Here is a 72,089-nt window from a genome sequence, read left to right on the forward strand (position 1 = left end):
GATGTCTGAATTGAACTCCCAAGTGGATTTAGGGTAAAGGCATCTAGTTTGCTTTTTCAAAGGTCTAGTCTCTGTGACGTGATTTGCTAGTCCTCTCTATATATTTGTAATTGCCACCTGTGATATTAAGAGACAAACAGAAAACCACCTCAGGGCTCATGTAATTTATTGTAGTTTCAAGATGCTTAAAAATTGAGCACCACAGTTGAAAGCATTTCTATGTGTAGGCTCTTGAAAAGACCTAAGTACCTAAATTCAATTAATATTTGATCTGGTGCACCTGTGCCTCTTAAGCCTGAAGACTTTTTTCTCCTTCTGAGGGCAAAACCATTCATCCCTCTCCCATTATCTGATCTGTGCACAGATGTGCTCAGTGTGATTGTCATCCTATTCCTTGGGGATGGCTGCAAGTCAGTGTGGCAAAGGTTTTATGGCATTGATGTAAGTTTTACATAAGGACTTTGAACAGTTGAGTGCTCTTGCTGCTCTTTGAATCCCAGTGACTCTACCGTTTTCATGTTGCACATGGATGGAAGTTTATTGCTACAAACACTACTAAATGGACACTATTTCTTTCCCCTTTTCAATTTTCTGCTTTTTGGTAAATACATGATGTACATACTGACCATTTTCTGAGGCAGGCATCATAGTCATAAAATACATACACAAATAAAACTGATAGGAACTGGCTTAGGGTGACACATTTAACCCAGAATATGTTCTGAATTATAGCTGTTACATCTTTGGAAGAATATGCATCTTATGTAGGAACAGACATTTTTTCACCTTATTTGAAAGCAAGATGCTCATAGTCTCATTGTGTTAGATATCTGAATTGGTCACTTGTCTGTGATAAGTTGCACTACTTTGATGTGTAATACCAAAAAATACATCTCTGTTAATGCATGAGGCATAGTACAGGTGCCTGCTGTCAAAAGGAATTTGAACATTTGAATTACAAATGCAGTATTGTCATAAAACAGTGGAGATGTTTCTCCTTCATGAGTGCTTTCTCTAGCATATGAAATAAACCAGCCTGAATTTATGTTCTAGGTAGAACCATATTCTATGGTGGCAGTTTCCTGTGCTTCGTGTCTGCCACAAGATTAGGGAAGAAATGAAGAATCACAGAAGAAACGTAAAATCAATGTCTACTAGGACAATTAGCAATCTATTCAGAGCTCATCACTGTACAAATTAAGATCGATTGCATTTTGCTACTGTCTTTAATTTAATGAGGGTAGCAGCTGCTCAGCTACTTACAGGAGTCTCAATCTTTCAACACTGTGCAGAGGAGCTTTGTTCATTTTTATCAGCACAGAAGGTAGAAAATCCAGCAAGTAGTATTTCAGGGGAAAAACCTGCCTCTACAAAGAGACTCTTCAACTACTCCTATATCTCCATATGACTTCCCCCCTTGTTTCTTCAGTAGTCTTGATTATTCAAAAACTCACTGTACCAATTATATATTTTTTATAAGAAAATATTTTTCCACATGTAATGGAATTAAAGAGAAGAGAGGGACAAGTCAATAAACCCTTATGAGAATCACAAACATAATAGTTTCATAAACATTATATCTGGCCTGCTCTGAACCAGAACTCAGGTGTGTTGTTTTTTGAGAGGAGAATAATGATAACAGTTATCACATTTGTGGTTTCAGAGGACAATATTGTAACATTTCTAACTGATTTTTAAATCCTTCAAAAGAGGTTCATTTTGGTTGAGTCTAAAGTATCTAGGCTTAGTTAATTCTAAATTGCTAGTTCCTTCTGATAATGACTTAATGTGTTTAAATGCAAATTGTTTTGAATTGACACCCATGGAAGGATATGACACATGCGGAAGCATGTGAGGACTTGTAAATTTTCCACAAGAGTGTTTTGAAACCTTAAATGTCACAGGCTCGTGTAGCTTGTTCTGAAATTCCTAACTTTGACACAAAGAATATTTTTGGTACTGGGGGACTAACACTAACATGGTATGACTGGGTGCATAATTGGGTTTTAAGGTTCTGATAAGGTCAGAAAATTTTCTCCACAGCTTGAGTAAGTCAGAATGGAAAAAATTACTGTGTGAAATTGACCTAAGTGTTTAATGAAGTTGAAGGATTTCATTTTGACGCCAGCTTCTTGTCAATGTGTACATTATATATATTAAAATCTTCTACACACACATATATATATGTATATAGCTTAAAGGTTAAGGAAACATGCCACTTTCAAAATGCTAGAGTGTTCTTATAAAGGTTTTTGTAGTACGAAAAAAATCAGTGTAATTGACAAATCTTCAAAGCATTTTATATTCTAGTACACATTTTTCTAAAACCATGGAGACATTTTATTTCCATTGTCTAATGTAAAGTCCTAGTCGGTAGTGCATATATAGTGCCTAGATAACACAGATGTATTTCTGTACTGTGAAGGAAAGGGCTGAAACCCCTCTGCAGTATTGTTTCTGCTCAGGAAGGATTATGGTGTGCTATTTGTGTTCGCTCTCATGAGATGTTTCTCATCTCAAAGGAAGCTGTGGGGATGGGCTGAAGCAGAGGGCCTGGGATCTAGGGTATATTTTGCATGGTCCAGAGAAACCCAAATGCAGTCCATTTTGGGAAGATGGTTTGAGGCTGAGACTTCTGTTGCTTTCCCCTCTCTTGTGTACTTCTGTTGAAATAAAAACCCATAAAAGAAATTGAGTTATCAATTCAACTTGGGGCTGTTAAAGATGGAGCTTCCTCTGAGGCTTAGAATCTGTTTCTGCACAGAAATAGGCAAAGTCCAATTTGGAGAGGCAGGTGTCTTGGCTAATGTGCTTTTCAGCCCTGGTTCCCTGAGTCTCTCACTTTCTAATCTGTGTGCTCACATTTCTTTGCTGTGAAAGCCTGGGGGCAGGACCTGTGTGTAAGGCAGAGTCTGAATGCAGAGAAACACTCCAATGTGCTAATTGTTGGATGTAGTCAAAAGGAAGTGAGCAGTGGGTTGGAAGATCCCTGTACGTCTGAAATTTTACTCCATATATAGGAACTCTATCATTGTGGATGAGACTATGCTTTGGATGAAAGTAAGGTAGCTAGTTTAAAATAGAAGTAAAATACCCTGGTGTTTGTGATCAGGGAAAGAAATTTCTTCAGTATCAAGTGACAAAATGCATACTTAAGTAGAACATAATAGGAGCAAACTCAAAATTCAAGTGTTGAATACAATTCCACTTCTCTTCAAGCAGGCAGCTAGTTTGATCATAAAACTAGCTTTTTAAGCTGAAGATGGAAAATAATGCAGACTGTCTGAGGTAGTCTACCCTAAGGTAGTTTCAATCTCCTCTTGAAAATATGGCTGTTCTGTTCCATACCATTTTCTTAACCATAAGCACTTGTATTCAGTTCATACTTTGTAGCTGCTGTATAACCATACTTTGTGTGATTATACTATCAAGTGAATCTCTTCTGTCCCTGAGAAATTAAAATGTCAGCATGCTCTAAACTCTTTCCTCCTACTTGATCTACAAGCATTTGATTTTTGAATGTGTCCTTTCTCTTTGGAAGTATTTGGATTTTAAAATGTGGCTTTAAGTTGTGGGACTGCACCTCCTGAAAATTAGCATCAGAATTGAGGCATATCCTGGCATTTCTCAAAATATAGGGCAGAGAAACCTTGTCTTTGTAATGAGGATAAAAGTGTATATAAGTTTTGCATTAGTACAATTTTATTTGCCTCTATAAGATATTCTGTTCTGTTTATTTGCTTCATATTGTGATCATCCCTACTTGGACAGGGAAGGACTTCATGCATGGATTTTGTGAATCTTACAGGTTCCATCGGATGATTTTTTTAATTCTCAAAAATAGTAATGTCATGTATGAAATGTATTTGATGTGACCTAAATAATAATCTTATGCATTGTTTCCCCTTAAATACTTCTGATGATATGCAGGGATCTGAAATCTTACAGGTTCCATCGGAGGTTGTAAGAGAAATAAATCATTAAAAACAGTGTGCTTTGCACTACACTGCTAAGTTAATTGGAGGTTTGTAGTTTATAGTCAAGGACTTGCAGGATCAGTAGTCACCTGATCTTGCACATACTTTTAGCCATACTTTTTTAAACAAAAGCATAATTTCAAATAGAAACATATTGACTATAAGTGGAAACATTGAACTCTGCTAGAGTAGAACATTTGTGCCTCTTCATTTTTCTAGATGAATGTTATAGAGTGGTTTGGGTTCGAAGGAACCTTCAAGACCATCTAGTTTGGGGTGTGCCATCTAGGGACACCTAGATGCCTAGACTAGGTTGTTTAAAGTCCTGTTGGATACATCCAGGTAGAGGGCCTCCACAGCTTCTCTGGGCAACCTGTTGCAGTGCCTCATCAGCTTCACAGTAAAGAATTTCTTCTTCCTAATATTTAATCTAGACCTACTCTCTTTCAGTGTGAAGCCATTTCCCCTTGTCCCATCACTGTCTGACCTTGTAAAAACTTCCTCTGCAGCTCTCTGGAGGTACAGGAAGGCTGCTAAAATGTCTCCCTGGAGGCTTCTCCTGGCCAAACAACCCTAGCTCTCTCAGCCTGGCTTCATAGGAGAGATGCTTCAGCCCTCTAATAATTTTTGTGGCCCCTCTCTGGACTTGTTCTAAATCCATGTCCTTTTTTTGTGGCTTCTGGAGCTGGATGCAGCACTCCAGGTGGAGACCCACGAGAGCAGAGTAGAGGGAGAGGATCACCTCTGGCCATGCTGCTTTTGATGTGGCTCAGGACACAGCGGGCTTTCTGGGCTGCAGACACGTATTGCTGTTTCATGTCAAGCTTCTTGTCATCCAATACCCCCAAGTCCTTCTCCCCAGGGGTCACTCCTTTCTCCACCCAGCCTGTATTTATGCTTGGGATTGCCCCAGCCCAGGTGTAGGACCTTGTATTTGGGCTTGTTGAACTTCATGGGCTCACCTCTAAGTGTGTCCAGGCCTCTCTGGATGCCATCGCTTCCCTCCAGCGTGTCAACTGCATCACACAGCTGGATGTTGTTGGCAAACTTGCTGAGGGTGTGCTCAATCCCATGTGCATGTTGGTGACAGCAATGCTAAAATGGCACCAGTCTCAGTACTGACCCCTGAGGACACCACCTGCCACTGGTTGCTATTGGACATTGAGTTCTTGATTTTTGTGCAGCCATCTAGTCAATTTCTTATCCACTTAGTGGTCCATTTGTCAAATTCATGTCTCTTCAGTTTAAAGACATCCTCCTACCTGTCATCTTATATCTGAATAATAATAGCTTTGCATAGAGGTCTTGCATTTCTGGCCAGTAAAATTCCCCAGGGATTGTCTATAGTTTTTAAATTATTACATTAAGGACAAATTTTACTAAAGAAGCAGCTGTTAAAGCGCCTTTTATTGAGTGGCAAGTATGAGGATACTAGCTTCAGGCACCCTCTGTGCAATTCTCTGAAGCCTGCTTATCTGTACAATGTCTACTTTGCAGGAGCTGTGAAGAAAATCTCTTTTACAGAGTTTGTAACCTAATGCCCTAAACCTGCATTGTAATTCAAGGAGCAGACAGCTGCAGACTTGTTTTTTATTACTTTGGTATTTGTCTGCATAGGTGCTTATATAGGTCAGGCTTTCCAAACTGATCACAGTTTGGAAGGGGGAAGGCCAGCAAGTGGGAAATGGAAGAAATTTGCAGCATTTAAATGCAATTATTTTTTCTTTTTTTTTTAATGCCTTAAGAGGCCTTGTGCTTTCTTCCTGTTTTTTTCCAGCAGAGTTGATGATTTCAACTTGCAGTTGCCCCTGAAGGTGTAATGGTTCAAAAATCAGGTAAATGGATGCAAAATTTGTGACAAAATCCGTATCATTGTATGAGTACAGGGCACCTGGGCCTATACTCAGAGGTGTGCTTGTATTGCAGTTCTTAGAAATAGTGGCAATCCAAGGAGGTACCTGTTTTAGGTGACCATGTGAAGGTTTTGTGGTTTAGATCAGGTTTATCAAGCAGCTGACATTTCTTACACCTCTGAGTGACTACTCAGGAAAGGCAGTGTTGTGTGCTTTAAACTAGAAATCCATAATGTGACCTGTTGTTAAAGTCTTGCAGCAAAAATGGCTCATCATTTCATTTCTTGACATTAAGGAGTTTCAGTTGTTAATTGTTAGAGAAAACTGGAGTTTACTTCCAGTTACAAGAAATGAGATCTGTTATCACAGTGGAAAGAAATAGTTGAACAAATTAAGCAAAGTTCTTAAAGCAAGAATTGCACTTGACTGATGTACCAGTGGGAGATGTATTTAGTTCTTCACTTTGGGCTTAGTATTTTCCTGACCTTAAGTGAATGAGGAGAAAAAAATTCTATTACATGGCACAGGTCTATAATTTACTCATCTGGTTGGGAAGAAATTTTAACTAAAAAAGTCATCAGTGAAAACTTTGGGGAATGTACTTTTGTTACTGTTCAATGTTATTACTTATTCATGCAAGTAGGTCCCACTCTGCTGAAGAATCTTTCTTGCAATGAAATTGGGTAGAAGAGCTGTGCTTTTAAAAATAGAAATTAGTTAATTAGATGACATTAAAAATGCTAATCCTGTTATGACTATGATTTCAGTGATGCCACTGTGACATTAGTGAGTCCCTAGGCAGTTTTGAGTAATGCTATTAACACAAATGTTGACTGAATATTTGACTATGACATGTAAAGTACTGTAACACATATGGTGAAGCTGTGTGTATCCATTATTTGATTTATAGCTTATCTCCCATATTTTGGGACCTTTGGCCTTGGAAAGAAAATCTGTTTGGCAAGGAGTGGAAAAGATCATTGGTTTCCCCATGCAACCTTAGGAAAGTGCTTTTAGGCTGTAGTGAAACAGCATGAGTCTTTATGCTTTATGTAGAATTATGTGTGATTGTTACTTAGTTTTCAGATACCTGACATTCAAGGAAGATCATAAAGCTTGTCTGTTATGTTTCAATAAACCTCCTGATCTGCTGCTCTCCAACCATTAGATTTACCCAAGGGCATGCTTACTACTGCTATTCTTCTGTTTCTTCTACATGAACAGATTGTGCCAATGTATGAATAACCTCAGCCAAGCAGAAATAAAGATAGAGACCTGCTTTGCTTTTCACTTTCTTCCCTGGGGCAAATGGGATACTGAGATCCTGATCATAATTTTTATATACCTGTGGGGAAAATGATTGAAGAAATCCTGCTAGAAGGAGCACAATTCAAGCCTGATAAACCACTGAAAACCAATTCTCTTCCAGTGCCACCTGTTTTGTCTCCCCATTTTCATTTCTGAAATGGTGAAAGGCTTATGTTCTTCCCCTTCCAATATCATGTTAATATTGGGGAAGATAGTGCCTTTCTTTCACTTTCTGTGTTCTCTGTAAAACAACTATGAAGAGTAGATCCATCAGGAAAGAAAGCAACACGTTTTCTGATGAACTGTGCTTCACAGTTGTTTAGTATAGGAGACTTTGAGGAAAGTGTCTTTACCAATAATAATTAATTTAGTATTCTTGTTCTCATAATGCAGATTATAAGGAAAAAATATGTATTTCCTAAGAAGTTTTGGATCTGAGACTTAAAGCATCTGACTTAATAGTTCTTGTAACTTCTGTCAGCTATGAAAAGAGACTCATTTTTGGGCCAAATATGTTATACTTTCATATGTTTTGTATATATACAGTGTCTCTGTAGACATTGAATTATTCATATCAATTTTCTTGATTTTTACTGAATTATTTGCTTCACTGAATTGTTGTGACAGTAAGTCACAAATTTATTTTTGCAGTACATAAAAGTACAGTTTTAATATACTCGTGATGTCTAATATACATCACGAGTTTGTTCACTAATGGAGTTTCACTAATTCCGTTTGTACAACACCCTAGCTGGCCGCCCATTAGACAGTGGGGGCTGAGAGGCAATAGGCTTTCCAGGATTTTCAGTCTGTTGTTGTAGAGTCACTTTCTGGTGTCGCAGCAGAGCTTAGAGGTTTTGAAGTAGACGCTTTTTTCAGATTTCAGTATCTTCCCCGTTTAGTGAGCCAAATATTTGATTTTTATGGCTTTTAAATTTTTTTTTGTTTTTATGTTTTTAATTTTTTTTGTTAGAATTAGTTTCTAAATACCTACATTCAATCTTCATGGCGCATATTACTGAAATGTATGCTAAACTAATAGACAGTATTAAATAATAGACAGTAGAAATTCTATCCTAACAGGATTGTGGTGTCTATTTTGTAAGCTTGCAGAGCTGGAAACACCATGATATCTACTTGACATGTGCATGAGAATAGATTAGAAAACCCTGTAACACCAGGGAATTCTCTTGATTTCGGAAGCTTACATCTCAATACCTGAAATGTGAGTCAATTCCAATACTTGTGTTGGATATCTACATATGTATATTTCATGTCTTTATATGTTAGATATCTATGTGTCAGCATATATGAAGCTAGCTACCTGCCAAAACATACCTTGGCTTTAAAATGTTGTTTTTGAGAAAATGGTCACCATCCAGAGTTGAGTTGAACAGCAGTGTCATACCCCTAATTGTTTTGTCTTTTAAATTGCTTTTTTATTTACATGTCTGACCACTTAGAGTCATGTTTGAGTGGCAAAACCCCTACCAAAATATTTTTTATATAGATTAGGAAAGACAAGCCTTTAAAGGAATCACTTTGGGTAAGTAATTTTAGAAGCACTAACCCTTTAGTAAGGCAGTTGAAGTATTTTTTTAGAAAAAATAAGCCTGCTTCGATATCGATTATAGGTTATCCCTTATTTTTCTGTTCATTATTAGCAGTCACTTTGAGTGGCACAGGAAACAAATTAAAGACATTTCTCTAGAGTCTCTGTGCAACCAGGGTGTTTTTGAAAGCTTTACTCTATATCATTATTATGACATTGTATCAGGAGTGACAAGGCCAGGATGTTATTTGAACAAATAATCTTCTTTGACAGTGAACTTGTACCTTCCTCAAGAGCTGCCTTTTCCCAAGAATGATTTCAAGGTACACTTGCCTAAGAATGATGAGGGTTGCTATGGCTGCAATTGGGGTTAAAAGGCTCTGTTGCTAGACGGATCTATGAATAACAAATGTGGTATCTGCTACTTCCCTGTGCTTGGGTATGGCTTGTGACATACCCAGTACTACTAACCATGTCCATCATTAGGGATACAAGTATCAAGAGTGATGCAAGTCCTGCATTACTCTTGGAATCCAGCTCATGTGGAAATGCACATGGAGGCATCAAAAGCCTAGAAAAGGTGCATTAATATGCTGGTCCTGTTGGTGGGCTCCTTGCAGTCAGTGCTTATGGCTCACAGTCACTGTTTGTAGATTTCTTTTTATTTTCCTTCATTCCTGGTTTGCAAGCCTCTGTCATTGCTATGAAGTGATTTAGCACATAGGCATTGATTTGCTCTGCAGATGGACGCATACATGTCCTGTTGTTCTATATATCAGTGGCAATGTCTGTGTCCATTGTTAAAAGATCAGGGGTAGAAGCAGCTACTGTGTGTATGCATGTTATGGGAGATGGCATGAACAGCAACTGGGGTAATTAGATGCATGTGAAAAGAAAGGTAAGAAGGCAGTAGACTAGGTCATGGCTTAATTGCCTTTGACTCATCAGCTGTTGCTTGTCCCTTCAAACTTAAGCACAGTTATCCAGGGGCCTAGGAGAAATGGCAGTATTAGCCAGTCTGTATCCCTGACAAAGTGAAAAGGCTCATTGCAGCCCACTTTTGAAGATTTTATCTGTGATAATTTGAAGCAATTTCATAGTATAATTATTTCATGGAGGGAAGATGCCCATAAGGAAGTTCCTTCAAAAAATTTGTCTTCTGGTCTTCCTCATTTCACTTCTATTTCTTTTGTGTCACACTAGATAGATTTCCTTCTTCTTAGAAGTTCCATCTATCAAATATTCATGGATGCTTATGCTCACTCTTCACTATTAGATAGCAAAATTCCATGTGTTTAACTCCTAATCTTTCCTCATAAATCAGCTTCTCAGTCTTATCATTCACACTGCTCTTTGCAGCCTGGTGGTGAATATTACCAGAGCTGCACACAACCTTTCAAGTGGAATCACAGCTAATAGAAGTAATGGTTATTGTTTTTCTGCAGTGTGGTTTCACCTTCTGTGATCACCAGGAAGGCTTTATAAACCACCAGTAATACATCCTCGGGTCTTGTTACATTATTTCTTTGTCTGATTGGATTATTTGGGTGTGTTTCTATTACACTTTAGTTTCATCTCCTGCATCTCAGCCAGATGCATATGTGATTTTGCTGGTAGTGATCCCTGGTGTATGGATCCAGGGAGGCACATTGTTCCTTACAGCAAGGAAGAATTAGCACTTCAAACGTAAATAATAGCATTAAATACCCTCAAAATCAAAGTATTCCATATCTAGTTTAATGAGACAATGCTATTGCTATCAGCTGAGACAACTTTCCTGTAGGTTTTGCAGCTTATGAATGAAAAATACTAGATTACCATTTGTTGATTTTATTACAGTAATGAATTGGAGTGATTTATAGTTAGAAGAAACTCAGGCTTTCAGTGTGCTGCCTTTAAATCTGTTTCTTCTCTTTATTTTAAATGGGTCATTTTCCTCCTTTTAAGCTTAATATTAAAATATTTTTAATCTTGGTTTCCATAATGGACCTGGTCTTTATGAATGTATATCTAAAAATGTGAAGAAATAAGCAACCTAGGTTTTTGGAGTTTTTTTCTGCTATTTTTTTGCTTATGCCAAAAATGACAACCATTTCAGTAGTAATTTTAATGTCTTCCAGGTGTTCAAAGCTGTTGTGACTGTGATAATTTTACATGACATTATGCTGATGCAACCATCCTTGAATGATTCCCACTTTTGGTTTGTACAAATACAGATATAAGTCTTAAAAGCAGTCATTTCTGCTTGAATGGCATTTCAGAACAAGTAAAGAATTACTCCTATGCACTGTTAATTTGCTTGTGTGTTTTGCAGCTTCTGTGCTTTTACCCTTGCCATTGCAATGAATAGAACTCCAGGCCGTATTCACACCTCCTCTTTTAGTCATGAAAGAAATCAGTTAAGATGCATCTTCCTCTTCCTTTCACTTAAAATGCTTAATGTTTAAATATTTATTGTTAATAGTCCTATAATTTAAAGTCTATCAGATAATTTCTTATAATTAAGATATTTACTGGATTTTTTGTAACACTCTGGAGTGCACTAAAACTTGTCTTGGTAGTAATTTTTACTTTTCTGTAGGTGCTTTGGTATGTTTGTCACTAATCCCCAGATTTTAATAAGAGCAAGGAGTAAAACATCAGGGGCAAAGAGTGAGTTTGAGAACTTATTTCTGGCCTGAACAGGTAAAAGTGTCTACTCAAAAGAAGAGTGCACAGAATTGTTATTTTGTCAAGGAAGAATAAGTCAGAATTTAGAAGAGAAGAATGAATGAGAATGAAGGACGATAAGATAAATGACTGTTGTAATAAAATGTATGTATTTCTTCAGGTCTTATTTTCAGGAAGGAAAGCTATTCTTTTTCTGAAATGTCATAAATTGTGTGTATTTGCAAAGATAGCATGCCACGAAGGAAAGATAAAATACTCAAAGAAAAGCCATAGTGATGCAGAATGGAGAGTGCTACCACTTAATTAATAATGCCCTAGAAATTGTTGGAACTGTCAAGAGTACAATTGTTTAGTGTTGGAAAGAACTCTGAGAGAATTATTTAATGGAGCAGGTTTTTGATATTCAAGCCTTACACATACAGTGAGAAATTTCATGAGAAACTTCTTTCTGGTGTAAACCACTTTGTAACTACAGGAATGGTGTATAGAAATATACCAGTTTTAGTATCTAGACCATATCAAATACACATGGTGCATTTGGGAACTCCATTTCTCATCCAGTCTTTTTTGGAGCTCCACACTGGTGACTCTAAATGATGCAATTTGCTGCTCTGACTTCTGTAGTTTAAAATGAAGGGCTTGGGACTGACCTTGGAGAACAATTGTCTTGTCATCTGATGAGTAGGTTTGTTGAAGAGAGATTATTTTTAATAAGAAAAGAAAAGAGGTAATAGGCAGGGCATTCTCGGTGTTACAGGATTCTGTGTCTGCCTGTTGTATCAAGCTCTGACCTTTCAGACATGTAGGTAAAGGGTGGAGTGTGTTCTGTTGTTTTTCAGATAGCCACGACTTAGCTCACACATTTATTCCAGGACTATGCATCAAGGTGTTTTTATGAGTCCTGCTTCAGTCAGTTCCTTTGAACTGTTAAAGTTCTCAGTTCTGGTTCTTTGCTTCAATGCAGCTCTCAGATACAATAATAAAGAAATTCCTGATCATCCATATGCTGAAATAGATTGGTGCAAGTGCCATCTATCAAAGTTTTGCCACTAAATCTCTAGCAAATCTTTATCTTCAAAGAGCACAAATGATGGAGACAAAAGCTGTGTGTTTGTCTTAGTGGACTGCTACTTTATCATTACAAGTCTCGGCTGCAGATCATGTATGTATACCATTTTTGACATGGGGAAAGCACCTGAGCTTCAGCAGTGAATACATTGTTTCAGTTGAAATTAAAAAAAAAAAACCAAAACAAAACAAAAAAACCCAAAAAAACTTTTACCCATTCAGACAAGCTTGCAGACTTTGACCCAAGTAGTTAAAATACATGCAAAGTTATAAGGAACTAAAAAAAAAACCCACCAAAAAACCCCATATGGTGAAGGTAAAGGAAGATTTAGATATTGTCTTAAGAAGTCTGCTCTGCAGAACTGTGAACACAAACCTCAATCAATAATTAAGGGTCTATTTCCTTGGAAACTGGCAGAGTTTTACTGGATCTAAGAGCTTGACAACATGAATGTGCATTGCTGGTACCTTTCTCTTATGAGATGCTCACAAAAAATGCTGATAAGCAGTGCTGCTGATGAGAGGGGATAGAAGTAGTCTTTTGCAGTGGTATATGGATGGGGATCTAGCTTTGTCTTTGCTTTCTTATTTTAAAAAACCCAAAGTGTAAGGGGAATAGCTTACTCTGTGCAAATATGAAAGGAGCTGACAGCTGCTGAATTTGAAAATTATTGACTGTTGACTGTACAGCAATGCCTAAATATTGCATCTGTTTTTTTCTTTTAAGACATTGAGCCTCTGTAGGAGAATTTTGATTCTTCAGCAGTGTGTGATGAAGATGAGTAGGAGTTTATCTGGCTGTCTAAATGTGGAAAAACATGCTGGCCTGCTCATTCTTCTTGATCTAGCCTTAGCATCAAAGGAAATTTGTTTTGCATTATGAAGCTTGCTGATGTCAGAAGGAAAAAAAATTAGGCCCAGATGGCATGATGCTAAATAGAGCTGAGTACGAAGTGTGCATGTAGAAAGAGGCCAATCAGTTTTTGCTGATCCTGTATAAGTGTGAGGAGGAAGAAAATATTTGCTTTTCAATTCATTTTCCTTAAAGAGACCCAAACTGTGTATATGTTATAGCTAAGCAGAAACTTACATGAAAAAACTCAGCGTTTAGCAGTATGGTCCTGTTAGTTCTCATAACTCTCATCTCCATGTTGTATTATTGACTGTTATCTGGAACCCTGATTTCATGACTAAACATCATTCAACCCTCTGCAGATGAGAGAAAAAGATTAGTTAATTGCAATTGTAGGAATTGTTCTTGATTTGTTAAAATCTTCAAGTGAGCAGAAATTTGTTTTACATTTGAGTAGGTTGGCTACTCATTTATCTAGAAAGGACCTATATACTCACATTTGTAGGCATGTATAATATAAATTAGGTTACTAGTAGGAGATTTGTTTTTGACTAAAAAGTACTTATAAAATGACACTTGTAAAATTTTCAAGGAAGAAAAGACTTATTATTTACTTCTCACATTTAAAGCAGGAATACCGAAACAAAAAACAAAGGAATCTAAATTGTCTTGTATGGAGTTAAGTTTGATTTATTTTATACTATTTATATGTATTCCTTGTTAAATCTGAGTTGGATTCTGGTTTCATTACATATGGATAAAAAAAAAAGGCAAAACATAAAAATCAAGCTTATGTTCTTTATTTTGTACGTTTCTGCATGTAGTAGTGCTATGCATCAGTGCTGTCATTATGTGGCATGAATTTACAATGTTACATGCTCATAACAAGATCTGTTTGTTCTTTCAATTTGGATAAGAGGTAAAAGTTCAGACCATGCTTTTGATTGTTCTTTGGGAGAGTTATAGGGTTGATGAGCAGAATTTTTGCCATATAAACTTTCAGTAATTTTGCTGATTAGTATTGCTCTGAAATATTTTGTAGACAGGTCACTGCTTTTAAAGGTCATCTTAACAAAAGTTGTTTCATTTTTATCAGACATGGAAGACCCGTGCACATATTTGCACTGCTTCATCAGAATATTCTTCTTGTGTTTTTTTTGTTGCCTTATTTTATCACTTTGGTTTGATATGGATCTTTCTGGTGATACGTATATATGTGCCCTTCTTTCATAGAGAACATTGTATAAGGGCAATTGTCTGAGGTTTCCCCTGTCCACATTTCAAAGAAAGTGACAATCGCAATCCATGTCAAAGAGATTTATTTAAAGGTTGGGGAGAGGAAGAGAACATTATGAAAATGAAGAGGACAAAAGATCTTTCATATAATATATTGGGTTTTTGGCTTTATTTAGTGTCTTTTAGTATATCTGAAACTAGGAAGTAAACAGAGCAGAAAGGTGAATTTCACAGGATGTCCAAACTAAGAGGATTCAAAGACTCAAAGAGGTTCTCCATCCATTTCCTTATTAAAATCTGGGTACTACCCCTTTTCTTCATAAAGCTGCCCTGTTACAGCATTCTGTGGATGGCAACCTTTTTAAAAGGAAAGAAAGAGGTGTGAGATTTATGCCATGGCTGACTCTTTGGTATCCATAATCAGTATCATTGCTCACTAAGGCTCCTTTAGGCAAAAAAGGTCTGTCCTAATCCTCAGTAGAAATCCTTTAAAATACCCAATTTCTAGTAATTCTCCTCTTGACTCAACCTTTAGCTCAGGGTTGATTGCAAAGGAACAAAATCAAACCAAAATTATTAGACTGAATATCCCAATGCTCTTTCAGTTGAGAAGATAAGCAAGAAGTAAAAAAAAAAAAAAGAAAAAAGTTTGGTTTTGCCTGATATGGCATCTGGACTTGCATCTGGAAATTTTGTTTAGGCCTGGAAACAGATTATGCTTTAGTTATAACTACTTTTATAACTATTGATTGCTTTTTATAAGAAATAGTCCAACCAGGAATATGTAAGTTGCTGCCCTAAAGCTTTTAAAGTAATGGTATATGATTTTGACAGGTGTTGATTTGGTACACTATGATATTTAGCTTCCTTATGTGTTCTGGCACCTTTCCATCACTTTTTTTTTTTTGACTAGTGAAGTTTAGTGTCCTTTCCTACCCCCATTTGAAAAAAGACAAAGGTGATAGTGCCATAGTGTCTAGAAACCAACATGTACAGTGTGTTACCTATATTCATTTTGTAACCTGTTCACTCTGCTTTAGCATGGAATATGACTCCGAGGAAATATTCTGTAGAATAATACAGTGAAGAAAAATAGATTTTGTTGTGACCTTTAAGCTGAGCTTTTCTGTTCTGAACCACATTATTTTGTTAAATACAAGGGAAGTGGAGCCAGCCTGTGACCTTTTTTTACTATGCAGCTTTGAGAAATGGCAAAAGTCATTCTGGAGCTCAAAAGTTCCATTACAGAGATAGTGTTTTGTGGTTTTTTTTTTTTATTATTTTTTTAAAATTTTTTTCTTTTTAATGGGGAGAAAAAAAAACCACCAACCAACCTTGAAAAGATTTAGAATTGTAGTCCTTTATCAGAAAAGGAACTGTTTTCAATACTGGCAGAAACTGAAGCTGCCTCTTCTATGGACAGTAATATCTGAAATTAATTACAATCTGTTTTCCCCTGCCCTTTTTGGTACCATGGGTACTTAATACCTCTGAGGAATGGTTTTTTACCTCATCAGTCCCTTCAAGAAAGGAAGCTCTAGCAGAGACTTCTTAAATTATTTATCCTAATTTTAATGACTTTGTGAATCTGCATTTGTAATATCTTTGCTGCAATAGAATATTTCACTTTCAGCTGGACATATCTTACTAATTAAGAGATACAATGTTCAGTGGAAGAAAAGGTGGTCTTTGTTTTAAACATGGATGTTGTAATTTAATCGTCTTCTTTAAAACCTTTCCTCACTCTGCATCTTAGTGCAGGGTTACCACGGAAAGGCAATGATCTTCCCTGGGGTGCCAGATCCTGTAAATGAGGACCTGTTCAGAATCAGTCTTTCCTCAGGACTGGAGTATTGGAGGCATGCATGCTACTCTGTAGTGCTTTGCAAAACTCTTCTCATTAGCTATATATTGGATAGATTTAGAGCACTAAAAATATTATGTGTAGAAGCTACTTGTGAGTCAGGATTAACCCTGAAGTGTTCCTTTCATTTGTTTCTTCTAGCAGGCTGCTAAATGAAGCTGCTCCCTGGTTCTTTAGCAATAAACATCTTCTGGACAGTCTTGAACCTTATGTGTGTTTTCCTAAAATTTATACTGAAGGTTCTTTATGTAGATATTTGCCTTATCTCTTTTACCAGGGAGAATTTCACCTTTGTGCTTCTGACATAGTTCAGTTCTGGTCATTGACCTTGTTCTGAATATTTCTCTTCTGGCAGGTGAAGTTGCATTACAATAAATTATGAAAGTGATGCTTTGGAAATGTGCTCCCCAGCAGCCAGACCTCAGCTAGCCCTGTACTTCTGGAGTGTGAGACCACAGTGGACTCATCCTGTGCTGGATCATCCTTTTTTGGATGGCTTGTAGATTTCCAGATCATGCACTGGACAAACTTGTTAGTGAGAGCAGGCAATCTAGTCATGTCTTTTAAAACTTGTTTTGCTAGATTTTTAAAACTACACCCAATGAAAAAAAAAGACCATTTTTGATGATACTCTTAGAATTGGAGCTGTGGAGCTATATTGATGATGGATGTTTTGAGCTGTATGTTCCAAGTTGCATTCAGATGACGAGACATTGCTTTATTTTGATCAATGTGAGTGTACTTTGTAGAAGGAAAGGACTTCAGAAATGCTCCTTTCTTTAAGCACTATCTAAAGACTAAAGTTTTCTGGGTAGACAAATAGTACTGAGAAACTTGGATCTGAATCTGGTTTGCTGCCTTGGACCCATGCTGTGCTTCCAGCAGATGGGCTGAGAGAGTTTATAGAGGATGAAGATAAGTTATGTGCATGTACTGTGTCACTGACAACTGATCCTTTTCTGTTTTTAAGCCTCATTTCCCTCCATTTAACACTGCAGTTCCCTTCTTCTGCCTTGAGCTTTCAGAAGGACTGAAACAGTGCAGACCATTAGCCAGATACATCTAAGTTGTTAATCAAGGACAAGGTAGGTTGAGTAATGGAGGAAAAAACCCTAGGCTGCCAAGTTTCCTGATACAATCCTGAATGAGCAAAATCTGAAACAGCTTGACCAGCTGTCACAGCCTGGAAGTGGTGATGTTTGTTGTAAATTCGTGTTCAGCTGAATAAAGACACTACTCCATGTGTCAGGGAAGTCTTATGCTTTATTGTGTAGTTGCCTTTATTACAGCAGCTTCTTAATCATAGAAGCTTTGGCTAACAAGCTCCCAACTTTTATAACTATCTTTAACAATCTCCTAACTTCTGCAACAAACTTCAGGTACAGAGGGAGGAATAGAATACAATCACTGTATTTGCCAGGATAAAATGAGAGGAGAGAAATCAAGATGGAAAAGAGAGGAATAAAAAGGTCACTAGTCCTTAGATCTCATATCCTTCCTGCTCCCATGGATGGTCCAGATCTGAGGTCCCCAAAAGAGGGAATGAGTATGGGACCTATCCACTTCCTTTTATAGTTTACCTGGTGCACACCTCATGTATAAAATAGCTTTTTCACACCAGATGTGCCATGTAATTCATGCATGTGTGTTCAGCCCATTGGTACCCTGCAGGAAGTGATGGGGACAGGACTTGGGGGTCTGTGGTGGTTATAGAGCTCCTTAGTGAGCTGTCCAGGACTCAACCCTTTTCTAGACATGGGTGCAATGAGTACTAAGGTGCACACAATACTCAAGTCATGCTTGCCTTGTAAAGCTGTATCCTGAAAATACCTCAGAGACAACAGGGCAAGGCAGCTTCATAAGTAATTGTGAAAGGATTGTGTTTTCAGTTAATGAAGTGGTTTTACAGTGCTTTTGTTCACTTTTAGGAAAGTGAAAGGGGCAGGAAAGAAGCAGCACTAGTAGATCTAGGAGACCCTTTCTGTGATAGTGTGGTAGTAAGAGGTGGGGGAGGAATCATCTTTAATGATTAACAACTAATACAGATGTATGAAGGCAATGAAAACAAGAATCTCATAAGGGAGAGTAGTATTGATGTGGCAATTGTGTATGGTGGCTTAGCAATAAAGGAAAATAGAAGGGAATATGGCAGGGACACAAACTCGGGTCTGTTGGAGTTTTTTAGCTTGCTGCTTAGGGATCAATACCTTATTAGAGAATGTGTCTGAACTATGTGGATATGGGAATACTTTCTGAGCAAGGAAACTGCAGAGATTTTCTGGCAAGAGCTATTGTCTGAATGATGAAAGAAACAGGATCTTTGGTGTGCTCTGGAGCACAGCTTCCTATTCATATTGATTTGGAGTTAGGGGTAGCAATTATGATGTGTGGTACTCGTACTGGTGTAAAACCTACTGGGTTCCAGTCTGAGCTTTTAGTTTGCCAATTAGTGGAGCTGCTTCAGTCTGCACTAATTTACCAGTTCATTCAATTGAAACTTATCCTGACATGAGGTACCTGGCTACTGATCTGCTTGAATCCAGCTGATGTCTGATGCAGAGAGGAAACCTAATTTTACCTGCTACTGACAGCTCTTAATGTGTCAATTAAAAATTGCATGTAATCTCTGTAGACCTGAAACACATGTGAAGACATTCTTTTTAGTCTGCTTGCTTGCTTTCTTGATTATCATCTTTTCTGTGATGACAGGAAAAAGCCCCTATTTATTTTCTCACTGTGTCTTCCTTTGGTTTTGTGTAATATGTATTATAGAAGGTTAAGTGAGACCCAGGATTGACAGACTGAAAAATTAAGATCTCTTTGCCTAACTGAATTCTTGTCCATGATTTGGAATTTGCACACCATTTGTTGAGACCTCTGGAAGACCAATGCAGTTCTGTTTTGACACATGAGGAGATACATAAGTTCTTATTTGGCAAAAGAATACTTGCTAAAAAATACAGCAGGTTTTTTTTATAGTTGAAGTAGAAAGCTGTGCTCATATTTTACATAATTAATAATGCCTCACTTTGTTTTTCTTTGTTTGTTGCAATTGTTTTAAAACAACAGGAAATCGAACTCCAAATTGTTTAATTTGTGTGAAACAAGTGAGGCAAAGAAGTCCTGTGTTCACTGAAGGTTAGTTAAAGTTCTTGTAAATAGACTATACATGTTCCACCACACCTAAACCAAAACACAATCTTTGGAACATTTTTAGTACTGTGGCTTAGCTCTAAGATTCGCTGTCCTGTTTGAAAAACTTAGCGAAAAAAAATTTCACTTACAATTATTAGAGAGTTGATACTGAACAAACAATGACATTGCTTTTTAACTTCCTGCCAAAATTCTCTCTATATTGCTGTGTCTTTTCTGGATATACACAGCTGCTGTTTTTCTTTCAGCCCTAAGTATCAATTCAGGTTCGTGGCTATTTTTTGCCTTGATTCATTTTTTCATCCTTGATTGATATCTTTTGGTTCTTTCAAGGCCATTTTCCTTATTTGTGTGATCTGGCAGGAGGGTCTTTACATTTATTCCAAATTCTACGGTTGATAGCTAAATCTACAACATGAAAAGATAAAAGGAAACTTCTTTTTCATCTCACTTTTCTACACAAGATATTCTAAAGAGAAGCCTATCTATTTGTTGCTATGAATTGATTGCTTGGTTGTACTGAAAATCATGTTAAAATAATTCACATATATTTTTTCTTTGAATGATCATGCTGCAGTGTCCCCATTTATCTGTCCTTGTGCCTTACAGTCAAATCTATTCTCGTGGACTACAGTAATGAAGACTAGGCAGACAGTACTGGAGACTGTCAGGTTTTAGATTTTTTTCCAAAGTAAACAACTCCCTGGCACTGAAAGGGTTTCCTCATTTTATCAGTGCAGGCTGTTAATCACTCATGGACTACAAGGGCTGCTTTTGCTGTTTGTTTGCTCCTGGGTTGCTTCTTGTTGCTTGGGTTGTTTCAGCATATTGCATCATCCTGTCCAGAACTCATGCAGAAATGTTAGTAATTCATCTTAGTGTTTTCCTGTGTCAGTTGAGGTTGCAAACCAAACTAACATCGTTTTTCAAAATGCCACTTTAGGTGGCAAAGAACTGGATCTTGTAGTCCTTACTCAGCCAAAAAAAAATAAATAATCATGTTTGCTGATATAACAGTATTGAATCAGACTCAACTGTCTATAGAATTAGTGTTCTGAAGTTTACCACTGATTTCAGTTACTGTAGTTATTTTCTGCCGATGTTAAGAATGAACTGCACTACACTGTAGATTGTTTTTTACATGCTTGTAATATCTGAATAGAAATTTGAGATGTGAAATTTTATTTGCTTAGGTACAGATTCTCATTATATAATTGATTTGGAAATGTTTCAAACACTACCACTTTTGACTTGTTTGTGGTAGTAGATCCAGTCTTTAATACTTTTCCCTGTCTGGGGTTTGCATGACATTTTATTTGACCTGTAGCCTTAAATAGCCAGAATTTAGACTGATTTCTTTAGCCGGGTGAGGAGCTAGAAGGTAATGATAGTATTCAAATTTCATTAAATAAAGTAGCTCAGCAATGAAAATATCCTTTTAACTTGCAGACACCTGAAAGTTCACAGTCAACTCAACCCTATTGTTTACTCTAGAATTAATAAATACAAATTGTTCATAATTACCTACAATTTTTAGATCATGCCATTTTAAAAGTTAGAGGATACAATCTCCAGTAAAGCATGCCTTTCTCTTTGGATCCTTTACTGTTGAAAAAGGTTTGTTTTCTCACAACTGTGTTTCTCTTTTAGTGGTGTCTGTTGATGTAACAAGGTATTGCTGTTCTGTATAAACCTTGCCTTGCTTTGTTAGACTACAGTTAAAAATATTAGTCAGTCATGAAACACAAATCTGTAGAAAATTATAAGTTTCTTTTTCTAGGGAGAAAAACCCCCTGAGCTGTTTTTAAAAGGGATTATGACAGAGTTGCTGTTAAAAGTGTAATTGATGCAACTGAAACCATCATACTGAAAAACATAGCAACTTTTTAATTTAATGGAAAGGTTTTGAAAATGCAGGAAATGCTCCCATATCTTTGGGAAAAAGAAATGTCTTCCAAGAGTTGTCTTCCATTTCCATAGTGTCACAGGCATTAATTAATCTTTTCTCACTCAATTGACAGAATGATAACCTGTATTTTATAGATAGGTAAAAATGGAAAGGTCAGAAAACTTAGGAGCTAATTCTGGCAGGCTGCACTACAGTACCATTTTTGTTTGGAGAGAGTGGTTTTGAGTGATTCCACGGACTATTTCTCACTTAGACTTGTGGATTTAGTTTGAAAGACAGTTTTGGGGTACATAATGATACTCTCCAGTATAGCCTGCTCTGAAAGGAGTTTGACTATTTTGGCAAGATCATAGATTCCTGTGTAATTAAATAACTCCTTGAACTGAGTCATAGAAACAGCCAGATACTTAGATGTATTTGGTCAGAGTATTTTCTCAGCTGCCCTCTTATCCTGTAGATTCTTGTGTTTCTGCTGTTAGTCATGTTCACAGAGCAGATTTAACTCCCCAGGTCTTGCACCACTGTAGCTCATCCGGAAGGCTGAGGTTTCCTAAAATATGATTCTTGAACTCTTAGTTATTTGGCTGTCATCTACCCTAAGGTAGTTTCAAAAGTAACATTTGCATTGGATTTGTGACCTTGTGGTTTTATGGAGGATCAAAACCACCTATGTAATATGTGAAGCAGAAACTTGCTCTAGATTTTCAGGGTTCCAAAGAGTTAAAGCCAGTGCAAGACAAATTCTGAGTCATTTTTTCTCATTATCTTCCTATCTTTTTTTTTTTTTTGTTTTAAAAACAGATTTAGAGAATGTTCTTGAGCCTGTGTTTGTGCCTCAGGGAGTTGCTGGCTATGAAATAGGGTGAGGGAGTCCCCTTGGCCACTGTAAATAGATCAAAGGCCATACTTCACTGTGTCCAATTTCGAAATAGTGTTTTTTGCTTTAGTCCTTGCTCAAGTTGATTACTTTTAATATTCATAAGGTGGTTTTCTCATTATCTTTCTATCATATTTTCTTTGTTTTAAAAAGAGATTGAGAGCATGTTCTTGAGCCTGTGTTTGTGCCTCAGGGAGTTTCTGGCTATGAAATAGGGGTGAGGGAGTCCCCTTGGCCACTGTAAATAGATCCAAGGCCATACTTTACTGTGTCCAATTTCGAAATAGTGTTTTTTGCTTTAGTCCTTGCTCAAGTTGATTACTTTTAATATTCATAAGGTGCTATAATTGAGGCCATTAACTCATCAGTTCCAAAAATGAAAAACCTTCTTTCCTGATTTTTTTTCTCCAAGCAAAGCTGAACAGACTAACTTAAAAAAAGTGCAAAATGAAAGAGAGGATCTGCCTTTGCATTGAAAGGAGAATGTTAGATGAAATCAAGGTTTTTGTCAGGAAAGCAATTTGGAGGGTTTAATTCTTTACTTTGATGGGTCTGCTATTCTAAGGACATCAAACAAAAGCGGCACTGCTTTTCCACAGATATTAAATGAGTATGCAGTATTCTGAAGGTGTGTATAAAATACTTAAAAATCTAGGTTTCATTTACTGCATGCTTTAGCCAAAGCATATTAATGTCTAATTAAATGTGTGAACTGAAATTATAATGTATGGAGTCTACAGAGGGGAATCTCTTAGTAGATGATCCCACTCAGATGCAAGTAGTGAGCCATGGGAAAATGCCTTATGAATGAAATTATCTCCATATGTGACACCCTGTCTGTTGTATTTAAGGTAATTTTGAGGACAAAACTGCTTGGCTCAGTATTAGTGAAATTAGGAAATTTCTGCTAAGGTGGGAAAAAAGGAGTGTTTTGTACAAAACCTTTGTGATGTATCTCTGAGTGAAGTGCTATATGTAGGAGAGGTTTCAAAATGTACCGTTTCTATTTTCTACTACAGCCTGGACAGAAATGGAAATAGAGCAGTTTTTCCCATTTGGGAATGAGATCCAGAAATCCTGATGCTTCAGAGTATGCTAATCAATTAGTAAATTAACATGAAACATCATCTCTGTCCTACCCAAGACTCCTTGACTGATAACAGCATAGTTGCTTGTACTGTAAGAATGTGTAACATCAGAGTATTCTAGGGAAGCGTCTATGGTCCAACAGGTGTCTTACGGAAAACCTCAGAAGCAGAACTGACTCAAAATATGTGAATTTGTGTTCCTCCAAGTGAGTGTGTGCTCTCAGAGCTTATGAGAATGTAAATTAATTATACTGTGGAAATAGTGTAGATGCTATCTAAGTATGTGAAAACTGGTGTGAGCAACAATAGATTTTGGGTTTTTCTAAAGCAGGACATAGGTAGAGCTTTTCTGCTGTGCTAAAAGAAACATTAAAAGGTGGTTTAAAGTCCCTGTACTAAATAAATAAATGTTCTTCCCTGTTTTAGAGACAAGGGGTGGTTAGCTATCCTTTCTTAAGTATTGCTGTCATATATGCTGTAATTCTTTTGATAGTACGTCTGGGGAAAGCACACATTTGAGAGTCATGAACACCTGACTCCAGTTTTATAGTGGTGACATTATGAAATTGTGACAGCTAGCATAACTTGATATCTGTTGCTGACCTTTTCCAAAGATATTTAGTGTTAGAATGCTATTGGGATAATTCCTTGATTAATACCATGTGGAACTTGAAATTGCTTGATGAATCAGGGCCTAAGGCAAAAAAAATTAGAAACTGATGCAAGTGTGCATCAGCCTCAAGAAATTCAGTTTGGAAATTGGTTTAGATCATTATTTGTTGTCAGAAAAACAGGATTAGCTAGAGGCAAGACACATCTCCATGTGTGGACTGCTATTCTGATTTGTTTAGGTTGCTCATGTCTACTGCCCTCTGTTATTGCTGTTGTGTTCTTCTGTGCCTCTGTTTTAGATCCTTCTGTTTCTCCAGTGCAGAGACTTTGTTCTAGTAACCTGAACAGTATTTAATAAAGCTTGATATTCTAGGACAATTAAATTGTAAAAATTTATAAAAATGGCAGTGGATGTTTCATTTGCATTGCTAGACACCAAGGTGCTATACCATGGTTACTTGTTTTGTTATTTCCTTACCTTGGAATTGTGTGTATGGAGTAAATGAAAGGATAAAAGCTATTTACATTTGTTGATGCTGATTGAAGTTACAGACAAAGATATTACTTTCTACCTTTCATTTTCCCTTCAGAATACGGAAATATTCTGATTTTCTGTTCATCTCCTCCCCAGGGATGTGCAGGACAGATTATTCATGCTGGCCTTGTATGAATCCAAGTGATGTGGCTCTTAGCTACCACCATTGAAGTTGCTCTTGGCTTTCTACCAGCTCCAGGTCTCTTGATATTTAATTTCATACTGAAAGGAAGAATAGAACAAAGAGTAATGATAATCTGACATGCTTCAGGATGGCTGTTGCTTTCAGGTATGCTCTGAAAAAAATTCAGCTGTTTGAATTGCAGCAGTTGTTTCCTTTGGTGACTTATAATGATTTGAGCTCTTTGCCTGAAGATATTGTCCTAGGTACCCCTCTGACATGGGGTCATATTCAGTGTTCTGATTCTTCTCTTCAAAGCATCTAGGAGCAATGTGTTCAAGGAGGCACTGCTTTGATATGGTATCCAACTGACAATATTCTGCAATAGATTGTGACAAAAACATCAAATCTCTTAAGAGGCCAGTTCGTGGGCTTTATTGCTGATAGGATTGTGGTCAGCTGCAGATCTACTGCCTCTAAGATCCTAGTGTAAAACTCACTTCTCTTTAAAATAATTTTTCTGGTGTCAATGTGTCATAAAAAAATTAAGTGTGTGCTCTTTTAAGAAAAGCAATAGCCAGATGTCAGCAATGCTCTTAATGTGTGGAGGTGCCCTAACGATAAACTTGGTATCCTACCTGAACAGACAAACCAAAATGCCCAGAAATCATCCAGGATATAAAGCAGGTCAAGACCTACTTCACACCTTCCAAAAGAAGATGTAGATAAAAAGTCTGTCTTCTGTAAATGTTACAAGACTGAGCACTGCAGTAGTTTGTTATAAAAATGTATAAAGGTAACATTTAGCAAATGTTAATTTGCTCAGCTTTGAGACTAAACCAATAATCTTTTGCCAGTTAATTTACTGCAATTTGCTGATTCCCTGCTCTCTACAGTCAAAGTGCTGTGTGTTGCAACTTGTGGTTCAGTTCTTCTAGTTCTGTTTTGGTGGCTTTTGGGCACATAACTTGGCACTGTCTCTGGATGCAGACTGAGATGGGCTGTAAAACACTGTGCAGCCTTGTGTGCCTCTTGCATGGCACTGGGGAGGGAGAAACCCCCCCGGAGATCAAGTGCTGATGTTCAAATATAAGCTCAGTGAAAGCAGAACTCTTAAACATTCTCACAGTATAAAAATTGCTAAACAGAACTTGCCAAGAAAATGGAAAGTATCCTTCTGATCTACTGGTTAGCAATGAAGTCAAATTGACAAGCAAATGGTTCTCTATTCTTTTGTTTGTTTAGTTTCTATTTAGGTGTTGTGGTTTTTACACAGGAGTTAAAATGTGACGTGTAGGGTCATACAGTGTTAAAATTATCTATGGAAAAGATTGTGCCTCAGAGCATGAGGCTGAAGTAAATATTTGGAGAAAGTTGACGTAATTCTGTGGTATGTGTTTTTCTTGTGTTTTTCCTCTGCTCTAACCTTATTATCTGAAAGCTTAGAAATCTTCTTTCCCTTGGTCCTTTTCTTTTATAGTTGTGTATGAGGTTGTGGTGTTTATTTTTTTTGTTGTGTTTTCTCCTTTCTGGTGTGTTAGTTCTGTGTGGATAATTTTTCCTAGGTATCAATTGCATTCCTTCTCTTTTACTTGTCTTTTATTTTTATTTATTTATGCATATCTGATATTATATGCTCATAGCACCTTTTATGTTCCACAGCTGACTTCATTTTAATTTGTGAGAGATGCTAGGTCCACAAAAGGACCAAAATATAGGTGGATTGTATGGGCAACGAGACAGGGCAGTCAGTTTACAAAAAATTCCACAACAAATGTTGTCAGCAAATAAATATGTCCCAACACATCTTACTTTTATAGCATTTCTGTATATTTTACATGCTGCTCAATATTTATCAGTTTCACCAGCCTTTAAATGGGAACAATTGCTTTGAAAAATGGTTTCAGATTTATTTTTACTCTCTAATTAGCAACATGTCTTCTGCTAAAATGCTATTTTGTAACTTCAAGGATGATCCTTAGTAAATATGCCTTCTATGTCCCATCAAATAGTGGGAAGTGCCCAATTTTCTAGCAAACCAATACTTTCCAAAATATAATAGTGTCAAACCTTTCCTTCATTGGAGGAACATGGGAGTCAAAGCTGTAGCTGCTTTGGTCTCGTGGGGTGAAGGTTAGTACAGTCCAGACCTCTTTTGGTGGAAATTATAGTTTGAATCAAAGCTGTCAGCTCAGGTGTAAATAAATTCTTTATTCATAACCACTTATCTTACGTCCTTCCTGTGTGGGGGAAAGGATTTGTTGAAGGGTTTGTGGCATGGCTATGGCATATGAATGCCACATGTTCTGTGCAGTATAGATAAACACTAAAAAAGGAAGAAAAAAAGAGAGCTGGTATGAGAACTGACAGAGACCATGGCACATCTAGTGAAATGCTCATTGAGGTAATTCTACAGTGGCCATTTACACAAACAGTTTATTAGATATTCAGCTTTTCCTCAGCATTCTCATCTATCAGTTCTGAGTCTGTAATGTGCTAAGGCTGAATAAGCTTGCATCGAATGTGTGTTTAAGGAATACCATACAGCCCAATGATTTGGTCTGTTAGAGTTACTGACTTTCAGTTAAATGCAATTAGCAACCTTGACTGGGCTTGATGGACTGCCTTTGTGAAAAAAATCTTCATATTTATGAGGTAACTTGGAGCCATGCCACAAATACTTTCAAACCCTAGTCAAACATCCTCTTGTGCCCACTCTGCCTTTGTACATCTCAACCTATTCCTTACCTGCCATGTTTTATAGGAAGTACTCTATACATTCTTTTTTCATTTACCTTTTTTTTTTTTAGTTTTTCCATTGATTAACAATAACGTGCACTATGATCAGGACTTTACTTTTTAGGTTTTCAGTTCTTCTAGGATTTTGCACAAGAGGCATACCATCATATGAACAAAGAGTAATAAAAAAATGTTTACTCCTAATAAGGTGAATTTGGACCTTGTTCCAGTTTTTGACACTTATTGGCAATGCCTTTGCAAAATAGCAGTGTGCAGGATTGGTTCTGAATTTAGGTGACATAGGATATATTTTCAAGTCTGCGTTCTTGTTGGGATCCCAAAGATTAGAAAAGTAAATTATCTGGAAATTTAAGAAATAAAACTGTGATGGAATGGAAGAATGTGATATTGTATATATTCTGGATGTTTGTGGTATTGTTTGTAAACATGACCAATTCCATTTATGATTGAAATGAGACATATCTAAATCTACAGGGTTTGGATTTCCCTTTTTTTAAATGGGAAGCCACACACACTTGTTTTATTTAATTCCCTTTTACTATTCTTTCTTTTGAGTAGGTCTCTCATGACAGCAGAAACCTTACTGTTCTCATAAAGTACTTGTAGCCTAAATATTCAGAGTTGTTTGTCTTTGGTCTGGGAGTCTACCTACCTTTTCAATCCTCTTTTATATTATGAAATATTGAAGTTTTGAATGACATTTATCATCCTTTAGCTGAAGGAAGAAAATTCATTGCTGGTGATAAATAGATGCAGCCACACTGCTATTGCTGAAATAACATCTGCTTGTGGGACACATGCAGTCATCATGACTTTGATCCAATATTATTTTTTCTCTACATCAGTAGCATTAAATTGGGAATCATAACTTTTTTTGTTCTACATAATACTCTTAAATATTCTCAGCAATTCAAATGATATAATTTTATAAATTTGCATACGATATAAACTCAAATATGTATTCCTTTGGACTGTTAAATCCTGCTTTCAGCGTGAAGACAGATTGTTGGTGTAGTAAATTAAAGCTGCCTTACTGCAGCTACTTTGTCCAATGTTCTATCACAGACCTATATTAATATTTTATCCTCTTTAATATCATTACATGATGCAGGCTTAATTTAAATAGATTTGACGGGCCTCTTGGTTGGCTTGACAACCAGAGGGAAAAATTAATGTTCTGCATTTAATCTCAGCTCAAGGCGCTAAATTATTTTGGAGGTCGAAGCTGTCTTGCACATCATGCTAAATTATTGAATGTAATAACTATTAGCCTGGTGTCGATTGATAGATTTAAAAAAAAAATTGTTTACTTAATGTATCTTCAGCTAATTTTGAAGGGAACATCTTAAATTTTTCCCATGCAATACAGTACTACTGTATCTTTTGCAGATGCAGTATTGGAGGTTGTTTAACTAGCAACTAAAAAAGAGATTATGGATTTGGAAGTCTTTAAACTATGGGAAAAAAAGAGTTTTTCTGCTGATGAATTGTTTGGTGTACAGAGACTGTGTAACATACTCTTAATTAATTCAGTTCAAATATATTTAACTTTGAAAATTCATAAAGGAAAGAATTATTTTCATGTTTTTATTATTATTGAAGAGACATAGATCCCAAGGAGGAATGGAAGTGGTAAGCACATAACTTAAAAACCCCGGCTTAGAGCTTAAGGGCTGTTACCTGAAGAGTACCATATGCTTTAGTAAACATGTAATGCAGAATAGACTGGAAATAAAATAAAAATTTTATTAGCAATTGTTTAAAGACTGCTATTATAGGAGTCACAGTAAAGCTTAAAATAATGTAATTATTCTCACTGATGATGGTACATGTTTGAATAGTTTTGCATCTCCTCTGCTGTTCTGATTTGTTATGCTAAATAATGTCAAGTAGTGTGGTAATGCATCCTGAACAATGTTAGACTTATAGGTCTATTTGTTTTGTGAGGGCTCTGAGGAAAATTAGTATCTAGTGTGTATCACACACTCTTCTAAATTGCCCATCTTCTCTCCTGGCACAATAATCAGTTTCTCTCTGATCCCACTGTCTGTGTTTTATTCTCATCTTTTAAATCTTTATCAGAATCATTCAATTGCAATCTCTATATGATGCTTTGTGAAGTCAAGTTTCCCCGTTTCTCTGAAGTAACGTGAACTGTGACCAATGGATTATAAGGAACCATGAACATCTGGAAGACGTTCCCTTGCCATGGGTGGTAATGGACCATGGCAGTGGTATCACTGTACTGGTTGTAAGAGTTGCCACATTTATTGTTTAGATGTATAAAAACTGAGATATGTCATCCCTTGGTATGTCATTGATTCAAAATTAGAATACTTAATAAACTGACTCTTAGACATTGGTGTAACCAGAATACAAGGCAGCATTCCCTTTTTACTCTGAAAAAAAAGAAATGAAATGTATCCTTTTACAAAAGCCCATATAAAAATTTATTTTTTGGATTTGTTTTGCTTTGAACCAAGACAGCATGAGCGAATGCCTTTTTTTTTTTTGTTTGTTTTAAATATAGCTGTAATTTAAGCAGTTCTGCTGTTCCCTGTTTTGACTGCAGTAGAATTTTTGTGTCCTTAAATTTTCCTTTGGTTTTTAACAGCCTTCTATACTCAAGCCCTTATCTGTCTCACACCAACTCTTCAACTACTGCAAGTTCATTCTTGGAGCATAGGACTTGAAACTTTGCTGTAGCAGACTCTATTGAGTAGCCTGAATAATAAATAGGAATTGATAGATAAAATAATTGCCTTGGCATTCATCCACAAATGTCTGTAGCAAAGCTGGGGATGAAGACTTAGGCAGCTCAACTCAGTGTGCCTTGACCACAGTCTTTGTTGACTCTAAGGGAAAGGGTTGCGTCCCTTCACTTTAAGAGCCAGATTGTCTTCTCTAAGGATTTTCAGTTATTTATTACAATTTCTCTTCTTTGAGATTGGAAAGGGACATGGGAAGGAGATTTTTTTTTCTCTTGATCCCCTCCCCCTGCTTTTAAAAATTTTGTTATTTTTGATCTGATGATAAGTAGAGAAAATAATCCTAAAGCAAGCATGAATCCTTTAAGGACTTGCTCTCGCTTTTCTCTGCATGATCTTGGAAAAGGAGGGGAAAGATTGGGGCATGATTTTCTGATATATTATTACATCCACAGTCCTTCACTGTTCTTAATATATCTCTGATGGTAATGAATGCTAAGAATTTCAGAGGGGATTTTTGTAAAAAACCTAGCAAACCAACAAACATCCAAAACCCAACAAACCCCAAACCTTATGAAAAACAAAACTACACCCCCATGATGATTTTTTTTTTCATTAACATTATGGCTTCTTTTTTCTGCAGTCTTTTTCTCCTCCATGCATTCCAAAGGAATGCCCTTAGATTCCAGAAATAAGAGAGACTGTTTTCCCTGGTTTTATGTGAGCTTTGTCTTTTTCAAAGAACCTTAACTTTGAACTTTAATCTCAATGCATCTTAAAGTAATTTTTTTTTTTTTAAACCAAAGGTATTTGGTAGTCTTGAAAGTTAGGGGTTTAGGCTTTTTTTTCCTCTCTCCACCCTCTTTACCCCCCATAATGGTTTATTTGCATGCTATCCAGGCATCCAAGTGGATGGATAAAGAGGCAAAATTCTCAGCAGACACTCTGCATTTAGCATCCATGTGTATGTGGACCTGTTACTGCAGTTAAGATATGTTCCAGCATGGGCTCGGTTTTGATCCCTGCCTGCATCAATGGAGAAATGAAGTGTCTTAATTGCTTCAGGCTTCTGGGACCAGTGCTGATCTTTTCCTTACAATGTCTTAGTTACTGAAGCATATTTTTTTCAGACCTCTTACTTACTGTTTTCTCTTTTTAGTGGGCTACAGAAAATTCAAAAGATTTGTCTTTTAAATAAAGATTTGTCTTTTGCAATAGTGTTCTGTGTGAGTACAGCTGTACACATACAGCATCCGTACAAACAGTAGGAGCCAGTATATGCTTTGTTTGTTTTTTCACAGCTTATTTATTTTTATTTGGTCTGATTCACTTAAAATACATCTTCCAGAGAAGATGTATTTTTTCCTTAATTGTAGTTTCTCCTCTAAGTCAGATAGCTTTTCCTGCAGAAATTGCTGACTGATTAATAATAAATAGTAGAACCTTGAATCTTGGTTGCCTGCTGGGAAGTATTACTGCTAGTTATTTTACTACCTTTCTTCTAATTTGTATCTTAAGATATTATTTCCTGTCATATTTCTATTCTTTAAATTCCTGATCTGAAATGGAGATATAAAGACAGCCCAGTAACAAGTTTTATAACTATATAAAACATATAGTTTTAGAAATGGAGGAAATTCAGTCTTTAACCAAGATTATAAATAGTCCATTGACTCTTTTATTCATCACAACCTGCCTTTTGCTGTGCACTTTCAAATACTGATGAAAAAAATCTATGTATGTATAACAGGCTAGAATAGCTGTCTGAATGCAATATAAAAGTCACAGCTTTCTGTGCTGCCTTTGTCACTCTTTTCCAATGAATTAACGTGACATGCCATTGTTAAACAGTTGGAGGATGTCTTTGTAAGCAGATTGGAGCCGGTCCTTCAATCTTGTGGGCAAAATTGAATGAACCAAGTATGACTAAGTAGTCTTCCCTTTAGTTTGGTCAGTTAATGTGGTTTTAGTTTTTCTAGCCTGCTTCTAAACAGTGTTTTTCAGTCATACCACATCCATTTGGCTGTGAACATGGCTACAAAAGTATCTCAATGGAATTGAAAGTATCTCAATTCTCAATGGAATTTTTGCCTCATTGAGACTCAGCTTTAAATAAGTTGGTTGGGAAAGGGCTTGAGAATGCCAAGTTCAACCTTACTTACTTTAAAGTCAATGATACTTTTGCTCTTAGCTTCCACAAGATCACAAACATTGTACAAGAACATGATTTCTCAAACTTCTTCACTAATTAAAAATTGATTTTTGGCTTTGTGTGGATTAAAGTTGCTACATACAAAGTTGTAGGTGGTTTTGTGTTTCCACACTGAAAGCTCAGTTGCCTTACAGCTTGTACAAGAACTGAGCTGGGAATAGTGGTAAATCTAATTCTTCTTTAAAAACAACAAAATACTGCCAACAATTGTACAACAACTGTGTACACAAATCTCTTGTTCCTGCAAGAAGTTCACTGAATGTAGTATAAAACTTTCAGAATCAGCATTAACTACATTTTTTACCCCAGACAAAATCCAAGTTCTGACCGCACATCAGCTTTTGTTGTTTTTTTTTTGGCTAAAACTCTTAAGTTCTTTTTGGGCTGCCAGTTTGCACTGTCCATGATGATTTAAATTAGTTCTTCCCATAGGAAAGCAAAAAAACACCTTCTGAATTTGATTGTTTGGTTGTTCTGACATGGAAAAACATGCTAGTTGTAAACAGACTACAGAAACACTGGTACAGGATGTCTCTCCCAGCATCTGTTCAGCAACATTTGGAATTTAAGCAGATTTGTTTGATTCTGAGCTGTTGCAGTTAAAATTTCTAGGTAAAGAACCTTTTTGTGTGACCTATTTTCAGTTTAAACACTGCAATGAAGTTCATGGTGAGTTAAGAGGAAGGTCTGTCTGGACCAGAAACTTACAGTACTGTTTTACTATTGAGCAATTCTAATTATTTCTTTAGTAGATTGTCAGGAATGAATTATCTTAATATCTTTTTAATTTTATTTTTCATTTTCCAGGCAAGTGCAGGCTGACAAGTGTACAAGAAGCCTTCAAATCCATAGTAAGAGTGATGTATGGTGAGTGTATAACTTGAAGGATGTGAAGCTAAGACTGCCTAAATGATATTTCAGCTAAGCACTCACATTTAAAACTCATCCAATGGGGCTGCCATTCAACATCCTACTCTCCTTTTCCTCATTGTGTCTTGCCTTGCAGTGGGGAGAGTACAAGTTAATCAGCAGGTGAGTTGTTGCTTGTAAGCTGTGAATCAGAGGGATGGGCTGTCTGAGGAAGCTCTGGACCCGCAGGGGGATATGAGAGATTAGACTTGCAGCTCAGAATGGCTCAGGTATTTTTGCTTCTGGTTTTGCACAAGGCTATGGACTAGATGCCCCCCTTAAAGCACTGCCAAGGCTATTTCCTGATACTTCTGGCTCAGCCATGTTATACCTTATGGTAAGCACATCAGTGTGGGTCAGTGCAATATAACAGGAAGAGAACTTGAGCTTAATAGAATGTACTGAAACCAGTACAATGTATTTCTGTATGTTGTTCAGCAGGTAGGACATCTGTGTGTTTTTAACTTTCTACTATTGTTGATACACATTGTGAGGTTGTATTTGTTCAGGTTATAGCAGTGAATTGACAAATGGAAACAATAGGAAAAGTACAGTTACCTCCTCATAATACATAAAAAATGTGATGCAAAATGTTGCATGGACTTAATCAATGAGGCTGTCGACGAGATGTGAACCAGTATCATTAAGCCATTGACCACAAGGAAGATTTATTTACTTGCTTGTCTCCAGTGCAGCAATAAAATATGTGGGTGTCCAGAAACACATCACAGTCATTCTGCTGTTGTGGTGTTACAGGACATGCTTTCCCTTTAAGTACACTTTTAAACACAGTTTTTAATGATTATGTGCTTAGTTACTTGATTCCTTAGCTTAAATAATTGAAGTAGAATATGCAGATAAACTTGTATCACTTGTTTGTAGGTGGAAGCTGATGAAAATCCTTCTTGTTTTGCAATTTTTCCTGGGGAAAGTGACAATATTTTTCATATTTCCAGGAGCAGCCAGCCTCTTTTCTATGCTGCTGTTCAATAAGATGAACTAAGCTCTCTGAGATCAGCAAAAAAGATGTTTGAAGGACATAGACTATTAAAAAGGATTAAAAAAAGTAGCTGGCTGCACATTTTAATACAATAGATATTTTGCTGGTAAAACATTCCTGTATAAGCAATTCTATTGCTTGAAGTCCACAAACTTTTAATGCTCCTTTCATTATTTTCTGAAATTTCACATCATATTTACATTTACCTAGAATTCCCATTGAATAAAATCTAGTCTGCTTTCATTTCTTAGTGGTGATCCTCCTATGCAGTCTTACCTTCTGTTGACCTACATTTGATGTGCAGCTCTCTTCTGAAAAGCTGACACTGTCTGTTGAAAAACATCATTTAAAATGGACTTACTGCTCAGCAGAGCCTCTTAGAGTGAAAAGTCAGCAAAAAAACCCCCAACCAAACATTTCTGCTTTTTCTATGCACAACTTGGAGGTAATAATCTTAAAAAAGAAATACAGGACATTTGCATTGCTTATTTTTCAGGATTGGTTGTTGAGCTTCTGAAGATCACGGAAGGGTATAATTGCAGAAGGTGTGGTGGTGATTTCACAGGCCCCAGCAAAGTGGGGTTGTGAGGTTTATACCAGCAGAAAGCCTCTCCTCAGCTAGTTAAGATCTGTTTGAAGGCAAATGACACATTCCATCCTTTATGCTGCATAAGCAGTGCTGGTGAGTAACATTGGAACAGGGCCTGAAAGATGTACCAGATTTTTTTATCTTTCCTGGCTGGCTCATTTTTCTTTGAAGGAAGCTTATTTGAAAGTGGCATTTATGTATGTATTGACTAGCAAGGAACATTCTGGATGGAAACACTAGCAGCTGTGGGGCTAGAGACATTAATTTCTTCTGATTTTTTGACTGTTAGCTTCTCTGTAGGTAGAGTAATACTATTTCAGTATTAGTTCTGACTCTGAGTTTTCTTTAGACATTGTAAGAGTTGGAAGTAGAAACAGTAGTACATGGGAAAGAGAATGGAATGAGAAACTTTTGAGTATCTTAATCACAGCTTACAACCAGAATCACTGGAGATAATTGGAGAGGGATCAAGAATAAAAGTAGTCTCAAGCCAGTGAAGTTATGGAAACTGATTTAATAGTACAATGATGCAAATCCATTTATCAAACTGTGGTTAAGAAATGGTGATGATGCTGTGCTTAGTGAAAATAATTTGCTGAGCAGGATTAAAAAAATAAATAAGTTGGATGAACTTTGAAGATATTTTGCAAGATTTGAGACTTGCTCAAAGTTTTTAAAGTAGGTGAAACTCTTAATTGAAACCATGTTATATTGGAGCACCACGGTAAGAAAAGACTGCCAGAATATCCTTGGGATGTGGAAAAAGCAGTGAGAATATGCATGCTGCAGAGTAAATCAGGTTGTAAACTGGGAAGGAAAATAGAACAATGATGTCTTTGAACATAGAGAGGACCTTATTAAAATAAGCTTGTAAAAAATAATGCATAAGATTTTGCATATCATGAAGAACAACCTGTCTTAAACTGTGTGCAGACTTTGGAAAGATAACTGTGAGAAATGAGAGGTGTACTAAATCTGAAAGTAAGAATGGTACCTGAGGAGGAACAAAATGTATTTTTTGCAGCAAAAAACAGTGACTGGGACAAGTTTTCTGTAGACCTTTTTATCTAGTTACCAAACAATCACCTTGAACACAAATGGAACTTGGATGCTTCTAACTTAGCCTAGTTGTGCAGAAACCAATACTCTGTAATGGAAGCTAAGATAAAGGATGTGTGACTGTGTCACACTGGATCGGGTGGAGTTTGTCTTCAGTTGTGCAGTGGGAGGAGCATGCTTATCAAGTATGTCTGTGAGCTAAATGGATTTGCCTCAGGAAACAAAACTATGTATTCTAGGACTGAAAAGAAGCCAAAAATTATTTCAGAAAGATATGCTATCATAGAATAACATTAACTGTTGTATATAAAGGGAAGAAAATGGCCAAACTAAGTAAAAATACAGGAAATACTCTAGGACAGATCAGATTTTCAGAAAGGACATAAATGAAACCAAGGATAAAACTGATATTTAGCTTGGATCAGTGTAAGAAAGAATTGTTACCATGTTTAAAAAAAGGTGGAGGGCTTGGTCTAAAATAGAAGCATTTTTGCATCCAATTGTTACTCTATGGTCTTTCATATGGTTATTTCCACATTCAAGAAATAACAAGCCAGGGAGCCACACCTTAACATGTTTGAGCCCCAGATTGTGTGCTGAATACTCAAGGTGCTAACTGTCCATAATAGATGTGTTTGAGCAAGATGACTTGCTCTATCAAAATACAGGCATCCAGGGGCTGTTCTAGTGTGTGGTGCTGTCAGCTGAAAAGCTGCTTCATGCAAGATGTTATCAGGTTCTTGGTTGTGAGGTCACTCCTGTTACAACAGAAGACACCTCAGCCAGATCCTGTGCTACAGTGGGGGTTGATGTGACCTGCTTAGCTGAACTTGAGGGCACCTGGTGACTTTTCACCACTGGAGATGTTAGAGAAGTATCTGGAACTTCAGCTACCCAAGAGGGCATTATGCATGGGGAGCCACATGGCAGGAGTGTGAAGGGCTGAGCAAAACATGGGAGGTTAAATCTGCAGAGGTGCATCTTTTAATATGGATGGAACTGCCACTGACTGCTTGATGGCTTTGATTTGTGTGTTGTTTTATCAAGACTCCTTTCTTCCAAAAGAAGGGAATGATTAGAGCTCATCAGAGCCTGACAGATGGAGTTCCTTCCCTGCTTCTCATGTTTCCTTTTTCAAAAGTAATCTTGGTTTATGTGCCCAATAAAAATATAAAAAAAACTTGGAATAATCTTGTAAGTATGATTTTTATTTCTTGGTTGCTTTCACCTAAAATACTGCAGACGTATTCTGTAAGGCTGGTATCTAATATTATAGTGCTAATTGGGTGTGTTCTTTCCTCATTTGTATTTCCACTTAAATATCAATGAAGTGCTTTGAAAATTTAATCAATGGTAAAAAAATATTACATCAACTTTTCTTCCATACTTTGTTTTTCTATTAAAAAACCCAATAAATATTGCTTCAGCTGCTAGTTCTAAAGTGGCTAACTGCTTCTGCTCCTATAAAAAAGAGTAATGAGAGACAGATGTGGAATCTTTTTACCTCTCTTCATTATTTTTAATTCTAATGGCAATTCAATTTGCCTGAGATTAATTTGGCCTGTGAGTGGTCCCACTCAAAGAGCAAATATCAAGCTAACTCTTGAGAGAATTTGAAACTGTGTAGTCTGGGATACTTAAACATTTCCAAGTTTCCACTTTTCTTGAGGATAAGATTTCTCCTGGCCCATGAGGAAAAGCCAAGGAGTTCTGAATTTTATACCACTGTTTCCTTGATCCTCTGATACAATAATTTGATGGTATATCTCTAATGTGGCTCACCGAATGCTTTTTGTACAGTCATAGTATACAGAAATGCAGAATTCCACAATTTCAGACTCGGGTAACTTAGCAGAAGTTTCACCTTCTATTTGATGGCTTTTCTGACATACAGGTTCTGACAATAACATTATGATCACCATTCCCCCCCACAATGTTCTACATTTAGACGCATTAAAAATCTGCATAGATACTAGCATCTAGAACTTTTCCTATTGCTACCATTATCTCATTTAGCTTTTTGACTTTTTTTCCAAACATTCGAAACTGTCACTTGCCATCTCATTGCAGTGGCATAGCAGGAAAAATATATTTTCTCACAAAATCTGAACTATGATAAATTGACTTATTTTTTAATAGGAAGCATGATAGGGCTGCTAGACTGCATAGCATATTTTTACACATTGAAAGCCATGCTTTAAGCACATATTGCTGCAGTTTAGGCTGTTGGAAAAAATGTCTGAGTTTTGTTGTTCTGAAGGTTTATTGACAGGTCTTATGAAGTACCAGCAATGGCATATTCCACTGTTCAGTGCAAGGAAACTGTTAGAAGATGAGTTTAAAGAGGAGAAAGCTCAAGGACTGCATTTATTTTCTTTGATTCCCTGGATATGCGTGGTCTTGTTGTGCAACCACGGATATAACAGAATACCTCTCTCCAGGGAAAGAAATATAAGATGCTGGTTCACATACTCTGGGATAGAGGAAATGACAGATAGTGGAGAATGCCCTTATTTGCAATGGTCTGGTCAGATCTTTTCATCATGGTTCTCATTCAGAGACCTGTAAAATCAGAAATGACCAAGTCATGACTATAAAAATCTGTATTTTATAAGTGCACTTTACAGTTTGCTCAAGCTGAAAATAAAGAGTGAATTTCATCTTAGAAAAAGCGTTTGAAAGGATGTTTTGAGAAAAATTATATGCAAATATGATTGAGGTTGATAATTAGCTATAAATGCTTGTCTTCTGGGAGACTGAACTAGAGTAGAAACCAGAATGCCAAAGACTATCCCTGAAAAGGTTATAAAACATCAGTATTCTGAGATCTCAAGTGTGGTGGTATTTTTGGCTTTCATGAAGATTAGTTCATTTAATTATATTTAATTTATTGATTGAAATCAATTTAGTTGATTTAATTGTATTTAATTGCATACTCAGTTTCTTGTTAAGAGTCTTTTGATTTATTAACAATTGTTGAAAATATTTGTCATACCTAAGATGAAATTCTGTCCACAGAGATGAGTGGCAGTATTGGCATGGACTTGAAAAAAATGATCTCTTATCTACTAGACCCTCTTGTAAGAAGTAATTCTATTGTATTAAAACAAGGAATCAGTGAGCCAAATTTTCAGTGAAAAGATGAAATACTTGTTAAGTCAGATGTTGGTTATTAATATGTTAACAGCATGGCTGACTTGAAAATAATGTTAGGTTGCTCAGTTCAAGTGTCAGAAGCCAAGAAATAGCAGTTCTTAATCTTGTGGGTACATAATATAGCAGTTCCTAATTGGGTTGATATGTACTGTCTAATCATGCCATATGATGTTTAGCTGTCTAATTTATTGATTTTTTTCCCAAGCTTTTGTTCTTTATACCATTCACAATTCATGGTTACATGCAAAAATCTGTGATGTATAGAATCCAAAAGAAATAAGAAGGCAAATCTTTCTTATGGGGAAAAACATACTTTATCTACAGAGATCTTTTTATAAACTTCCTGCAAATGGATCCTTTTCTTTCCCAAATAATTTATATTGCTGCTTTTTAGTTTTTACATCTTGCTTATAAAATTCACCTATAATTAAATAAAGTTATTGCAGTTATATTATCAAGATTGTCACTTCATGCATGTACAGAAAGTGGATTTGTATTGATAGTTTTCTCATGACTCCAGCAGTCCTGCACTGGTGGTTTTCTGTGATCTGCAGTATCTTAAAGGGAGGTGAGGGTAAAGGTGGGAATAATTACTTTGCTAACTTAGTGGGATTTTATGGTGCCAGACCACCATCAAGAGACATCTAATACTACTGGAATGTGTCCCCTCTCCTCAAAACCCCTTTTCCAAGCAGCGTTAAGTAGTAGAGATTGGTTCTAATGCTCGTATTGAAGTGAATTGTATTGGAATGTTGAATAGAAGCAAGAAGTGAGAAAGACATTGATTTTTATCCATATTCACAGTAATTTTGACCTCACAGTGATAATGGTAAAGGGTAAATATAGTCTGTATGAAATGGAAGACTGCTTTTTGCAGCTGTTACTGCATTGGTACTGGCTCTTTATTTGTAATTCTAGTATATTAGAGGAGTTTCTTTGGTTTTTATTTTTTTGGAAGGGGTCTAAAGCAGAGGCAGAACTCAGATTTTCTCACTGTGTATTTTTAAGGTTTAAAAATGTCTGATTTGAAGCCACAGACACCTTATTTGACAGAAGAATCACACTGAAGCTTTATGTATGTTCATGTCTGTGATTAAAAGTTTTTTACATGTGCATCCATCTCCTTTAGCTGCTTTGCTGTCTCTGTCTGAAAATAACAGTGCTATCAAAGTGACAAAGGCTAGGTTGAACTCCTAAGGGAAGTAATTATAGCAGTACAGAATAGAAGGTAAAATTAAAATTTGTTTGCTATTTTATAATGCGGCACCAAATATTTATCATAGTATCAGTAAAAAGGCCATAAACTTGATGTAGAGTTTAGAATGTAACAGTAAATGAACTTGTACTGCAATGAAAACCTTGGTTTGCTTAAGAGACAAAAAAAAAAATCTTCTAACAGTGTTTTAGTCACAGTATATAATATTCAAGATGTAGTATTCTGCTGTCTAGTTTTATAAAAAAATGACTACTTTTATCCATATCTACCCTTACACATTTGGATAGACCATTCTCAGGCTAAGCTCTGTCAGAGCTTACTGTATCAGAAGGGAGATGTCAGACATACATCAAAGGTAGACAGTGGTTTTAGGGAAAATCTAGATCTCAGTCTCTGTCTGCCTATGTCAGTGTAAAGGAATATGTTGTTAATCTGCAGTTATTTGGGATATTCTGAACCACGGCAGTAATGAATTTGATCTTTAACCCTGTACACACTTCACAAGGGAGGGTTTGTGTCTTTTCCTTATTTTCTTTACTGCTCTTTGTGCAGTATGCACTGTTCTCAACACAGGTAGTTAAATATTTGTTCAGTGCATAAAAATACATATTTTAAACAACATGTAGGTGAGCTCTTCTTGCAAGTTAATGCACAGAGTGATTATCCTCCTTTGAACAAGTATAGCCATGGGAAAGACACAGATCCTGGTCAAATCACATAGTTTGTTCATATCTGTCAGCCACAATGTTTTGTTCCCATTCTACATTTCTCTGAAATATTATCTGTCTGGCTGGTAAAATTTGGAATTGGAACATAACAGATCTTCAATGTGGTTTTGGTCCAAAGATTGTTAAAAACTCTGGAGTTTCTTCTACCATGTTCGCCAAATACTCATTGCACTTCTGTGGATAACATATATGGCTCTTGAGCTGAGGTTAAGGGAATAAAAAAAGACATAAATAAGCATGAAGTTCATATGCAACATTAGGATCCATATGTTGAAGTATGTTATTAATTAATAAATTCATACTTGAGGAAATATTTGGTAAACATTCATGCCAGCAACTGAGTCATGCTCATACACTCAAACTAAAACTAGGAAATAATGCTTAACTCTGTATACCATTATGAATTAATTGTTGCATTGGTTGAATTTGGTGTATTATGCTAATACACATGACAAAATATCAACAAGTATGGTTCTATATTGATTTTAGACCACAATTATATAGAGGATCAAATGGAATTGTATTCTGTGCTTTTAAAACTTGGTTCTGATATTGTCATATAGAAGAACCTGCTTTCAATAACCTTGGAATTAAAAATATTTAGCACTATGTATCTGTAACATGCTCCAAAGTACTCTTACCTTATATTTAATCAGTGTGCATGTACCCAGCAGGAAAAACTCCTGATTTTCAGATCATTGAGTTTAAACACCTGTCTATAAATTTTGAATTCAAGTTTTTTGGGCCATGAAGAATTTCCTAAATATGTTATACTGGAATACATATTATTAATAAATTTATCCATATGATGAATGCATTTCTGTATGGGTAGAGTAAGTGCTGTAAGCAGTAGTAGATTCCAGGTTGTACTCCCAGATGGGGGCAGCATTGGTTTAGAAAGGAAACCAGGAGTCAGGTAGTCCTGAACTGCTGCTCCCTGAGGAAGAACTGAGTGTTCCCTGATAAGCTCCCAAATCAGACTAATAAAATCTGTATATTAAGTCTGTATGTAAAATGTTAGTCAGATCAGCCTACCCCATAATCACTGCTTGTTGAGCCATTTGTCTGTCTTCATCCAATAAAATTATTTTAACCAAGAATTCGTCAGAGGAAATGTCCATAGGGGAAAAGGTACATCCTTAAGGATAAAGATTTATCCTTAAAAATATGCAGCTATTGTTAATTCTGTCAGGAAATTAATTCTTGGCACTGCAACATAAAATATTCTTCAATTTTCACCATAGGTTGTTTTCCAAGAATTTCATATTGCCTATGTTTGGTTACATAAAGAATTGGAAGAAACAAGGCTGGTGATGTAGGGATTCAAGTTGACTGAGTTTACTGCCAAGAACCTTCAAGAGCACTGTCCTCTGGCTGTTGTCTGTGGTGCATTTTTGGGCTTTCCATAGAGAGAAATTCCTTCAGTCAGACAGTGCTTATGCACAGTCACCTTCCCTCTCCTTTCAGAGGATAACCGCAGTACACAGAAGGGTATCTTTACTAGTCCTGGAAAAAGGGGGAATACCTTGAGTAGATGGCAGAGAAAGGAAAAAAGATAAAAGAGCAATTATATAATATTTTGAATCTGTTGCAGGTGCAGCCTAGACCAATTTTGTTGCTTGGAACTAGATCATCATATTTCTTCAGTTTAGTTCATTGTTAGTGTTTCTACAGTCTAAAGATAAAAGCTGCACAAAGCTATTGAATTTGTAAAGACAGTCTGAGAACTTTTTTTGCAGCTTGTTTTTCTGTGGTTACAGCCAAGTGAGAGGAGAGACATTCTGTGTCTGCTCCTGTAGAACTGCCAGAAGAATTAGTCTTGAAATCTGCTGCCAATTGCTTGTTCATTTATTAACTGGAGGAAGCCATTCCTCATTCAGTCTGAAAATAGAGGTATGGCAATCAGAAAATGTGCATCTTTCTTTGTATTACCAAGACTGGTGATCAAAGTCTTGTAAGAATAATTGGTGATGCTTGCTGCAGAAAATGTCTTCCTTCAAACAGCTTAATTGTCAACTATAAAATTCCCTTCTGAGACAAAAGCAAGCTGGAGAAATGTAACTGTAAAACTTTGCCTTTGTGTGCATGAAGTTTTCATGAAGTGTATATAAGCCAGGGTATTCAGTGTACTTGTATTTAATATGTATTATACATAATATGTGTATTTAATATATACATTTGTATTTAAAAGTTTACACTGTTTGGATGTACAAAGGCCTCCAGAAATGTGCTGTAATGGGGATGGAATTATGATTGACAAGTAGGGAAATGACACATTTCTCCTCAGACATACCTGCCTTCATAATGTGTGCCACCAGGTTTTTATGTGACAAATTCCACAAAAGTGTTTGTGGTGATGGCTTTTGGCTTTGTTATGAGTGAGGCGAGGTCAACAGAGCAACATCCTACTGTTTTCTCTCTAATTTGGCATTAATTAATCATACAGGTGTGTTCCCATGTTGAACATTATCTGAGGAAACTCATGCTGCATACTATTTGCCCTACATCTGCAGATTCTGAAATGCCTCCGAGTGCTCTGGAGCAGCTCATGTAACAAATACACATCTATGGTACACAAAGGGGACTGAGGTCTAGATCAGGTTGAATAAGGATGAAATATGTCTGCATGACTGAACAAATTAACTGTTGAATGTACAGGATTGACTGCAGCAGGTGTAAAATAACGTTATCTTCAACCTTTGTGCAAAAATTGCAGGAAGGGTAATTTTGAGTTGCAGTTAGAAGACTAAATCAAATCCTACCTAGGGAGAGGAAATCTAGAGGCAAGGTGGGGAGGCACCATGTTCATATTGCCTATATTGTATCTGAGTCTGCATTGCAGGGAGAAGTTGTAATTACAGCATACAAAGGCATTCCTGAGTAGTCTTTAGCCAACTCAGCTGAATACTGATGTCTTAAAGCCATGCTAATATCATCATCAGAAAGGGAGGAAAAACCCAAAGAAATTAGTGCCAACCTTTTTAATTAAAATGTCTGAAACTTTGGGTATTAAAAATTAAGACTAATATTCTTTGATGTACATGGCCAATGGTAAATTTGAGAGCCATATCCCTAGATGGGTGTCTTGTGTACGTGTTATTCCTAATACTGTTTAATGATGGCACCGTTTATGTGGTCTCTGTAAGAAATGCTCTCAAATTCTCAGAAATTACTTGGGGAGTAACAAAAGGGTCTGAAATGACAAATTTATTCTTTTACCTGATTATTGTAGATAGCCTGGGGTTGTAACATTATTTTATAAACCTAATAATTTGCTGAACTTTTTTAAAGGAAAATAACACCTTATTTTTTCTTGCATTTGCTTCAGGAACATTATATATAAAACAAAACAAAAGGAATAGGTGCAGATATTTCAAGGTATTTTGTGACTATGCACATCTGCAAAAAATGCGGGACCTAGCAGAGCACTAAATATTACAGTACAAAAGAACAGAATTTTCTTGCCCTTCGATTTTTGTGGTAGATTCTTATAACTGGAACAAGTGAGCTATTAAACAGACATGGTTGTTTTGATTGCTCAAAATATTCCTAATGTTTTATGCATGCAGGTAGATTGCAAATGTATCATGACTAATTTATTTCTCAATTAATGTTAGTCCATTAACTAAAATATTTGTCTAGTTGGGTTTTTTTATTAGACAGTAAACTAACTCGGATTTTATGCAGATGCACTTCAGTGTCCTCCTTGAAATAATATTTGTAGAATAAAGAAGCTTAATCAGATTTATCTTGGTGAAACTCCTTTGACATTGGCTATATGTGACAAAGTCCACCAGGTTTTATTGAGTGGCATTGACTGTAGTGATCAGTGACTGAACACTAATGTTGTATTCTTCTTAATTTCAGGATATGAATAACATTTACCAATGTATTTAGCGGATAAATGGAAACCAGATCTTATTGTCAAAAAGGAAATTTGTGTAGAATGTAATTTTTAAGTCATGTTCGCTGTATTTTACACTTATGGAAGCTTCTCTTTACTTTTACTAGTCAAAAAACCTGTAGTACCAAAGTCTAAAAAATTGTTAAATTAAGACCAAAATAGATTATGATGAAATTTGTATGAAAGGAAGATATGACTACCCTGATATCTTTCATTTATGACATGTTTAGTGCTAGTAATGTATATAACTCTTGATTGGGGAATAGCAGAGGTGGGTTAGCTTCTGTCATGCAGCTTTCTACCCTCATATCAAGAGAAGTATGGGAAACGGAAAGTGTGTTGCCTTTAGAACTTTTATTTCATCTTTAACAAAGAAGTATAGTTCATAAATTTATTGTACCTTTTTTAAACTACAAACTGATTTCCTCTTTTTATGATGTGTACAATGCAGACTGCTGGTTCTTTTAAAGGATGTCTTATTTTTGCTGACATAAGTGAAACCAAATATGTCTCAGATACAGCATGATGGTACCAGGATCCTTCGAAAGCTATCAAGAAGTCAATTCAAAATAGAAACCACCAGAGAATTTTTGGTGAAAGCTTTTTTCATCACAAAGTCCTTAATAATTTCAGTATCCATCAAGGACTTTGGTGACACTGATCTGTATTTTTGCTTCTGGTCAACAAGCAAAAGTTGTTAAGGTATGGGAAGTCTGGGTCCAGGTGAATGACCAAGTACTAATTGCTGCTCTTGCAGCAGTCTCTCCTTAAATTTATGTAACACTTTCTGGAAAATGCCTGTTTTATCCTCATATAGAACAAAATACAGTTCTCAGCATTGAAACATTTTCATTGAAATGGTATTTTTATTTTTGTGGCTGATGTACAGGTTTTTGCTGGGGTAGAGTTGATTTTCTTCACAGTAGCTGGTACGGGGCTGTGTTTTGCATTTGTCCTGGAAACAGTTTTGATAACACAGGGATGTTTTAGTTACTGCTGAACACAAGAGTTAAGGTCTTTGCTGGTCCTTACCCCACCTCGCCAGCGAGGAAGCCGAGGGTGCACAAGAAGTTGGGAAGGGACACACAGGATGGCTGACTCACACTGGCCAAAGTGTTATTCCAAACTCATTCCATGAGTTTTCTCACTTTTAGTCTTCAGATTTTCTCCCTGATCCTGCTGGTGTGGGAGTGAGCGAGTGGTTATGTGATCCTCAGTTGCCAACTATAAACTGATTAAACTATAGCTCCTGCCCAGTTATTTGAACCTTGTGCTTATGTTCAAGGTGTCTCCAGGGCACAATCTCCTCCCCTAAGGGCATGGAAGCTAGACCATATTTTATTGTTTCTTCTCCGTTTATCCTTTGTCAGTGCAGGTCTATGTCATATATTGTTTCTAAAAATCTCTTTGCAACCTTTCCCCACTCATATATTGGTGTGAAGAGCTGCTCAGTATACCAGATTTAGCAGTCAGTTTATGTGTGGACAAAGAAAAGGTAGAAATGCCTACACCTTTTACTATCTTTTCTACTTACAGTGTGTATAAAGTGCTTAGACTGACAAACTCCTTACATATCCAATAGGTGGCAGGGTGAAATGTAATGTCTTAATAGTAAAAGGTATGTGAAAATCTTAACCTGAAAAAAGCTCAGCTCACTGAGGGTTTTCTTCTCAAGGCAAAACTCAGCTGAGTGTTTTCAGGAGGATTTGCTCAAGTCCAAAGCTCTTTGGCTTTGCCTGGAGATCATACAGTGTGTCATTCATGTTACCCATCTGTGCTTTGTATTTTTCACTGATTACTATTCATCAAATCTGCTAACTGGGAAGAAGTGTAATACCAGTTAACAACTTTTCACTTGGGACAATCTCAAAGTTAGGTTCTGGCTTTTTGTTGTCTTCAGAAGATATGAATCTGAACCAAACTTGTTAACCCTTTGAAAAAATGGTCTACCTAAACTCTAAAATATTTTTAACTCTTTTGCACTTCAAGAATAAACTTTGAGATATGCTTTTTTTTTTGAAATTAAACAATTTCTAGCATGATACTTTATTTTTTAAACAAAGGTTTCCTAGTCTCATCCTAGCTATGTCTTTCTCAGACAATAGTGAGTGTTTTGCAAGACTGGAGGAGAATGGAGGAAAAGTTCTGTGAACAATATCTGTTGTTCCCTTTCTTTTTCCCCCTGTTTTTCCTTGGAAAGCTGTAACAATATTACAGTGTCCACAGAAACTGTTCCAATAAATTTCTCAGTTTCTTCCCAAAAATTAATGTTTCTATGCTACAAAGAAGTTGGAAACTAACCTGGACAATTACTATTTAGCTATACTGTTTCTTATAGGTATAAATACCAGATGTGGAGTAGGGAATTTCTTTTACCTTTGGGAGTCCTGGCTGTATACATGCAGATTAACTTGGTGGTGGTACCTATAATTCATCATTAAGTAGTTCTGTAGTCTTGCTGAATTTTTATGGCTTCATGAAGTACCTAATTAAGTCTCTCATTATTTTGAGGATTTTTTTAAAGGTAAATCTTTGCCTCTCTCTCTATATATAAGGAAAACATGGAAGATGAAAAAGTGTAGAATTAAGAAATGGCATTATTTGTGAGCCAAAAGAATAGCTATTTAGAACTAGAGGATGACAGTTTCATATATTAATATTGTGGTAGGAATATATTATCTAAAGAATGTAAAATTTTTTTTCTTCTTTATTGGTGAAGACAAAAAATTAGATTAATATTTCCTACAGAAATTGTACTACTGTTAGTTCATTTTTTTATACAAGGAGACTTAACTAAAATTTGTGCCTTAGATTTTTTTCAAGGCAGCTGTGTGGTTAAGTATGGCTCCTTGTCATGGAGCATGTACTACTATGTAGAGTGACCTGAAGAAATAATTTTATATGATGCCTTGAAATGAAAGGGTGTGGGGGGGAAAGATACTGAAACTTGCTTAAATGTTTATGAGAATAAATTGGTTGTGAGGATGGTGCCTGTGGGAAATCTGGCTGGTGAAAGGACCAACATGGCTGCATTTCATGTCTTGTTCAGTACACCTATAATTACAGCAACTAGCAGAAGCAAAGAAAAAAGCAAATGCTCTTTATATCCATTTTCTTCCACTCTGCTGATCCTTAAGATGGCCATTACAGCCATAGCACAGGTTTTTTGGTGAGTCTGTTATGTGCAGTGCTCTACTTAATGCCTCTGATTTTGCATTTTGATCTGATTGGTTATCTTTCTTGGGAAGAAAACAAATCTTTATTCTCCATAAATAAGAAATTTGATAAATTTTAAATGTTTGAATTTATCACTAGAATTAAATCTTAAAAGGTATACACTGTGTTGCGTTTCTTATCCTTACTGAGCACTGTTCATGTGCCCTTTATTTTAAGCACAGGAAAGAGCCCAGTGACTCTTGCAGGTCTTAAGGGTGTTGTCATTGCAGATCAGTGTCACCCTGGTAATGGTGTATCTGACTGAGCAGAGAAGATATGGTCAGGATGACATGATTGAGAATGTGGAAGATTTCATACGTGTTACATTTCAGAATCTATTTGCTGGTTCTTTGGTTGTTTTTTCTGACCCAATGTGTGAGTTTTATTTGATATCTCTCGTAGTCATTAGTGAAATGTCATGAACCACTTTGCTTACTGGATGGAAGACCTGGATGAAAAAAGCCTTTCTTTCAATCCTTATGGTGTATACAATTACTTGACCCAAGTTTGCTACAGAGTAGCAAAGGGACAAGAAGAAGAGCAACTTAAAAACCCCAAACCAATGTCCCAGTTTTTTTTAAGAATTTGTGACGTCTTGTGGGGCAAGTTTTACACACAAAAACTCTGACACTTTTATGTATGGCAGGAGCATACACGAATGCACTGGAAAGGTAAAGGTGGCCCAGGTGTCCCATTCCATTCTAAATCATACTTAGAACAAATACATTTTCTTTTTCTAAAAAAAAAAATAAATTGCTGTTTGGAGACCCAGGGGAAAGTTTGAAACTGTGGGCTCCAGTGCCTGCACTTGGCACAACACGCTTTGCTGTGCCAATAGGCCCTAAACAAAATAAAAAACCAAAGTCTTCAAGGGTAGTTTTTCCCCATAAACAGAAATAATGGATTGTGGCTTGCCTGATAGTTTTCAGGGGCTCCAAAGCCATATTACAATCTATTGGTTAAAAAGAAATATGCTTTATAGAACTCCACTAAGAAAAGTCTGCTGTTGTGAAAATGTAATTCCTTGTTGGTTTATATATTATAGAGTACTGGAAATTTAATATGTAATTCATCATATGCAATTGATGTAATATTGTGTTGCTACTCCAGGCAGCTAGGGGCAGCTGGTGTTCCTTAGATAAGCTTTGTGTGAGAAAAAATAGATAATTTTAACAGAATCTGCTGGATGAATCATTATTAAGAGATTAGGAGCCCAAAAAAATTGAAGGAAGAAGCCTCTAGGAAAATGATTGCCAGTTGTTAGATAAAAGAATTATAGTAACAACGTTGTCCATAAACTTGGTGTCTGGCTAATTATTCATAATATTACACTCAAAGAGGAAAATGCAAAGGGAGATAACACAAGCTATTACAGTAAATGTTAGGACTTACTGGAGGGAATGTTCTGTTTCTGTCATACCATACTGGCTGTAGATTTTCTATGTGTGGAAGTCTTGCTACCACTCCACAGAAGGTGAGCTGTATCAGTGAGGCTGGCTAGCTTTTTACTGTAAGATGAATGAACAAGGCCTTCATGGATGTTCATTAAAAACTAAAATCAGATTTTAATGTGTGAGTACCATGTCAACTTACAGGTTTATGCCACCACAAAATAAGTGGATTAATAAGGTAAACAATAAAAGACTGGATAAGAAGTCTTGTTCTGGAGAAATAATAAGAAAATTCAATCTTTCTTTGGCAAGCATGTCTGAAAGCCGCCTTGTTGTGTTCAAGTTTCATGAGGTACTGAGAACCTGATATAATACTCTTTATTGTATGTGCTACAGTATCCACAGCCTTATGACTGAGCTGGAATGCTCACTGCGATTGTGGTTTTCTTGCTTCTAACAATTCATATAGATTTAACTTCTCTTGGCGTCTACTCCTTCATTTTATTTTTAGGTTAATATACACAAAATGGGTCTAGTATCTGCTTATGCCTTACTTTCATGAACGTTAGTTAATATCCATGCTATCACAACAATGGTCCAAACAATTCCTGTTAGAAAACATAGATAATTGTAAATCAGGAGCAGGGAAATCACAGTTAGAAAGGAACAAGCTGCTATCTCACTGAAGTGTCAGATGTCAAACTCCTCTTTGCTAGGAGGCAGTTATTGAAGATGAGATTTTTAGGTTAATAGACACAAAATGGGTCTAATGTCTGCTTATGCCTCACTTTCATGAACGTTAGTTAATATCACAACAATGGTCCAAACAATTCCTGTTAGAAAACATAGATAATTGTAAATCAGGAGCAGGGAAATCACAGTTAGAAATGAACAAGCTGCTATCTCACTGAAGTGTCAGATGTCAAACTCCTCTTTGCTAGGAGGCAGTTATTGAAGATGATGGTAAAATGCTGATGTAAATTTGACCTAAGCTTTTTCTCCTCTCACCATTCTGCTCATGTGTTTTACAGCCAATATTGCCTCAGCCGTCTCTTCTTATTGAGTTCAGGTGTCTTAAAGGAAAACAAAGTTCTGAGGGAATTCCCCCTTGAGATGCAGTCTGCTCAATCAGAGCCTGGAGAAATTAGAAATGGCAAGTGAAAACGTAAAAAACCCCAGTGTAGGTGAAGACCGGATAATTGCAGTGTACGTGAGCAAGCAAGTACTCACAGACTTGGTTGCTGACTGACACTAAACCACAACATGCAACTAAATGGCCCAGTTTCCAGACATAAGAGCTCCTTACTGAGTGAATGCAGTTTCACCCACTAAACCAGTTACACAGGCAGACTTTTGACTGCACGTAGCCATTGAGATACTTACCCTGCTATCTAAAAGGCATTCATCACCACGGTAGAGGTCTACATCATGATTTCAGGGACATGAAATGGAAAAATTGCTTGATCAGAACACATTATATTTTTTTTAGGTTTGCCTTGAAGCAAAAAAATGTGACAATAGCACTTTTTCTTATCCTTGCCTATCTTAATTCTAGAAATGAGAGATGTCTGCATTTATACAATTGTATCCCAGATGTTTTAAGTTGTTTTGTATACAAGAAAAATTCAATTGCAGTGAAAGTCTACTGCAATAAAGATTGTCTTTAGTTGTGGTGTTGAGAACAAATGTGGGACATGTTTGCCTATACATCTGAATGAACTTTTCTTGCAGTTTTAAAAATTGTAATTTTTTGTAGTCCTTTCTTTTTCTCTTCTGGGAGCTATTGATGTCAATGGAAGATAAAGCTATTAAAACTAGTGTAGCATATGACTCCAGAAATAAGGGGAGTAACCGACTTTATTACTGTAAAATATTTATAGTTAATTCTGCATGCTAGTTACTTTCAAACTTTGTGCTTGCTGTTCAATGCACACCAGCAGTCTGAGTTACAATCCACTTAATGCTGTTAGACTCCGGTAAACAAGCATTATGCTGCTGTGAATACTTGAGCTAAACTATGCTCTTGAATTTGGAGTTCTTGACATTAGAACTGACTGAGTGGGTGTTATGCAAGTTGCTGCCCCTCCACTACAGATTTACTTTCACATTAAAATAAAGCTGTCTATTTTAATGCCCTGGTGATGGTTTTCACAGGCCTGTCTGGGGACACAGGATGTCAGGCAGTCAGAAATCAGAGTTGGGAAGGAGCTATTCTTGGCAAGGAGTGATGGGTAGCAGCCAGCCCTGCTCAAAGCAAGTCTGTGTGTTCACTGCTGTGACCCTGGGACCCTTAGACTTTGTACCAAACCTTTTCCTAACAATTGCTGAGCCATGTACAAGCTATCCATCAACAATCACGCAGATGGAAAGTTTCTTCACAGTGAAGTTATCTGGATGAATGTTTCATTTTGGCAGTGTTTGGGGCTTCTCTAATGTTCAGCCTGTGGGGAGGCCAATCAAAGGGTAAGTGCAGGATGCAGCAGCAGCATTGGCTATGTTTGGGTAGTGTCTCTGAGATTTATTGGGTAAGGCTCAGCCAATGTTTGTGGTGGAGGGAAAGCTTTGGGTCTCAGTCTTTGTGTGGCTGGACAGAAGCTGTCAAATAATGTAATGCCATTCTTTTCAAATGAGTAATTTTTTGAGAAAAAATAGTAAAAAGAAACCAGGGAAATCAAACACAGTTTATGCTCTAGAGAAATAGGATTGATTTTTGTCTCCATCATAACCACATTGAATTCTACTGGGTTTGTCTTAAGTGAGGTTCCTCAAACTTTCACTCTAGATACTGCATGGAAAGAAGTGTGTATTTCTTCAAAAGTCTTTCTAACATGCACTTTCTTGCTTCTGATTTAATAAGGTTTTGAATGTAATGTTCTTGGTTCAGATGGAATTTCTTTTTTTGTTCTTTATCTCTTTTATGTTGTAGCCATGTGATCTCAGCTGGAACCTGAGATGTGGCTATGACTGACAGCATCCCTTAAGCAAGGAACAGTGAGTGAGAAAAAACTGATTACCTTCACATTATTGTGTGATAATTAAAGCTGTAATCTAATTAACCTTCATTTCCATCATGTGGTTCTTCTGAGAAAACCATTTGTAAGTGGCATTCCCTTGCTTAATCAAAATTGCAAGGAAGTGGATAGTTCTGGACTGGGACTGAGCTGAATGGTTTTGAATATCCTTCTCTGTAGCACTGCCATGTACCATCATCTTCATTACCTCTAGCATTACTGTTTTTTTATGTATTTGTCAGCCTAAATTTACACTGGAATTACCTATTTACCTTGGAAACACAAAGCTATTTAAGTCCTCTGAAATATTTGCTTAAGAAGAGATGTTTTTCGTGCCTAAAATGGAAAGGAAACATGGGGAATTTAGGAAACACAAGTTTCAAGAAACTGATTTACAACAACTGATCTTAGTAATGTGATTGTAGTGAAACTTGTCTTGCCATACCTTTTCACTTGCAGGTCACAGGATCCTAAATGATGTGATGTTTTCCTTACTGAGGTCACTTCTTTTTCCCTTTTTTCCCAATGTTTTCTCAAGGATTTAAAGAGACAGAGAGGGATTCATCTTTAATGACACCCTTTATTCAGTCTGCAGCATGCTGCTTTCTAATTTAGGTTGCATTGCCAGAATCCTTCTTAGCTAAATGCTGAAGTGCCAGGTATAAATTTAGTGTCAGCAGCCAGGAAAATGACTCAGAGGAACTCAACACCGTGGATACTCATCTTGGTGGAATTCATCACTGGGATTCCAAAGCAGGAAGAAAAGAGTTTGGGGATACCTGGTGTTCAGGGGGAAGTGAAAGAAGGAATATAGAAGTGAAAAAAATTGTATGAAAACTACAATTGCACATTTTCAAGTGATAGAAAAAGCTTTTTTGCCTTTTTTTTTTTTTTTGGTGGGAAAACAAATAGGAAAGAGATCATGAAAAGCATTATATCTTCCTGTAACTATGATGATCCTGAGGTATTCTTTTTGGCGCAAAAATGTAGATTCAGCCAGGCACAGTCTATGACTTGTTTTGATTTTTATAAATCACTATATATGATTGCAAAGCAGCAAAAAACCCTCAGAAACTCTCACAAAGAGTGCTAGCATTGCTGCTTTTAGTACTGTAAATTCTAAAGAGAAGTACATTGTAGTTTTGTTCCATAGGTAATATTTAATTAAAAAATACAAAACTGTATATCATTACCGTAATCACAAAATGGGTACATTTCAACCCACTTGCTAAAGATAAGATTTCAGCTGTGTATAAACTTATAAAGTGAAATCACTATATAAAATGACAGAGTAGTACATTTGAACTCTGGAGTAGGATGATGCTATAGCCCTTTCTCAGTCCAGTAATGCCAGAAGGAACCTTAAATATTCTGCCCATTCAAACCTGCATTGAGAAATGTTTTTAAACACATAATAATCCTTCTGTATTGAATGCATAGGGACTTCTGTTAGTTCAGAAAATAGAAGTAACACTGCAAGCACAAGGTACAGTCTGAATCTGTCCTGAGAGTAGCAATGGAGTTGATAGAGCTCGGCTGACCTTCCTATGCTGTTTGACAAGATAGGCTGCCTCCAGGTAAGCCTGAATAGGTTGTACTGTTCATCCTGATGTCTGTCTTGGGGACTGATTGAATACACTGATATAATAGGCCTAGTATTAACAGCTTGGCTAACAGGCTCAGCACAGTTGAATCCTGGGACTTAATCTCATGGGACTAAACTCATACTGAAGGTGCAAAAGCATAGGAAAAAATATCTGTCAGCAAAAATCTACCTTATAACAATTATGCAACGCCAACCATTAAAACATGGTTCTAGATATTTTGTTTATTGCAACCTGACTAGGAAGAATCAAGTTCTACTCTATTCTACAAAGGAAAAGGGGTAAATTTCCCTATGAGCTGAAGAAATGCAGTATCTGATGGACTTCCTTTTTTTTTTTTTTAACCATCTCCAAGTTTTTTGTAAGATGAAAGTATTTTAAACTTGTGTGACATTCTTGCATATTCAGATATTTGTGATGTGTCCTTAGTGTGGCTTGTGGTATACAGTGATTTTAAATTTAAATTGGATTTTAAAAGGAAGACTTTAATAACTGTTTACATGTCTTTAGGACTAGAAGTAGTGTTGGGTATCTGTCAAAATGGGAAATTTCAAAATATGTGAGATATCTGATGCATTTATGCCTTTGAAATTTTTCTCTAACCAAGTTTAATTCTTGTGGCTGCAGCATACGACTAATTTTTCTTTGCTTCTTTCCCCTGTCAGGGAATTTGCTATAATCAAAAAGCAAAGCAAACCAAATCACTTTAAAGGGTTTTTAGAACCTGAATACATGGGAAGAATGTGCTGTTTCCCTTTAATTTTTATGCTTAACAAAAGTCTAAATTGTTGAGAAAACTTGTAGCTTTAGATGCTCGGATTTATACCTGTACTCTTATAAATCAGTATTATGGGCTTGTCTTCCATTGGTCTTTAGCAGTTCTAAGATATTTCTAGAAGACCATGTCAGCCTGTTGAGTCCATTCAACACCTGCTGTTTTGCTTTGGGAAATCAAAGTATTTTTTCAGATGTGGGAGTATAATGGGAGTACAAGCTTTACAAATGCTGCTGTAGTAGAAATTTAAATTGCACAAAAAGAACAGGGAAAATCTGGACAGTGTCAAGAATAGTGTTTACATTTTTCTGCTGCAGCTTGTTTCTTACGAAATGGTGAGACCTAGCAGCAGAATATCATTGGTAATTCATCAGCATTCATTGCTAGGGACAATAACATGCTTTTGCCTTGCTGATCTTAGCACATTGATTTTCATTGCAACTTTAGTGCACATTTCTAGGAGCAAATGGAGATTTTCATAGTCATAGTGCTGCACATGAGCTGGCTTCCCTACATCTGCTGCCAATGGGATTCCTTTTTTAGCAGTGATATTTTCTTATTGTGAGGCTGACAATAAAAAAATCAAATTCCTGTCAATTATGCCAGAAGTTTTAATAAGTAAGTTATTTATAGTTTCACACTAAGAGTTTGCTTCCTCAGTAATATAAATCAGCATGATGCTTTTTAGCTGAGATTGTGTGTTGTCATGTGACAAAATCATTGATTCAAATCCACCCTTAAAAGAATTTTGTTCCCATGACAGCCTAGCAGGGCAGAAGGACTTTGTCTTGACAAATGCTTTGACATTGGGTTTGAAGCGTTGCTCTACTCTGTTGCAAGGCTATCAAAAGTAACGTCTGATATTTAGTGGTTGCAGGAATGGTTTTGAAAACAAAACAATTGCAGCAGATCTGGGAGGATGCTGAGGGAAAGGGGAGAACTATTCCAAGATTTAGTATCAAAAATTAAGTGCTTCAATTACCAAGAATTAAAAGGTGTAATGTGACTTAATTAGTGGAGTTTCTGAGTACCCCTCTGAGGGTACTTATCAAGCCCATTTGGGTGCTGGAACTGACTCTCTGCCAAGCCTTAGCAATGTAGATGTCTTTACCTTAGATTGGTTGGAGGAATGATTCCATATTTGATAAAAGCTCACAGGCAAAACCTGTTAATTTCATGCCAGCCCTGGCTCTGGTGGCTAAAACTGTCTGTCTGGATCTAGAAGTAGTGCAATCCATAATGAAGTGATGGGATGTTGGTAGGGATGCCCATCTTATTGAAGTCTAGTATTTGAGAGAGCCCAAGGAATACCAAAGGCACCTTTTTTTTGTTTACTGCTACACTGATATAGTACAAGAGAGAAAAGATTACTTCCTTCTCACTTGCATATTAATATATGAGCAGGAACACCATTTAATCAGAGGAAGGAAAGCTCTGTACACCATTCCAGGCATTCAGTAGCTTCAGTATCCTTATTCAAGCTGTAGTCAGTTGCTTATGGTTATGGGGAAAAGGTTATGCTCACAGCAGTGCTTTGTAGAAGTTATTTTTGGGAGAGGAGAGAGATCAGAAATTACCCTTATTTCTTAGTAAGGACTTCATAAAATATTTATTGTAATTGTCTCAACAACTTATAAGGTCATGACTGTTTTGGGTAAAATGAACAGTCTGCTTTCCAAAGTGACATAAGAAAATTAGGGCAGTGATTGGAATTGAGTTTCCTTGCCCAAGCAGCAGGCCAAAGGCTACCCCAGGAAAGCTGGATCCAAGTATAAATCCTAGTGGAAGAAAAAATTTAAATTCTTCTCTAAAAATAGCAAATGCACCATATGACGTAAGATGTTTCAGTGTTTAATAATTTTTCACCATTTATTTGGAAAGTTTGCACTTCCTGCAGCTCAACTCAGTAAGCTCCAACTTGCAATTACTAGTTTTTGTATCTTTGTCAACAAAAGCAAAATATGTCATGTACCCTCAGTAACGGATCTATTTCTTCACATAATTGTGTCAAGTGATAACTAGTGTACAGCCTTCTCTTGGACACTGAAAAAAGAACCCAAGTTAAAAAAAGCTTTTTCTGAGTGGTGTTAAAAATTATGACGACTAGTTTTTGTATCCTTGTCAACAAAAGCAAAATGTCATGTACCCTCAGTAACAGATCTATTTCTTCACATAATTGTGTCAAGTGATAACTAGTGTACAGCCTTCTCTTGGACACTGAAAAAAGAACCCAAGTTAAAAAAAGCTTTTTCTGAGTGGTGTTAAAAATTATGACTTATAAGCCCACACCTCTGTTATCTTGGAGGAACTTTTATTTGCCTAACATTTAGCTGTCCAACTTGGCAGGTGCTGATATGAAACTAGTCCTCTTTTGTGCATTTTGTATAACTTCTATAAAAGATTTCCCCCTCATTTGATTGTGGTATGATTTGGGATATTTTATGTTTTTAAACAGTAAATGAAATTCTTCACATCCTTATCTGTATTAATGAGAACGATCTGCTAAGCTTTTAAAATCGTTGCTAAAAATATTTTGAGAGCAGTTCAAGACTTCATCTCAGTGTCCTTATTACTTCACTATTTTCCATGATCTTGCCAGTGTGGTAAGTGTAATCTGTATGTATGGATATGAGAAAACATTGAGAGGTTTGGTTAAAAGAGCACTGGGAAACATTTCAGTTATTGAAAGGAAACACACAGAAGATATTTCAACAATCTAGCAATTTGCTCTTTAGTGGGAATTCCTGCTTGGGTGTAACTGGTAATAGGAGAACTTGTATTACTGCAATTGTAACTTGCAGTATTTATTTGAAAATTATAGTGAGTATTCTAAAAGCATGATTTTAAAATATTGCTCTCCTACTTTTCTTAACAGTGTAAAATTTGTACTTTCAAATTCAATGATTGAGACAAACTCAACATTAGAAGCATACAGTCAAACTAAAATGTATTTGACTAAAAAACAAAGTCAGCCTATGTCAAAGATGACATCTGCTCCTGTTTTGACTTTGTACTACAGCACATTTTCTATTTCCTTCATTCTTGGGAGAAAAGAGACAGTGACTAATACACTACTTCTGTAGGGCACAAGATATCCGTTTCAGTCTAAGCAGATGAATAATCTTACTGACACCAGTGGGGCTATTTGATAGCTGAAAAGAAATTGAGTTTAATTTTATATTACACTTTTTTCCTATAAAATATGTTGTATCTTTCTTGACAATGCTTATGCTTAAATCAGAGCAATTTTTCTCAGAAAAGTGTTTAAGAACAATCACTAAGGGTAAGCTGAATAAAATTTGAAATTAGATTGTCTAAAAATATCTTATGATGCAATGTTTGAAATGTTCTTAGTGAGATATTGGCACCTCATTTGCCTGAAGTTTGACATACTTTAAGCTGTTAATGCTTTACAGGTCTATGTTTATATGCCTAGTACATCAAGATGTTTTTGATAATGTGTTCTAACTGCTGAAAGGAACTTCAGATGGCAAGTTGTGTGCACATTTTTCTTTTATTCATATTTGTTTATCTCATCCTAGGCCTCAGGTAACTCTTGGACAACAGTATCACCTTAATCTTATTGCTGTGATTTAGCTTTCAGCTCAAGTTCCAGGTATCCTTGGAGGCATATTTGGGGAAACCTGGCTTCCTTCAGTGGTTGCAGAAGAGTGCTTGCTTCTTTGCAAGGTTTGTCACAGTAGGAGTTTGGGCAACTGTGATCTTGAAGTCCTCACAGCCTCTTAAGCAAGGAGGAAACCTTAAGGCACCATGCCTGACAATCAGATCTGGTTCTGGTGCATAAATGACATCTGCTGGGCAGATATACAGACCTGGTGTTTATGTATACATGCTCTATTTCTTGATACACTGTGAGAAAATTCTCTTAGTGCTTCTCTTTGCTTTTACTTAAATTTCCAAAGATAATGTGAAATGTAGTATTCTGTACTAGATGGACTACAAGGATAAAAGAGTAGTTTTCCATTTGTAGCAGATTAAATAAGGCTTTTACTTGAATCAAAAGATCTTGCAGCTGAATGTTATAATCAGACTATCTGACACTGGGAGAAAAATATGAGCTCACCAAAAAACCTTGTCAGGGTGTCTTCATAATTTTCAGTTTCTTTCAGTTGTTGAATAATTTCAAATTTACAAAAACCTTATGGCTGCATCAAGCATACTGCACATTGAAAAATCAATGAAAGCATTGCTATAATGCAATAGAATACTGCTATTCCATTGAGATCAATAAGGAGTTTGGTCAACGTGCAGAGTTGTACGTTCCCTAGAGTAGGGAAGGATATTTTGACAATTATATCTTACAAATTTAGTAAAATATTCTTCTAAGATTATTTAGATGAAAATGTCTGGTGGCAGAGTCATCATTTGATAATGCAGTATTCTGATTCTTGGGGTTATTTTTCTTTCAAAACTTAAAAAGAAAACCTGACTGCTCATACTTGCAGATTTCTTATTTTTCAATTTTGACTGTGGCTATTAGAGGTATGTCTGCTTTCTTAATTAATATCTGTTTTTCCTGCTGCCACACTTTCATGGTACATTCATGACAAATGGCTTGCAAAGTTATCAAAACTCTTTTGTGGGTGTCTTTCATGGCAGAAAACAAGTCTGTTTCCTGTGTGACTATGCATTTTATAAAAATATATTAATTCTGAACTCCTGCTTCTTGCACAGAGCTGACAGTTTGCAAGTGACAGGTCTACTGAATGGCTTTGCAAGTAGAAAAAGACTTTCAAGTAAGTGAATAATTGCTTCATAGCACCTTTCACGTCAATAAGAGTCTTTTCATAGAATACTGTAATCTTTGGATCCAGCCTATAAAGCCCATTTAATACATTTGAAATATTGTGAGGGAGTAATTAAATCTTACCGTATTCTTGTGTTCCTTGACAATATCTCCCTTTAAAATTGTAATATCCAATTATCTGAAGTAGGTTCAAGTAGCAGGGAATCTTGATGTACTATTCAAAGTGCTTTTTGTCCTACAGGAACAGTGGGCTAGTCATATCAAAACCTTTTATCGTTAGCAGATGTAAGTTCCTTCTAAAATTGTTTTGTTTTAGTGATCTGGAAGATAAATCTGTCATCTTAAAGAGTCTCCCTGTTGACTGAGCTTTTCTATTTCCCAACCAAAAATTTGTGGGATTACAAAGGAGGAGGAGTGAGTATTCAGAAGAAAACTATTACAGAATTTTTAGGAGGAGTGAGTATTCAGAAGGGATTACAAAGGAGGAGTGAGTATTCAGAAGAAAACTATTACAGAATTTTCTCTTTTTACTGATCTAGCCAATGTCACTTCTTATAATATGGCAGTCTTGCAGTCCTAGAGGTGGCAAAACCAGAGTGACACTGGTGTGAAACAAGGCAGGATAGAGTCTGTCTATATTGAATGGGAAAGGACAGGACAGAGCTGGATAGGATGCTGCGGTTTGTGATTTCATCATTTTGATTGAAAATAGTGAGCTTTTCTTTGAGAGTTTTGTGCAGCAGCAGGGAAATAAACATCTTTATGATTAGAAAATATAGATATTTGTGCAAAGACCAAGAGTTCATTGACGCTAGATCACCTTTTATATAGGTTTAAGTCTGATGTTTTCTTTTTATACAGCTGAGTAGACTTTTTGCAATACCATGTTACTCTTTGGAGGTTGTCTTTTATTTACAAGAATTTTTCTCAATTCCTACAAAATATTATCTTAGGGCCATAGGGAAATTCTATTTATTGCCAATATAATATAAGTAAATTCTGCTGTGCTCTGTGGAGTTATTTTGTATTTTTAAGAACACATCAGAAGACAGACTCCAAGTTAGTCACAGTGTGTTTATGTCACTGACCAGGTTTTTAAAGGTAGTTCCAGTGCAAGAGGCAGTTTAGGGAATTTTAGAAAAGATGTACAAAAAGATGAACATAAGCATAACATTTTAAAATCAGCAGGTATACAAGTTGTCACATTTTTGATATGGTTAATTCTTTGGAGGTGACTGAAAATAAGAGTGTAGTTTGAATTGAATAGATTCAGCAATTGTTTACAAGAACTAAAAATCTCCACAGCTGAAAAGTCTTGCCAGGCATCAGTTCCAAGGATCTGCAAATGAATTGTTAAACTGAACTGTGGCCTCCAACATAAATTTTTTTAAGAGAGTGAGAAAATGCCATCTCCTGAATGATCTGAAATAAGTGCGATGATAATTGACTTTGAAAGTGTTGTGAGGGTATTATGAAGATACCATCTGATTTTTACATTTCTGCATCAATTGCATGGTTTAAAATAAATATGGAGGTTCCTCATTACATCTTTGTGCAGCTGCCTGGCTACTTTCATCTTTGTTTAGAGTTATGCTTTCAGTCTGTGATAGAATAGCAGTTATTAGGGGTATGGATTTTGAGTGAAGAAAAAAACTTGAAGTGCACCAAATTTCATGAAAATAAATAGGTATGTGCTAAGTGGAATTTTTCTTGGGACAAGAACTGAACAAAGGACTCACAGTTAAAATGTTTTCCTAAATGTTATTCTTACCAAAAACCACCCCCCTCCCCCCAAAAAAAAAACCCAAAGAAAACCAAAAACAAAACCAACAAACCCAAAAGTAAAACATTTGGGAAAATTTTATTCATCTGAATTAATTTTATTAATCTAATTGTTAATAATTCCATAATTCTTGTTTTAGTAAACCCAATAAGACACTTGGAGCATGGAATGGTCTGAGAAGGAAAATGTAAGCACACATTCTTACACTGTGCACACTGTCCCTTTTGCCTCTATGAATACTCACACCAATAAGACACCAGTGTCTGAGATAATATTGCTGTACAGAAATACATCACTTTTGATTCTCCGATTAATATGAGTTTATTTCAAGGTGTAACCTTGAAATAATAAAATGAAATATAGCCCAGTGCAAAGTCTATGTAAGAGAAAAATCACATAGTTTCTTGAGGAGACTGCAGTTGTACCATCAATGGGAACAAAATTACCAGGGTGGTTCCATAGAGAAAAGAATGTCTTAGGCTCCCAAGGAGGCAGCTGGAGATGAAAGAGGATCCTTATCACATAAAAGTCTCTGAGTGAGCACAGGCAGGCAAGCAAGTGAAGACCACCTGAGGGAGAGAGAAAAATTACATGGGTATCAAGTTAAGCTGCTTCTCCTTTAAAATGATGAAAGTTACTAGAGTTCACGGGGATAAAAAGTATGAGAATTTGCAAGCAGTCCTGATAACTCTTACTTAATGGGGAAATAAAAACACTTGTTTTGGAGAGGCTTGAGTTACTTTGTCACTTGGACTTTAATTTTTACCAGAATGTTCACTTGTGAATGTATGAGCAATGGTTGTATTTGCTTTGCATATGGAATTCAATAAAAGATATAATCATAATTCCATGCCAGAAGTAGCCCTATAGTGCCATTTAAAATTTAAAGTGCAGAATCCCAGGCTTGTAATGAATGGAAGTGCAAATATACGGCTTCTTCTATAACAATGACATCCTTTAAACCCAGGCAACATAATGCTCACAAGGAGTTTGTTTATTCTGACTCTTTTAGAGAGGCCTCAGGAAGTATCAGTGCACCAGAATTTAGGTTTAAAGTGAATGGAAAAGTTTAACTTCTGGCCAATATTTAACTAGCCTGAACTTGACCTTTCACAATGCATCTTAGATACAAGAATTTCAGCTGAAGTGAAAGCATTTAATTTTCTTAGAATTTTCTAATTTTTTTTTTTTGGCTGAAAGAATTGTTTTATCTTTCTGGGGGAAAAAAATCCACTTTAAGTTTAAAAGCCTGCATCTTTTTTCTAACAGGGATGAAAAAAGTTTAACTTCTGGCTAATATTTAACTAGCCTGAACTTGATCTTTCACAATGCATCTTAGATATAAGAATTTCAGCTGAAGTGAAAACATTTCATTTTCTTAGAATTTTCTAATTCGTTTTGGCTGAAAGAATTGTTTTATCTTTCTGGGGGGAAAAAATCCACTTTAAGTTTAAAAGCCTGCATCTTTTTTCTAACAGGGATGAAAGCCTGCACTGAGACAGGAAGAAAGGCCAGGTCTTGCCCTGTATCTTTTTCTTTGTATTGTTTAGTTTTCCAATTACTCTAAGTAAATCTGATTTTTTTTTTTAGATTAACAGTAATATTTAATAGGGAAATATGAAATTTTACATACCATTGAAAGTATTTTATTTCTAAGATTGCTACCACAATTTTCAGACCAGCAGGTGAGTTTGCAATGCCTTTGATTCCAATAGACCTTCTTGATAGCATAGCTCTTACCAGTATATTATACAATAAAGTGCTTGTGTCGCAAATTAATCAGTGGGATGTGGGTATCAAACTGTGTGGAAGATTGGTCAGACCAGCAGGTGAGTTTACAATCAAAGGTCTTTGATTCCAATAGACCTTCTTGATAGCATAGCTCTTACCAGTATATTATACAATAAAGTGCTTGTGTCGCAAATTAATCAGTGGGATGTGGGTATCAAACTGTGTGGAAGATTATAGAATTGAGGACTAAGGATGTTGTGTTTTCTATATACTAATTCTCTCTTCCTAACTATTGGGGTTTCAAATATATCTAGTTATTAAATTGGTGTGGTAAACATTTGCTTTTTAAACCCCTATTGTGGTATGAATCTGTTATAATACTTCAGGTTTTCTATAAAATAGCTGTATCCTGTGGTTAAAAACAGCAGATACAATGCTTGAATGAGAAATACTGTTCCTGCCTTAAAAGTGAAGATGAATAACTGACTTCAGGTTCCATGGAGTTGCTTAGATTTGTTCTGTAAATAAAAATAAAGTCCTTTAGAATACTCTGTATCCTACACAACCTTTAATTTCCTGACAAAGACTTTATTATATTTTTTCCTGTTCTTCAGTGACTTCTCTAGATGATCCAAGAGAAAACAAGGAAATAGTGAAGGTCATTTTTCTTCTTTAATAAAAAGTATATTAATGACAGAAACGTAGTGCAGATCTGTGTAGCAGAGTATGTCAAAGATGTACCAGGTGAGAAATGTCCATAATTCACCAGGAAATGTTATGACAGAATAAACAGATACCATTTGTTGTTGTGCTGATAGATCCACATGTAAACTTTGTTAAAGTTTCCACGTACTGGGATAAAGCAGCCAGGATGTGTAGACTTCTTGCCTGGTATGTGCAACAGTACTGAACCCATAAAGGGAATAAAACCTCTCCCAAGTGATTTCCTGCTTGTCCCTGCTGGGTCACATATCATATTGTTTAAATTATACAATCTGGAGTGGGATTTCTGAAACTTGAGTGTTTGCAGTTCAGCTAGAATGAGGCTTGAGGTAGCTTAGGGGATTCCCCTGCAAACCTCATCTTGCTTGTCTTTCACCTCATCTGTTCAGATTAGGAAAATGTTACACTCAATTTAGTCTCTTACAGATTTTTTTTTGAGCTAGTAAAATCTCAATTTAATTGAGTATTTTAAATACCACTTATGTGCTGAGAATGTTTGGGTTCATTGCAGGGCAGACTTGGTCTGTCTTCTACAAGCTCCAGGAGAGGTCAGAAAGTCAGGCTCTCAGATGGTACAAAGCAAAGTACTTCACTGATTTCCATAGGTCTTTCATCGCTAACTCCCATGTTTCTTACCTCCTGTCTCAGGTATTAAGAGAATTAAACAAACCTCAAGGGAACTTAACATATTTGTTCTGAAAACCCTTCCTCCCCAACCCTCAGCTTCTATATTTGCTGCAATAGATTTAAATCCAAACTCCTTTTTAAGGGGGCAGATCTAAGTTCTTCAGTACAAAGTAATAAAATCCTTTCTAGAATTGTTCCAATGTTGATCCAATATAATGCAAAACTTCTTCCTAAGTAATTAGCTCCATTCTACTTCTACAGAGATGGAGATATAGGCTGATAACCATGGTGATTTGAAAGACGAATTTTGCTCGGAATAGATGAAGACCTTAACTATAACCATGTAAAAATGTTCAATTTCTTACATTAACTTTATGGTTTGTGGTAGATATTGTCAGAAATCCAGTAGAAACTGCAGTAAGCAATTTTCTTCATACAACATATATGGAAATTTTCAGATTTTAAAATTAATTTTTAACTGTTTTCTGAGAGATGTTTTACAGGGATGAAAGCATGTGTATTTGTCCAAATTTTCAGCTCAATAATTCTACAATGCACTGGTTATGTATGTTTGATTTTGTTGTGTAAATCCTACTAGTCATTGCATGCAGGACTTTCCTTGACATTCTTTTCCTCTGACAGCCATGGATTAACAGGTAAAAATGAGCAAGCCCATCTGATCTTCAGGCAGGTAATCAGTCCTGCTGTGAAACAGCTGGATAGTCTAGGTGTTACTCTGTAGGCTACAGTATAGCTCTGGGTACAGCTCAATTACACTGTGATTGGCAATTGTCACAAGAAATGAAATGTCCCTCTGATACAAGTACATTTGGAACTAAATAATGTGATCTGGAGGGCAACTATGGCATGTTTTGGGTGATGCTTTTTGAGACAAAATTTTTCTGAAGGCTCGAAGTTCAATTGTTTTGGTTTGTGCATTGGAAATGTTCCTCTGTGTTGCTGTCTTCCCTGGTTCACAAAGCTGTGAAAAGGCAGAAGAAACAGGGTAGTTTCTTAATGCCACTTCTGAGGTTGCTGTATGTTGTGTACATATAGACACCTATACACACTTTTTATCAGTGAATTCTTGCATGAATTTTCAATGCCATGGCACCAGAATGCGTGTTAGCAAAGTCATGTCTGTATGTCCTTGTCTCCAAGCACTTTCTGCCTTTTGCTGTTTCTCATTACAATAGGTAGCTAGTAGTGGAAGATCAGCGAGACAAGAGCTTGTTGGGCTCTTTTTTACCTTTCCTGTGCTTCCAGTTGCAATTCTATGTATAATGTGTCATCTTACCTCTGCTGTGATACAGAAACTTTCAAGACTACTTTTTTGGTGGGAGAGTTGTGTTGTCAGCTCTAACTGCAGTACCAAAAAACTACGAAATGAGAGAAGTTCTTGAGGCAGTTCACAGATTGTAATTACTAAAAATAAAGTGAGTCATGCGGGTTTCTCATTTTTCACCTTGAGTATTGATGTACCTGGGATCATTTTTCCCTGAATAGATTGTAGAAAAAGAATGATTAGTCTGAATTCCTAACAGGTTACACAGAAGTTGCATTCTCCCTGGTGTGTCCTTGGTAATATTACTTACAAAAATGTCCAATATTAACTTTAGAATAGCCAAGGACAGAAAATCAATGGTTTGTTTAGGAAACCATCCTGGAAGTTTTTGCTCTAAAAATATCTGGATTAGTTGCTCTAATAGTAATTTCTTTTTCTATAGTGTTGTAGAGTCCACTGTAAAATTTTCCTTCTGCGTTTTATATACCTTTTTAAACTAGCTTTTGGTTGTTCTTCTTGTATCTTTTCCTAATGTTCTGTAATGTCTGTTTCCTGCTAGTAAAATTTGTCCTTGTGGATCACTTATGAACAGTTTCTTACGAATTTTAACACTGTGAGCTACATTATTCTGGTCCTGATTACACTGTAAGTGTTGCCTCACCACTCTGATTTGATTCCCCTGGTTTTGCACACACAGATTGCAGTAATCTTCTTATGGTGCAAAGACAAATAAAATCTCTTTCTCATTGTCTGATGAAGATAGTGGTGGCTCCTTTACATCTGGTATGCTTGGCTTTATTTTTAAGAAAGTATTTAGCTATAACCACACTGTCATTCATGTGCTTAAACATCTGCAGTATCTGAGCATTAGCTTTGCTTTTCTCTCTTCTGAAGAATGAAGATTTGTAGTATTAGAAGTACCATCCCCATTACCATTCCCCATTCCCTTCTCTCTTTAAGTTTGGGTTTAGTTTCTAGCTTTATTCTTTTCCACTTTTAGCAATAAATCCCTTCTCCCTGGTTCACCTTGACCCTCAGCATTTTTCATTTATGGTCTTTCTAGTTTCTCCTTGACTAATCATCTTGTATTTTTTAATAGCTTAGAGAACTTTAACAAAAATGCCATTTTTAATCTAATTTTCTGTTTCCAGCATGCATTTTAGTAATCCTCTTTCTTATACTACTTGCAATTAATGTATCCTATTAAGTGTCCCAGGCTATCAATGTGTCATTTGCTCAAAGGATTAATGTTGAAAAATGTATTAGCAGTAATACATAGTAAATGAGAGGGATTCCTCTTATGCCTGCTCACTGGAAACAAGAATGCTGCTTTACCTGGAGTCCTAACTAAAATGAGCATAAAACACAAACAAGGACTGCTTCTTAACAGATGGGTTCTCCACGACATTAATTAAAATCTGTTTCCAGTAGTAGGCAATATTTTCCTGCAGTCTTTTGAGAATCCTCTTGTAGTTGTGAGCTATGTGCTTTGTGATGACAATCTTTGCCAAATAAGCCTGCAGAAGTAAAGGTTAACTAATTATTGAAATAGTGCACTGAAGTAGCTTTGTAGCTACAGTTTTGAGAGAAAAGAAGAGCACAAAAATAGATTTCTGGTGGTCTTGGACCTCTCCAGTTCTGACTAGGCCCTGACAGGAGTAAAACAAGAATTCAGAAGGATTGTACTCTGTTGCCTTGGAAAAATGCTTTCTTGTGGAGAGGTCAGGTACCAATGTACCCCCCCGGTGCATGCAGCTTTGAGTCAGTTCTGTAGCTTCTTAGCAGCTATATTACAAGATGTCAGAGTAATTTCTATTTCTTGGCCTAGACTGAAAATATCTGTATAAACACACAAGTTCTTAAATGTCTTCTGTAGATCTAACAGGTATTTTGGATGCCACTAGAAAACAACAAATTGGCTTGATCTGTACTTGGGAGTATTTTACTTGTGGCCATTGCTGTTTTCCCACTACAAGGAGGATATGCTATTTATGAAATTGCTGTTCATGTGCTGGGCCAGCATATAAATCAATCCTGACTGAAGTGTCAGGATTTTCACTGCTCAGTGTTTCATGTCTATGTTGCAGCAAGATCTCAAAATGGATATATTCTTTGCTAAACCTTGGTATTGACAGAATAAGTGTCTTCTGTAACTGGAGCAGGCCCTGCCCCTGAGATTGGCCTGAACTTTGCTGGACTTTAAGTGGGATTTCATGTCAGCATTTGGACTCTCTTGATCAGTACACCCGTGCCACTTTAATTTCATGTCTGTTGATTTTACAGTTGTTTATTAATAAAATTAACTTTATCTGCATAAATGTTATTAACAATTTGCTAGGTTTTTTTTACTTGTAGATTTTAGAAGGATAAGCTTCCTAATTAAAATACAGACTTTATTTGTAAAATATTTGTTTCATTCCTGTATACCATGGGAAGGAGGAGCCACAGGCTGCTCAGTCTTACTCCTTGGGAAGAAGATGGCTCAGAGGGGAATATCACCAAAGTGTATAAATACCCGATGGGGGTAAATAAAGGAAATGCTATCAGAATCCCCTTAGTTTTATCCAGTGAGAAGTAAAAGGACAATGGGCACTAATTGGAATACCAGTTTAATAAGAAAACTTTTTTTTTTTTCTTAAACTGTGGAGCAAGTTGCCCAGCTGGTGTAGTCTCCATCCTTGGAGATATTCAGAACAGGACTGTACACAGTCCTTGAGCAGCCTGTTGTGGCTGACCTTGGTGTGAGCAGGCAGTCTTAAAGCAGATGTGAGTAGATGATCTCCAGCTACCTCTTCCAAGCTTGGTACTTCTGTAATTGTTCTTAGGATGTGAGGAGGACATTTGGATTGGATTTTAAAACTGATGAAACCTTAAAATGAATTAGTAGATTAGAAAGCATTAACATAAAAATTGTGAGTCAGGCTCCTGGTTTCATAATAACTAAGTTAATTTTGTGGTGTCTGAGGGTCTTGGTGCATGAGGAAGATTTTGTGTGTTGTTTCTGTTGCCTGCATGATCTCATTTATATTGGAAATAGGATATAATGGCTTCTTTTTGTCATGTGTCTGACTGTAAGTCTTTTAATATCAATCCTCAAAAAATTACCTAAATCCAGTGGCCATAAATGCTCTGTTCAATGTCTTTAAAAAGAAAAAGTTGCTAAGAGTTGATGGTAGGGTGAATGTCAGGCAGTTGATAACCTATAACATTTTGAAGATAGTTGAAATTGTGACCCAAAAGAGTTCAGTCAGGGTCTGAATCGCTTTTTTGCCTTATGATTTTATTCTTATGTATGAGGATTAAGGGTGGGCAGATAGGAAGTTTCAGCTGTAAGACCCATCATTAGAGATGATCTAATCCTTCTAGCCAGTTAAGTCAGCATGATTATTAGACCTGGATGGAAAATGAAAATATGAAAATTAGGTAGTAAATCAGAAAAGTCAGTTTGATTGTTTAAAATAGTTATTGAAGTTATTAATTGATGGTTGGCTCTCTTCCCAGATGGCCTTGTTGAAAAAATTGTCATTTCTTCCTCTATTGTGCAGAGGAAAGAAGATGTACTATATCCATAACTAAATTAAAAAGTACCTGCATTGAGGAAGGAATTCACAGGAAGATTGAAGGGTACTCATTCTTCCAGAGTTCATACATGTGTTATGTTTGCAGGCTTTCACAGATGTTTGGTTTCAGCAGTGTTTTGGCTGCAGCAGTACTTTGCAGAGTGTGATAGCATGGGAATAAATTTTTCCATTTCTGAGATTCAAAACTATCAGTTTCCTGTCAGTTATCAAGGCTTGACACTTTGTCTTGTTTGCAAATGTTACACAATTCTAAAATAAAACTGAAATGGTTAAGAGCCTTGCTCTTTTGTGAATATCATAATATATAATTTTTGGGGAGCAGATTTGTGTCTGTGTGGATTTCATGGCCAAGTACCACTTTCCATGGTATCCAAATTGGACTTTTCTTATTATTCTACAGCCAAAGTAATTGTTTCCATGTTCTTCCAACCACCAGTCTTGAAATTCACTAGAGTGTGCAGCTATGGCATCTGGATTTTCTTCAGAACCAGAATGTGGCATATTGCAGAAGTGCAGAACAGTCTGGATAATATTTTTGTAGATGAGTTATTAATTTTGTCAGTATTTCAGCTTGTTATATTAACTAGAAGTATATTGTGTGTTCATTTTTTATCTTGAAAAATGACCTGCTGTATGTATGGACCCACATTCCTTAATAAGAAATAGTTTTAAGTCAACCTTAATGTGCAGCTTGATATAGATCCTACAATTGCCACTAATTATCTGATACAAAGATAGTGTTAAATTTATGATGCAAGCTGTTAACTGGGTGCTAAGGCAATGTCATTTCACATAGTTCAAATAGTGTTTTGTTGACATTAGGAAGTAACTGAAACAATTCGGACATTACTCTTAATGGTCTGTTATTGTCTAGTCCTAACTCATTTCTTGAATATGATTTGATATAACTTTCTGAAGCCATACAGTATCCTTAAGTCACTGTGATTGTTCTGGCAGTTGTTGCTTTTGATTGTTATTGCTACTATTAATTTGTTTAATTAAGCTGTGATTTTTTTTTTCTTAGGAATGTGAAACAACATTCTTTTCATTTTGGAAATTGGTTGTTTTTTATAATTTTTCCCTGCTTCCATTCAACAGTTTTTTTGTAAAATCTGTTCTGACTATAGACCTCTTTACTTGCTGAGGGCCTAAATTTAACATGTACTGGCTTTTAAAAAATACTGATTGTGACTTTTGGCCTGTTGCTTTCTTTGCAGAGCACTGAGATGGTTGCTTGTATATCACTGCTATGTATCAGCTCACAGGACCCTGCTGTCACATCCTGACTATTTCCACAATACTGGTTTTGGCTCTTTTTCTCTCGACAGATGTAGTTAGGGTTTGGATCTTGCAATGTAGGTTCTACTTGTTCTGTGGTAATTGAAAGGCAGCACATCTTATCCCATTCACTAAATTGCAAAGCTGTTTCAAAGACCTTGCAGGACTTAAAAGTACCTGCAATCATTATTCTTCAGTGACAAATTAGAGTTCTTACTGACATATTTTCAAATGTGTCTGGCAGTACAGCCCAGAGGAGACTTCAGTCAGTGGCTTGCCTTTGAACAAGGTTCTCTCATGATTGATTTGAACACATCAGGGAAAAAAAGAAAGAAAGGGAATTGTCTGTTTTTTTTTCCTGAGTGCTAGTAAATTAACAAAAAGAGTGATTATTTATGCAAAAAAAGGTGAAATGCATGTACTTAACTCCAAAGTATAATCCTGAAACTTGGTTATTGACTAACCCTGAAAGCACAAAGTCTTAATAGGAACTTCATTGATAATTTCACATGTTTATTTGTGAGAAAGCACATCTAACACACAGCTTTACTTTCTTAGTATATCTTAAAAAGACTGGAAAATTTTAATGCAAATCAAAGCTTGTATTACTTACAGTCCTTATCAACCTGTGCTTGCTTTTTTTGATTCCTTTTAACTATTAGCTGCTTATCTTGTGATTATGCTTTTAGGTTTGTTAAATACATGAACAGAGATATGTTGTGACCATATAGCTGCAAAATTAAGGAAAAATTAGTTCATGAAGAATGAATTAACTCATTTTACATTTTAACAAACAAAAGCAATACCACTCCCATGTATTTCAGCTATATAAACTTTATTCAGGCTTGTTCCCATCAAAGATTTAGTGAGGTCTTATATTTCTGGAAAAGCTCCCAACCTAGCAAGAAGAGTGCTCTGCTGGGGAATGATAGTATGGGTTTTAACAGAAATGAAGTTTTGATCTCAGTGCAGAAAAGAAAGGAACTGCCCTTATTTCTAGAATGACATATGATAACCCTTTCCTTAATCTCCGAAAGTATAGGAGATGGAAGCAAGTATGAGGTTGGGGACTCTGAGTGGAGACAGGAACTGGGTGGTAACACCAAACCAGGATAAATAAGAGAATAAAGGTGATATTATTACCTTTTTATTTTTTCTTTTAGTTAATTTTTTTTTTTTTATTGACTATTTGGATTCCAGTTTAGGGTCACTGTTTCTGTAAACTCTATATGAAGCCTGAATGTCTGACATGAGACTTTTAGAGTGCTTAATGCTTACATAGAAATGCTACAAAAATTCATCTTCATGATTCTAATTGATTTCTGGACCTTGCTGCAAAGGGTTCTATAGTAAAAACACTCATTTCACTGACATGCTGCCTTTTCTTAATTGAGATTAG

At 36.3% G+C, this 72,089-nt stretch overlaps 1 long non-coding RNA gene across 1 annotated transcript; it reads left to right on the forward strand.

Moving 5' to 3' along the window:
* Positions 1 to 24,667: 24,667 nt before the first annotated feature.
* On the forward strand, positions 24,668 to 34,874 carry LOC120497926. Its single transcript, XR_005626594.1, has 3 exons — positions 24,668 to 24,844; positions 33,164 to 33,388; positions 34,762 to 34,874. It is a non-coding gene; the product is annotated as an uncharacterized LOC120497926 (long non-coding RNA).
* Positions 34,875 to 72,089: the final 37,215 nt, after the last annotated feature.

Source organism: Passer montanus, unplaced genomic scaffold, assembly GCF_014805655.1.
Source record: "Passer montanus isolate IOZ18808 unplaced genomic scaffold, ASM1480565v1 scaffold14, whole genome shotgun sequence".
NCBI classification, from domain to species: domain Eukaryota; kingdom Metazoa; phylum Chordata; class Aves; order Passeriformes; family Passeridae; genus Passer; species Passer montanus.